Below are 65,285 nucleotides of genomic sequence, written 5' to 3' on the forward strand. Positions count from 1 at the left end.
GTACCTGGCTCTGATGGCCAAGTGGGATTGTGCCTCAGAGTCTCACAGGACATCTCCTAAATAAGGCCATTCCTTCAAGACTGGGATAGATTGCTGATTTACCGAATACATAGAAACAAACACAGAGAATTAGGCAAAATGAGGATAGAGAGGAATACGTTCCAATCAAAAGAACAGACAAAACCTCAGGAAAAAAAATACGAAATGAAATGGAGATAAGCGATCTACCTGATAAAGAGTTCAAAATAATGGTTATTTAAAAATGCTCCCCAAACTCAGGAGAGATATGGATGAACACAGTAAGAACTTCAATAAAGAGATAAAAAATATGAGAAAGTACCAAATAGAAGTTATAACTGAACTGAAAAATACACAAGAGGGATTCAAAAGCAGACTGGATGAGGTAGAAGAACAAAGCAAAAAAATAAAAAGAGAATTTTGAAAAGTGAGGGTAACTTAAAGGACCTTAGGAAAAACATCAAGTGGAATACCATTCACATTATAGGATTTGCAGAAAGAGAAGAGAGAGAAAAAGTGCCAGAAAAGATATTTGAAGATATAGTGGCTGAAATTTCCTTAATCTGGGAAAAGAAACAGACATCCAGGTCCAGGAAGCCCAGGGAGTGCCAAATAAGATGAACCCAAAGAGACATAAGCCAAAGCACATCATAATTAAAAAGGTAAAAGTTAAGGATAAAGAGAGAATCCTAAAAGCAGCAAGGGAAAAACAACTAGTTACATAGAAAGGAAACCCCATATGGCTATCAGCAGATTTTTTAGCAGAAACTTTATAGGCAAGAAAGGAGTGGCTGGGGGCTTCCTTGGTGGCGCAGTGGTTGGGAGTCCACTTGCCAATGCAGGGGACATGGGTTCATGCCCCGGTCTGGGAAGATCCCACATGCCACAGAGCAGCTAGGCCCGTGAGCCATGGCTGCTGTGCCTGCGGGTCTGGAGCCTGTGCTCCGCAGCGGGAGAGACCACAACAGTGAGAGGCCCGCATACCACAAAAAAAAAAAAAGAAAGGAGTGGCAAAGACATATTCAATTGCTGAAAGAAAAAAAAATCAAACCAAGAATTTACTACCCGGTAAAGTTATTACTGAGAATTAAAGGCGATATCAAGAGTTTTCGAGATGAGCAAAAGTTAAATGAGTTCACCACCACTAAAACAGCCCTATGAGAAATGTTAAAGGGACTACTTTAAGCTTAAAAGAAATGACACTAATTAGTAATAAGAAAACATAAGAAAGTAAAAACCTCACTGATAAAGGTAAATACATAATAAAGGCAGTAGATCAATCACTTTAAGGCAGGTATAAAAGTTAAAAGAAAAAAAAGTAGTAAAATTAACTAAAATTATAGTAATTAGTTAAGGGAGGCAAAAATAAAAGGATATAAAAAGTTTCATCAAAATTACAAAATGTGGGAGGCAGGGAGTAAAACAATAAAACTTCAGAATGTGTTCAAATTTAAGTTGCTACCAACTTGAAACAGGCAACTATTTCTGTAGGATTTTATATGTGAACTTCACAGTAACCACAAGGAAAAAATTTATAGTAAATACAAAGAAGAAAATGAAAAAGGAATCTAAACATACCACTGAAGAATACCACCAAAACACAAGAAAAGAGAGAAAGAGAAGAAACAAACAGAGAGGAACTACAAAAACACCCAGAAAACAACAAAATGGCAATAAGTACTTACTTATTATTAATAATTACTTTAAACGTAAGTGGACTAAATTCATCAATCAAAAGACATAGAGTGGCTAAATGGATAAAAAATACATGACCCATCGTGTGCTGCTGCCTACAAAAGATTCACTTCAGAACAAAAGACTCACACCAACTGAAAGTGAAGGGATGGAAAAGATATTCCATGCAAATGGAAATGAAAACTGTAGTAGCTATGCTCATATCAGAAAAAATAGACTTTAACACAAAGACTGTAATAAAAGGCAAGAAAGGCATTACATAATGATAAAGTCATCAATCCAACAAAAAAAACAACAGTTTTTAATTTATATGCATCCAACAGCGTATGGCCAAGATATACAAAGCATATATTAAAGGACTTAGAGGCCTTGTTAGAGGCTAATATATTTGATGAATAGTAGATGCAAAAGTCCTCAACAAAGGGACTTCCCCGGTGGCACAGTAGTTAAGAATCCACCTGCCAATGCAGGCGACATGGGTTCAATCCCTGCTCCGTGAGATCCAACATGCCATGGAGCAACTAAGCCCATGTGCCACAGCTGCTGAGCCTGCGCTCTAGAGCCCACAAGCCACAATTACTGAGCCCATGTGCCACAACTACTGAAGCCCATGAGCCTAGAGCCCCTGCTCCACAACAAGAGAAGCCATCACAGTGAGAAGCCTGCGCACCACAATGAAGACCCAATGCAGCCAAAAATAAATAAATTTATTTTTAAAAATCCTCAACAAAATACTAGTAAACCAAATCCAACGATACATGAAAAAAATCACACACCATTATCAAGTGGGATTTATTCCAGGGATGCAAGGATGGTTCACTGTCTGCAAATTAATCCATGTGAAACATCGTATTAATAAAATGAATGATGAAAATGATATGATCATTTCAATGGATGCAAAAAAAAAAGCATTTGACAAAATTTAACATCCATTTATGATGAAACTCCCCTTAAAGTGGGTAGAGAGGGAATGTAACTCAACATAATAAGGGCCATATATGACAAATTCACAGATAACACCATTCTCAATGATGAAAATCGAAAGCTTTTCCTCTAAGATCAGGAACAAGACAAGGATGCTCACTCTTGCCATTTTTACTCAACGTAGTATTGGAAGGCCTAGCCACTGCAGTTAGGCAAGAAAATGCATCCAAATCACGAAAGATAAATTAAAACTATCACTATTTGCAGATGACATGATACTATATAGAAAGAACCCTAAAGACTCCACTAAAAAAACCTGTTAGAACAAATAAATGAATTTAATAAAGTTGCAGGAAATAAAATCAGAAACCTGTGACATCAAAAAGAATACAATAGGGCTTCCCTGGTGGCGCAGTGGTTGAGAGTCCGCCTGCCGAAGCAGGGGACACGGGTTCGTGCCCCGGTCCGCGAGGATCCCACATGCCGCGGAGCGGCTGGGCCTGTGAGCCATGGCCGCTGAGCCTGCACGTCCGGAGCCTGTGCTCCGCAACGGGAGAGGCCACAGCAGTGAGAGGCCCGCATACCAAAAAAAAAAAAAAAAAGAATACAATAGCTAGGAATAAATTTAACCAAGAAGATAAAGACCGGTACCATGAAAACTAGGACACTGGTAAAGGAAATTGAAGAAGGCACAAATAACCAGAAAGATAGTACATGTTCCTGGATTGGAAGAATTAATAATGTTAAAATGTCCGTATTACCCAAAGCAATCTACAGATTCAATGCAATCCCTATTAAAATTCCAAAGGCATATTTCACAGAACTAGAACAAATAATCTAAAATTTGTATGAAACCGCAATGATGGTGAATAGCAAAAACAATCTTGAGAAAGAACAAAACATTTATTGAGACATTTGGTCCATGCCAAAAGGTCCTTGAAATTTGGTCCCTCCAAAACATCCATTGAGATGTTTGGTTCTGGCCAAAACATCCATTAAGACATTTGGTCCATGCCAAAAAGATATTTGAAATATGGTCCTGTTCAAACGTCCATTGAGACATATGGTCCATGATTTCTTAACTAATACAAGCATTTAACTTTGTTAATGTTTTATTTATATTATTTTATTGTAATTTGTTATGAATTTTGGGTTTCAGATTTATTCTTGTTCTTCCTCATCATGAAGTTCTGCATGGTTACACTTAAGGTGGATGAGCAATTGCTCCCAAGTATATATTGACCTGATTATTGGCTTTATATTCATTATATCTATTAACAATGCCAGTTATACAAATTTCATTTAGTCAGCATTGTCATGAAGTTGTTGACTGTGTTTGACTGTGACCACCATGGCCCTGGGTAATAATTTGTTCATGCTTTGCTGTTCATCTTTTAAAACACTTCAATAAATCTCCAAATTGAAGAATAATGCACAGCTACAAGCTTTTAAATTTGCTATGGCAACCTTCCACTGCACTCTATTCATCCTGTGATTGCCATTCAGTACTGATTTACAAACGTTCCAAGTTTCTGGTAGAAATCTTAGAGCTTCAGGTCTTGTGCTTCTGCCACACCTTCCATGTACTCTCTCAACATAATCTATTAGGTCATCTAAATTTTCTTCTACATTCTCTACAATGTACTCAAAAGTTTCATTTACATCTTCCAAAGGCACAAATGGAAGTCTAAACAAGGTGTGTAGAGCACTTACAGGTGTCATTTCCATTGTCTTTTCACATCTCAGACCCAAAGAAGGTATTTTTGGACACAGTGATTATGATAAGTGAAACAAGCATTCTTTTATTTGTGCATTTTGTAGGGTTAGTCAAATCACATGCATATATCCAATCTTTAAATTCATCATCCACAAGGAAGGATTAATGTCAAGATTTCTTTTCTGCGCAAATACAAGTGTTTTAAGTGTGTGTGTGTGTGCGCGTGTGTCTTCTCACCTTTTCATTGTTAGTGCATAAATCAATGCCATAGTATAACCCAATACAACACTGTGCGCAGTAAATAACTATCTGAACTGTGCCATCTTAAAAGTGTCATCACTGAGTAATGTGGTACTGGCGCTTAAATAACATATATTGTCGTTAAGTTTTGTAAGTAAGAATTCTTGCATCACCTTGAGCACCAGAGTAGTGAATAAGAAGTGGTTCCCGGGCTTCCATGGTGGCGCAGTGGTTGAGAGTCCGCCTGCCTATACAGGGGACACAGGTTCGTGCCCCGGTCCGGGAAGATCCCACATGCCACGGAGCGGCTGGGTCCATGAGCCATGGCCGCTGGGCCTGCGCGTCCAGAGCCTGTGCTCCGCAACGGGAGAGGCCACAACAGTGAGCGGCCTGCATACAGCAAAAAAAAAAAAAAAAAAGAAAGAAATGGTTCTCTGCATCTGGTCATTTTGTACTCCTCTGGAATTTCAATTCCATGCAATGAAGTTGAGTTTGGAGGTCAATCTCTGTTTTGAATCCTATTTACATGACTCTTGAATGAGTTTCTTTCTGGTAGCATTAATAGTATCTCTTCATCATAAATATCAGAGTTCTTGGAAGTACTTTTGATGGTGTTGCATTTGGTTCTTCTTCTTTGTGTCATTTTGACCTTTTCAGGATTTTTATTACTTCCCCTTCAACACCAACGTTAAGTTGATGATTTCCTGTCCCATCTTGAAGGGTTATCCAAATCCTGACTAGTTGTGCATCGAGCATTGCAGATTCTCTCTTCATAGCGCCAGCACATTTTTTCCTATCGTTGTTAAAGGAGGGAAGTGGTAACAAAAACCATTATGATGTAACATTGGCCTTTTGTGTATGTGAGTATAGTATTTCTGCCATATTCTGTGGGAGTTTGCAAATAAAGATGTCATATTGCCCAGCCAAAGAAGAAGGGTTATTTATTTTACTTTTTTCTGTAGCTGTCGGACCAAGGTGTAGCTGTAGGTTGTTGTTTTACCAGTACGGGAAACCTTACTAATGTTTTATTGATTCAACACCTGGTTTGGTTAGACTGGATCAGTCAGTAGGTAGGCACCAGCCAAAGGTGTGGTCATCCACACAAATTGGCAGGTAAGTATAGGAGTCACATGCGCTAAAACTCTCCAAATAGCGGCAGACACTTCTTGCAGTCTACCATGTTTGTACCTCCATAGGACATTGATTCAAGGGAAATATCACCCATTTGGCCTTGGCAATGAGATATTTGTAGGGGGTTAATTAGGTGCTCAGTATCATGGCAGCTATTACACCTGACTGCTATGTGATAGGAAAGCCACACCCATTCTCACCCCTCCTGAATCAGCCAAACACTCTGTAAAGTGTTTATGTCAATACCTTCACCTACCATTTTACATAGTGGCTTGACCAAGCTCTTCCCTTCAAACTCCACCCTTACTGTATGACCCAACCACAGCCAACCAAATGCCCAGTAACATATTAATGCACCATACATCAAAAGATTCCATCCTTGACTCATCCTCTGTTCATTCCTTTTTTTTCCTCACATGTGAATTTTTATTTCACAGCTTAAATTACACTTGATGTGACATATGTATTTCTTTTCCCTTTATAAGTAGTTAGGATTCTCTGGCACATGCAGCAAACACTTACATACCTCACATTTTAATTTTTTTTTTTCTGTGTATTTCTTTAACCTTGGAAGAAACCAAGGTTACTTGGTACTTGGTCCTTGGTACTTGGTACTTCCAAGAGTACCAAGGACTCTTCCTTGGTACGCATAGTTAATGTAAATCTCATTCTTCTGCGAGATTTGAATATCGACCCATCTACCTAACCCCGTGTGCCATTAACAGGTAGGCTACCAAGGCAAAAAGGGTTATTATTGGCAATAAAGCCACAATAAAATTATTGGATTAATAAAACATTATAGTACTTTATATGTATTAATCCTGCAAACCAAAAGCATAAATAAACATTTTGGGATATTTGAACCCAGGGACGTTTTCTAAGCATGGACCTTAGGACCAAATAGCAAGGACCATTTGGCATGAACTAAATATGCTCATGAATGGCTTGGATAGGACCAGATTTCAAGAACATTTGGATCAAATGTCTCAGTGGATGTTTTGCATCGAACCAAATGTCTGCTAACCTACACTAGAAGTCTCACCCACTTCACTAAGGGAATAAAAAGAATTAAAGCCAAAATATTGAAAAGGAATAAGGAAAAGTATATTTCTGGACCACCTTATCATAAAAGTAGAAAATTTTTTAAATTTACAAAAAAGCTAGTATCATAACTGAGTTTGCAAAGTTTCCAAGATAAAAGATCAATATATGATCAATTATGTATCTGCATGCACTAGCAACAAACAACTGCAAATTAAAATATTGATATAATTTATAATAGCAAAAGAACAATATGAAATATGCAAATTACTATACTAAGACTTACTATAAGGCTACAGATATCAGAACAGTGCAGGATTGTCACAAGAATGTATGTATGGATCAATGGAACAGAATAGAGTCCAGAAGTAGACCCACATAAAATGGTTAGCTTTGGAGAAAGTTATGAGGATGATTCAAAGGAGGAAAGGATAGTCTTTTCAGCAAATGATGCTTAAACAATTAAATATTTTTATGGAAAAATAATAAACTTTACCCCCTACTTCACATCAAATATAAAAATTCATTAAACATGCATCATAGACCTAAATGTGAAACCAAAACTATAAATTTTCTTTAAGTAAAAATAGGAGAAAAATCATTAGACCTGTGTTAGGCTAAGATTTCTCAGATAAGACAAAAACACAAGCCATAGATAAATATTAATAAACAAGGCAGCATCAAAATTAAAAACTTTTGCTGTTTAAGACACTATCAGAAAGTTAGAAGGCAAGCCACAGATTGGTAGACTATATATTTAAAGGTTTGTATCCAGAATGTAAAATTTAACTCTTCACTCAATTTGAAAAAAGATATATAAATGACCAAAAAGCACATAAAAAATGCTCATTATCATTAGTTATCAGGGAAATGCAAATTAAAAGTATAATGAAATACAAAATGTGTATTCAAAAATACCACATCATAGTACGATTCGGATTATTCTAGGTAAGCAAGAATGGTTTACCATTAGAAAATGCTCAAAAATAGCAGGAAAATCTCAGTAGATAAAGAAAAAGAAATTGTTAATTTGTATATGTGATTTTAGAAAAACAAGATACGAATGATAAAACTAGGAAAAGAAAGGAATTCCTTAACTTAATATAGGACAGCCGCAAAAATTTTTACCAAACATGTTTAACCAAAGAAGAAAAAATAATAACTATGAGATTTTATCTCCTTTCAGACAGGGTCCCAGACGTATTTCAAGACTACCTCTAGGATAGGGCGTTAGATAAGGTTTCTCACCATTGATAAGACAGGGAGCTAGTTGAGGATGATCACTGTCTTTACTTTTGCTCAGCACAGTAGTGTTTAGGTCTTTGCCAACCCATTGGGAAAGAAAACTGATAAGAATAATGAAGGAAAAAATTATGTTTTGAAGAATATTTGAGCATCTTCTTCATAGAAACCCAATCAGAATGAGCAGATAAGCTATTATAATTTGTAAAGCCTAATTAGTCTGTAGTCTGATAAAAATTCATTTTTTTTTCCTGTTGTTTTGCTTGCATTCAGGGAAGAAATTCAAGAGGAAGATGGAATGTTGTTAAACAAGGGGTAGAAGGGATTCATCTTGTTCTAGGTTTGGAATCCCTCTGAAGGACTATGAGGGAAGTCTAAGGGAAGCAAGGATGAATTTTGGATTGGCTGCTGTTTTTAAGAAGCAATTCAAAGATACAGGGATGCACTAGGGATTTTGTGCTTTCTTAAATTAAGGTGGCTAAGCAGTTTGGAATCCCCTGTACTCAATGAAACAAGCCAAACAGATGAGGGGCATCACTGGGAAGAAAGCAGTAATTACTCAAAATGGGTTCTTTATGTCATTTTACAATTGTGGCATGACATTCGTAGATACAACGTTGTTAACTATGCAACTGACTTTATCTGTGTCTATCCTCCCGTCCTGATTAATGGTTGGGCTGCTTTTTGCTTTTTCAGTTAAGGCTGATTTTCACTTTTCAGTCCTGGATAGTTTTTGACGCTTTCAAAACTAAAGAAAACCTCAGCAACATTGGCCATATAGAAGGCCACCTTAAAATTTCAATTGTTTTTCTCACTTCCTTTAAAAAGTTAGAAAGAAAATTTGAGAAGTAAAATATAAATCAAATATTTTAAAAAGCAGAGAATACTAAAAATGTTAAACTTCATTTAATGACATAGAAGAACATGAAAATAAATTATATTGAAAATATCTTATTCTTGATTGGGATCATTCAGTATTGCAAAGAAATCAATTCCCACTGCACCCTCACAAAATTAACCCTCATATTTAAATCAATTCACACTCAGATTTTTGGGGAGACCTTGAAAACACAACTTTAAAATTCATATGAAAAATACCTATGAGTATCTAAGGTAATTTTTTAAAAAGTAAACATAAAAGCAAACTGAGAAGAAGCACCTTACTATAGTATAAAACCTACAACAATATCATGGCAATAAATTAATATGTTATAGGAAGCTGAATAAGCCAACAGTCATAAAGCAGCGTAAAGGGCCAAGATACAGACTCATCTATTCATGCGAACTTGGTAAATAAACAAATCACTGAGGTTGTTTCATGATAGTTGCAAGGGAAAGTGGCTCACCACGTGGAGGAAAGTAAAACTGGATCTCTACCTCATAAATAAAAGTTCTAAGTCAGTCAAATTCTTAGACACTAATGATAAGACTCTAAAGTTAACAGAAGAAATGCAGAATTTCCTTGTCTCTTCAAAATAAGAAATTACTTTTCAATGGGGTAAAAGTAAAAATTTGAGTCCATCGAAATTAAGGATTGTTCTTTATAAGTCATAAATAAAGTAAAGAGATAGGGGAAGTTATTTACTCCATTGAAAATCTTTTTAAAATATTTAGAAATGTAATTATTTGCATTTTAAATTGTCAAATATCTTATATACTTGCACATTCCAAAATATTTGAAAATTTTTCCTCATGAATGAGGGTTGAGCTTGTTACTTATAGGTCACACAAATCATTTTGTATCTGGCAATCTGTTGAAAAATTGTTAGTCTTATGAAATAAAAGATAGAAATGTTTTCAAAATCATGAGACCAAAAAAGAAATCATAGAGAATTGAAACTATAATTTGAGATACCAAGGTACGAAAACCTTTCTGTCATTTTGAGGTTAAATTGATAAACTGAAAAGAGTAATAAATACTCTAACTGGTATTGACCAAGAATTGCTAGCATATACTGCTTTTTTGGCCAGTATCACTTCTATAAATTACAAACTCCTATAGTTGTATTTTCCATTTTCTTTCCCTCTTAGAATCTAGTGACCCTTTCGTTACTGAAAAATACTAAAAAGCAATTAAGTATAGAAATCAAAAGCTGAGTCTTTGGTGGAGAAGAATGAAAGTTTGACCTTAGTCATCTTTGTAGAAAAAGAATGTGTCTTTTCATTAATTCCTGTTTCATACAAGACAAGGATTACAATTACTTCATAGAAGGAAAAACACAAATCAAATGTTTAAACATTTTGCAACGTTCAGCCTCATTGGCAAGGGTGCTTTTATCTCTTCTCACGCTATTCTTAGCTTAAAGCATCCTGTCTCTTTCAACAGAAACACTTGACAGCTGATATTTTCTTCTTTTACTTCTACTTCAACTGCTAATTGCATATTTACCATCCTTCAATCAAGAGGAAAAGAGAAACAAATTAGAAAAATTTTCTGTCAGCAGAACTATGTACTATAATGAAACATTACTCATTAAATATAGAGAACTTCATGGCATCGATAATAAGTGTTGTAAAGGGCACAAAGGTATTATTAATTCTGAAGGAATGCAGGACTGTAAAAACAATAAGTCATTTTGACAGTTGCTATGAGGACTATTACCAAATGTTATGTTTATTTGACTAGCTCAATTTATAAAACAAGACCTACAAAAAAATCTACAGTTTAATCAATTGGATGTGCTATTATAAACAACTGCTAATGGACCGAAGCTTTGCTTCCTTCTTAATGATTGAATTGTGACTGCATTTTTAACTATTAGAATAATTATTAGTGTGGGCAGTTTATGTGCATTTTTAAAAGAACCTTAAATCAATGAAATAAAACTGTAGAACAGATTTAATGAGAACATAAATGTTTCATTTTTAAGTTAAATTAAGCTAAAGATGGAAGTCTCTTTAAATACAGCAGGTGATTACCTTTTCAGGAAGAATTCACAAAGGTATTTGTTTATCATGCAAATTAAGATACATTACTGGATTTAAACCCCAACCATAATCATTGATTAAAATTCTCTGTATGTCGCATAAAAATTCAATTCAGAATTGTAGGAAATAGTACTTTATTTGATGCGATTTTATTTAGTTAGAAGAAAAATAGTTGAAGAATTTGATCACCTAAATGATCTAAGAGATTAGATGATGGACTGGCCTGTAGTTTAGGGAGAGGTACTCTTTTTTAAATTTTCTGTTTGTTTGTGGCTAACTCATATGTGAAGTAGTTTTCAGTGATATCATTAATTTTTCTAAAACGTAAATTATTCATTCTTGCATTCATTCTATAAGCATATGTTGAAGGCATTCTTTTGTACCGACTTTTTTTTTTATAGATTTATTTTATTTATTTATTTTATTTTTGCTGCATTGGGTCTTCCGTGGCTGTGCGCCAGCTTTCTCTAGTTGCCGAGGGTTTCTCATTGCGATGGCTTCTCTCGTTGCGGAGCATAGGCTCCAGTAGTTGTGGCACACGGGCTTAGTTGCTCCGTGGCATGTGGGATCTTCCCAGACCAGGGCTCGAACCCGTGTCCCCTGCATTGGCAGGCAGATTCTTAACCACTGCGCCACCAGGGAAGCCCCTGTATTGACTTTTGTAGGCAGTAAAGGACAAGGACTGTATTAAAAAATATATACTTGATTTATGGTCCTATGAATTGATGTATGAAACATTTCATAACATTTACATGTATGTGTTCTTCATTTGTAGATGTCTGTGAGCATGTGTAGGTCTGTGTGTATAAGTAGTTTGTGTATGTGTGTGAGTGTGCCTGAAGGGGTGTGTGTATGTGGGAATTCACGTGAAAATGTGTTTGAGAGTATATGTGTTGTAAATATTGTTTGTACGTACGTATAGGTAAGTGTGCATGGATAGATAAATCACACCGAAGTTTAGAGTAAAGGCAACTTCAGCAAAGTAGGGAGGTAATTAAGAAAAGGATAAACACATCTTTTGATGATTTTACAGACGTGGTCATACCGGGTATTTGTTCTTTCCTACTTTAAGATGGTATCAATAGCTAATATAAAAAAAATGAGGCACCAGGAAACTTTTGGAGCTGATAGATATTACCTTGATGGTGATGATAGTTCCACATGTATATGCGTATGTCCGAACTCATCAAGTTGTACACACTAAATTTGTGCATTTCTTTGTATATTAGTTACACCTGTTACAGCTGTTAAAAAATAACCAATCAGAAAAGGTAGGAGGGGAGTGGGTAGGGTAGTAAAAGTAGTGGGAGCATAGAGTTTTGGTCTCTGTGAATTTTTATGCACACACCCACACCACAAACATACACACACATACACATACACCAAAAAAAGAAACAAGAGCACTCCAAAAAGACAAAAGCATACACTGGAACATGCAGTAAGTCCATCTGAGAACATTAGAGAACAGCTGATTTTGGAAGGAGTTCTGCCCACTGGATAAGTGTAAGAAATCTGCAATGAGATCTGATGGGGATAAAACAGGCAAGCCTAGGTGAACTCTGGAAACAAACCAGTAATGTTTCCTTATGGCTTAAAGACATAAACAAAGGAGAAATAGCTGAGTGGAGTCAAAATTGAACAGAATGGAGGAAAACAGAGATAAAATAAAAAGTCCAAATGAAAGTGGGGAAAAGAAACAGAGCCAGGAAATCTCAGAAGGCAAGCAGCTATATTTTTTTAACATTACACTAAAAGATAAATCAGGGAACCTTGCAACATTAAGAACGCTAACTGGAGAACAGATAAATCTTCCATGCAGGAGAATTCCAAACACTTTGAGTACATACTCCACCCTCAAGAGGGTAGAGCATAACTCCCAACTCCTTAAATGTAGGCTGAGTGTAGTGACTTCTTCTAAAATGTGTAATACGGAAAGGATGGAAAGGAATATCTTTACAGTGGAGAAACTGGATAAAAACGATCTCAGCTAGGTGATCAAGGTCAGCATTATCAATGGTAAGTCATGATGATACACTGTAACTTTGGTATGATGTGATGAAATGGCACTTTACCCTTATGACCTTCCTCTCAAAATCCATCACCCAGTCTAAAAACGAGAAAACACAGGACAAATCCCAATTGGTAGACATTCTACAAAATACCAGACTAGTACTCCTCAAGACTGTCAAGGTCATCAAAAACAAGGAAAGTCTGAGAAACTGCCACAGCCAAGAGGAGTTTAACATGACATAACAACTAAATGTAATGCAGAACAGTAAAATAACATTAAGTAAAAAACTGAAGAGATCTAAATAAAGTGTGGACTTTAGTTAATAATGTAGTGAGGTTATGTCACTAATTGTGATAAATATTAACATACCAACATAAATGTCAATAGTAGTAGAAACTAGTGGAGAGCATATGGGAATTCTCCATATTATATTCATAAATTTTCAGCAAAACTAACTGGATTCTAAAACAAAATATTTATCTTTTTTAAAGGTTACCTGAACAAAATCTCCTTTGAAAAGTTTACAAAAACTAAATTCAAATATTGGCAAGACTGAGCCATAAAACATAGCCTAACAAATTTGAAAGAATAGAAATCATATGATGTCTGCTCTCACACCACAATGGAATTAAACTAGAAATCAATACCAGACACATAGCTGGAATTCTCCAAATACTAGAAGATTATACAACATACTTCCAAACAACAAAATGAGTCCAAGAAGAAATCTCAAGAAAACTCTTTTAAATGCTGAACTAAACAAAAATGAAAACACAGCCTATCAAAATTTGTGGAATTCAGTGAAAACAGTGCTCAGAGAGAAATCTGACATTGAATGCATATATTAGATAAGAAGAGAGATCTAATATCAATCTAAGTTTCCATTTAGGAAGCTAGGAAAAGAAGAGAAAATAAAGTCCAAAGTGTGAAGAAAAGAAATAATAACAATTAGAGCAAAATTTAATGATATTGAAAATAGAAAATCAACAGAGAATATCAATGAAACCAAAAGCTGGTTCCTTGAAAAGATCAACAAATCAATATGCCCCTAGCCAGGCTAACTAAGAAAAAAAGAGAAAGGACACAAATTACTGATATCAGAAATGAAAAAGAGGACATTATAGAGCTCATAGAAATTAAGAAAATCATAAAAGAATACGATGAACAACTCTAAGCCCACAGATTTGACAACCTTGATGAAATGGACTAATTCCTTGAAAGATACAATCTGCCCAGACTCACACAAAAAGAAATAGGCCTACATCCATTACAGAAATAGAATCAATAATTAAAAATCTTCCGAAACATAAAGTACTAGGCCCAGATGGGTTTATAGTGAATTCTACCAACCTAGGAGGCAATAATCAAGCAGAAAGCATTCATTTGGGATCAGAGAATCAATTCGGGGCATTTGGGCAGCAACCCAAACAGTGTCCCACTAGAAGTAAAAGTCAGGGGCTTTTAAAGGCAAAGAAGGGAGGTTTGCATCATAAAGAATTTTAAATGGAGTTAGAGGCAGAGGCTAGTCTTGGCTAAACATGATTGATTGCTAAGGCTATTACTAGAGGGAGGTAAAAGTCCATTACTTTAAGTTGCAGGCATTCTTGCAGAGTCCTTGAAATATTTGTGGTTTGGCCCAGTTCACAATTTCCTGGTTCCACCAGGTGAGGACTTGTGTAAGGTCCATTCCTTAATGGCTTCCCAGCACCATTTTAAAACCCCTTGACATAAGTGACTCCATTTTATATCACATTTCACAATAAGAAAGAAATTATACCAATTCTCTATTCTCTTTCGGAAGATAGAAGTAGAGGGAATGCTTCCTAACTCATTCTATGAGTCCAGAATTACCCTAATTCCAAAAGCAGACACAGACACTTAAGAAAACTAGACCAATATCTCTTATGAACATAAATGCAAAAATCTTCAAAATATTCACAAATTGAATTCAACAATATATAAAAAATAGACACCATGACCAAGCAGGATTAATCTCAGGTATGCAAGGCTGGTTCAACATTTGAAAATCAACTAATGTAATCCATCACATCAACAGGCAAAAAAAGAAAAATCATATGATCATATCAATATGCAGAAAAAGCATTTGACAAAATCCAATACCCATTCATGATAAAAACTTAGAAAACTAAGAATAGAAAACATCCTCAACATGATAAAAATATCTACAAAAAAACCTATAGCTAACATCATAATCAATGGTGAGAAACTCAAAGCTTTTCCAATAAGATCAGAAACAAAGCAAAGATGCAAAGACCCTTTTATCACTGCTTTTCAACATCATCCTGAAAGTCCTAACTAATGCTATAAGAGGAGGAAGTATAAGGCATATAGACTGGAAAAAAAGAAATAAAATTGTGTTTGTTCACAGACGATGTGATCGTCTGTACAGAAAATCCAAAAGACTCAACAACAAAATCCTAGGAATAATAGACAATTTTAGAAAGGGTACAGCATATAAGATTAAAATACAAAGGTCAATTGATTTCCTATATGCCAGCAATGAACAAGTGAATTTGAAATTAAAAACACAATAACATTTACATTAATAACCCCAAAATGAGATACTTAGGTATAAATCTAACAATATATGTACAAGATCTACATGAGAAAAACTACAAAACTCTGATGAAAGAAATCAAAAAAGAACTAAATAAATGAAGATATATTCCACGTTCATGGATAGAAATACTTAATATTGTCAAGATATCAGCTCCTTCCAACTTGATCTATAGATTCAGTCCATCCCAATCAAAATCCAAGTTATCAAATGCAAGTTATTTTGTGAATAGTGACAAATTAATTCTAAAGTTTATATGGAAAGACAAAAGACCCACAATTACCAATACAATATTGAAGAAGAACAAAGTTGCGGACTGACACTATGTAACTTCCAAGATTTACTATAAACCTACGATAATCAAGACAATGTAGTGTTGGTGAAAGAATAAACAAAGAGATTAATGAAAGAGGATAGAGAATCTAGAAATGGACCAACATAAATATAGTCAATAAATCTTTGATGAAGGAGCAAATGCAATACAATAGAGTGAAGATAGTCTTTTCAACAAATGGTGCTGGAACAATTGAACATCCACTTACAAAAAAAAAAAGTTTAAATATGAACCTTACGTCCTTTACAAAAATTAGCTTAAAGTGGATCACAGCTGTAAATATAAAATGCAAAATGATAAAATGATTAGAAAATAACATAGGAGAATATCTAGATAAATTTGGGTTTGGAGATGACGTTTTAGAAAAAATACCAAAGGCACTGTCCATGAAAGAAATCATTGATAAGCTGGACTTCTTTAAAATTAAAAGTTTCTGCTCTGCAAAAGACACTGTTAAGAGAATGAAAACACAAGCCACAGACTAGGAAGAAATATTTACAAAATACATCTGATAAAGGACAAGTATCCAAAATATACAAAGAATTCTTAAAACTCAACAATAAGAAAACAAACTCCCTAATCTAAAAAAAAAAAAGCCAAAACCTTAACAGATCCATCGTCAAAGAAGGTGTACGAATGGCAAATAAGCACAAGAAAAGATGCTCAACGTTGTATGTCATAAAGAAATGTAAATTAAAACAACAATGAGATACCACTACCCATCTGTTAGAATGACCAAAATCCAGACAACACCAAATGCTGGTGAGGATGTGGAGCAATAAGAGCTCTCATTCACTGCTGGTGTGAATGCAAAATGGTGCAGCACTTTGGAAGACAGTTTGACAGTTTCTTACAAAGCTAAATATATTCTTACCATAAGTTCTAGCAATTGTGCTCCTTGATATTTTCCTAAAGAATTTGAAAACATATCCACACAAAAACCTGCACATGCATGTTTATGTAACTTTATTCACAATTGCCAAAACTTTGAAATAAAGATGTTCTTCAGTAGGTGAATGGACAAATAAACTATGGTACATCCAGGCAGCGGAATATTATTTAGCACTAGAAAGAAATGACCTATCAAGCCATGAAAAGACATGGAAGAAACTTAAATGTGTATTACTAAGTGAAAAAAGATCTGGAAAAGGCTACATACTGTATGATTCCAAATATATGACATTCTGAAAAAGACAAAGCTATGGAGACAGTAAAAGGATCAGTGGTTACCAGAGGTTGGGGGAAGGAGAGAATAGGCAGGTCACAGAGGATTTTTTAGGGCAAACTACTCTGTATGATACTGGAATGGTGGATATATGTCATTATACATTTGTCCAAACCCATAGAGTACAACAACAAGGATAAACCCTAATGTGAACTATGGACTTTGGGTGACAATAATGTGTCAATGTAAGTCCATCACTTGTAACAAATGTACCACTCTGGTGAGGGATAATGATAATGGGGGAGGCTATACATTTGTGGGGTAGGGAGTATGAGAAATCTGTGTCTTTTTTTCAAGTTTGCTGTGAACCTAAAACTGCTCTAAAAAATAGTTTATTAAAAAATCAATGAGCAACAGAAATGTTTAAGGTCAAATTTCCACACAAAGTTAAAATTAGAGAAAAGAAAATAAGGAACAGAATAATATACGTACAAGCATTCCATAAAGTTAAGCTAAAAATTAAGGATAAAAGTAGTAATCTACTATTTCAAAGGAGTTAAAAGACAATATGAAATTATATAAGACATGAAACAAAACATGAACCAGAATTTTAAAAACTCAGAAATTAGGTGAGAAAATAATTTAAAATGGAAGAAAAAAAGACTAAATTAGAAGGAATACAAGGGAAATAAACACAGAAGATGGTGTCATAAGTGAAATGGAGACAAAAAGAAAAAAATATATTTAGAGCAATATAAAAGACGGTGGGGAGGAAAAAAACCACTTTTTTTTCTACCTCTTTGATTATCTGGCTGGGGCCATGCAAATAAGACTGAAAAAAGACAGATTAACAGTGAAAATCAACCAGAAGTTTATTAACATGTGCATTGTGCATATCTGGGAGAGCTCGGTGATGAGTAACTCAAAGGGGTGGTTAGAACTTGGGGTTTGTATAACATCTGAACAAAGAATGATCAATTTTGTAGAGAAATGAGAAAACAAAGGAATGGGGTTTTACATTTCCAAAGGCAACAAATCATCTGAAGGTAAACATAAAGGGGAAACCGATGGCATAAGATTTGTTTGTGAAGGTTCACCTCAGTGCCATCTTTACATCTTCTTCATGGCCATAAGAGTTCTCTGAGAGAGGACACTTATGGAAGTCCTGATTTCTCGGAACTTTCTGCTTTTAGTCAGATAAGGGAAGCCCAAAAGATTATGATTGAGGCATACAACAGGTTAAAAGCCTGGGAGGAAAAACTGGGGAGAAAGTTTCTTTGAGAAATAAGGGCATTTAAAAGTGCCTGTGTTTGCTGGTGAATTTAGAAAGCCACACATATGCCCAGGGCAGAAAGCATGCTCAGAAAAGCCCTGAGCAGACTCTAAGCTTTTACCTCCAGCTGATCTAGAGGCTCAGTGCAAGCAGGAAGTGAAGGCTAAGGCAGAGTTGCAAACAGGCTGGCCAAGTGCTGAAGGAGTACCCCCCAGCACAGAGCTTCAGTGCAGAGCCAATCTGCGAAGACTAGGAGAGGTTTCTTCTCTCCTTCTCCTTCTTCTTCTCTTTCTCCTTCTTCTTCTCTTTCTTCTTCTTCTCCTTCCTCCTCCTCCTCCTCCTCCCCTCCCCTCCCCCTCCCCTCCCCCTCCGCTCCCCTCCCCCTCCTCCTCCTCCTCCTCCTTCTTCTTCTTCTTCTTCTCTTCCTCCTCCTCCTTCTTCTTTCCCCTCTCTCTCTCCACATATGACAAAGATTATAGGCTTTTAAAACATTTTAGAAAAATTATCAAGCAAGCACACAGCTACAGTTACAGAAGAAATAAAACTCTAAAGAAGGTGAATAATCTGATTTCCAGATTTATCAAATTGCAATATTCAAAATGCCCATTTGTCAACCAAAAACTATGGAACATGAAAAAAAACAAAACAAAACAAAACAACACACCACCACCACCACCAAGAAAATTGGTCCTTTCACAGAAGAAATTAACAGAAAATGTCCCTGAGGAAGCACATACATTTGACTTACTAGACAAAGACCTTAAATCAACTGTTTTAAATATGCTCAAAGAGTTAAATGAAATCAAGGACAAATAGCTGAAGAGCTAGATGAATACAAACAGAGAATATCAACAAAGAAATATAAATTATTATTATATATCAAGCACTATACTAGATGTGATAGATTCAGTAATGATGAAATCAGTTCCATCTGCATCTTTAATAAATCCTGAAGTTACTCAGGTATTTTAAATCAAAATCATAGGTACACAAGAAGCCCACTGAAACTTTTACCAAAATTGTGTGTGTGTGTGTGTGTGTAACCATGCATATATTTTGGGGAGGGGAAAGAAAATCCATACTTCTTATCAGCTTCTTACAAAGCATCAATAGTTTAGGTGGGTTTTCCAAGCCTCCTTCTGATTTTAACATCTTTAGTTTAATATTATGAAATATCAGAGCTAATATTCCACTATTCTCTACCTTACCACTTTCTAAAATTAGTCTTAAATTCTGGCTAATGTTCAAATTTTACTTTAATCTTAAAGGGTAGAATATATTCATTTGAATTGTGAAAATGCCATTGATTGACATGGTAAATTAACAAGTCACAGCTTGTAAAGAACTGAGGGAGATGTTTTCTTGTGTTTCCATGTCCATAAAATGTTAAAATTAGACAAGTCTTCAAGGTAATGCCAAGCAAGGCATTATTACCTATATCTATATTTGAATTTTAAAACATATATGTTTAAATGCATATGGTCATATATGTGCCCATGTTTAAATATAAAGAATGCATTTTGCAATATAAAAATTTCAGCTTAAAAATATAAAGGAAGGAAAAATTTGCAATTCAAAGAAGACCACACTATGTCTAGAAAATCAAAATTTGTAGGGTTATCTCCCTGGAAAGCAAGGGTAAAAAAAGGAAAGATAATTGCATTGCAATTCAAGTTCCAAAGCACAAAACTCTATCTAGAAAATCACAGTCATAATGTGCATGAATAAAAATTTGCTATTGCTTGGAGCCTGTGATTAAAAAAATAAAGTAATATCTGGGAGAATATGGAAGCTGACAGTCCAAATACAGGAAAAAGTTAACTGATTCTTCTAACCTCTTAGGAGATAGCATCAAGGTTGAAAATGTGTTCCTTTGGTTACTTTTCCTAGAGAAAATAGAAAAAAGAAAGATTCTGGGGGAATATAACTTTAAGGAAGCCATGGAAATAAGCACTGGCCTATGTCTCTTGGGTCTAAAACCAATCAAGTCCGGCATAATAAGAAACAGGCTTTTGAAAAATGTAATATTCTACCTTTTTTTTTTGCCATGAGACATCTGTGTTTTCGCTACAAACAAATGCTTTTGTTATTTTAATCTAATAAGAAAAGTGGTAGAAGAGCAGAGTGAGGGTGCCTGGAAAGGAAAGGGCATGATCCTGATATATATGTTCTTATTAGACTATCATCACCCAATTTGCTAAGGTTTAAGCAACTAGAGAGAGCAGGGGACATAACCCCAAGGATAGCAATTTCATGGGCTTACAAGGTGTATGTATAGGAAAACAAAGAGTTTAAAGTTGTCTCCTAATGTTCCATTCCTGGGCTCACATTGACTCATACCAAACCATGGCATGGGCAAGATCAGATCCCAGCTTCACCTTACCCATGTCAAGGAGCCTACAGCTCAACAAAGAAATCATAAAGAAGGAGATGCTAGCACATTGGAATGCCACTGCCATGTTTTACGGACTAAGATAAACAGCACAGTGTCCAGGTGGTGGTTAAATCAATATATACCAGGCAAATTCACTGAATGATGCTGGACAAGGTGTCTAATGCTTCTGAATCTCTGTTCCTTCTTCTGCAAAACGATGATGTGTAGACTTCGATCCTGTGTTTCATAAAGTGTTTTCCCAGATGATCTTTGCAATCTTTATAATTAACCAGTTTTGGGGGGGATTGGAGTACAATACATATAAAAATGCAAATTTCTGTGTCCCTTTCCAGACTTAAGTCAGAATCTTTCAGGTAAGGATTGGGGTGAAGCTTAAGAAACTGCATTTTAACAAATCCCTCAGGTGACACTTATACACACCAAACTATAAGAACCACTAATATAATACCTCCTACCTCTTTCATATAGTTTTTGAAGAATTAAAATTCTCATTTTCAATTCTTAAGGAGTGGCCAATTACTATCCAAGTGAAGGCAGAGGCCATTTAAATAGCAATGCTGGTTTGAATGAATTTCCCCCATCTCCTAAACTCTATATTTCACAGTTCCACAGGCTCAGTTCTTATTGTATTATGTTCTCTTTATAATATATGTTATTATACAATGCCCATCAGAGACAGGATATATTTGATTGGGGGCTGTTGATCATTTTAGCAATGGGTGAGTGTCCAACAGGGACCAGTTTGGGCTTGAAGATGTGAAGAATTTTTTATAAAGAAGTCTTACTGATGCAGGGGAAATTTAATCTTGGTGGGAAATTTATCAGTCTATTAACTCTTCAGTCAGTTTGAATTCTGGAAGAATGCAAAGACAAATTTTTCATACTTTTTTTTATACCTTCTTTTCATGGGGAGACGTTCCATGAAACCAGAGGTTTGTTTCCTATTCCTTAATCACTGTTGTATCAGCAAACTTTGCCACTGTGTTTTATTGGTAAACCTAGTTTTTATTTTATAATTAACAAAAGTCACTATTAAATTTGTCCTATATGGCCAATACTGTTTTAGATAACTTTATATTGCCCAATATCTGTATTAGGTACCCAATAAATATCTGTCCCTTTCTTCCCATCCTTAAAAATCACAAGCTAGTTAGACTTTTCCAATTCTCAGTTGGATTACTGCAGTAGTTCCATAACTAAGTTCTGCCAATCTAATTTCTTTATGTTTTAGAACAGATACATCTGGCTAAAGTACTTCTTTATTCAACTACCTTCAATGATATTGTCGATCAAATTATGTCTAACCTCCTTATCTGGAGTACGACACTCTCCATAATCATGTTGGAACATACTTCCCTAGTTACTTTTGAGAAGTTGACCTCTAGAAAGCAAGGAGTGGGTTCTGTGGCTAACCAAGGAAATGTGCTTTAGGGAAGATTTGATGTAAGTTTTGGCATAATGAGTGGTTGATGCTTGGGGAAGTTAGTGTGGCCTAGAGGAAGGGGCCCCAACCTAGATATTCTCTTTCCTGTCATCTCATTACCCAGCTTTGTGCCTGTTGAAAAGTCCCTTAACCACATGGCACCTGCATTTCCTTGCCTTTAAAATGTAGGTGAATATGCTAGATCCCAATCTTCTCAAATAGATTGCTAACAAGATAAAAAATACTACTGTCACTTTTTTTTTTTTTTTTTGCGGTACGCAGGCCTCTCACTGTTGTGGTCTCTCCCGTTGCGGAGCACAGGCTCTGGACGTGCAGGCCCAGCAGCCATGGCCCACGGGCCCAGCCACTCCGCGGCACGCGGGATCCCCCCGGACCGGGGCACGAACCCACATCCCCTGCATCGGCAGGCGGACCCCTCAACCACTGCGCCACCAGGGAAGCCCTACTGTCACTTTTAAAGTGTGTTATAGCAAAAAGAGTTTGAATTTAGCACTTCCGAGAGTCTCCAAATAGGACATCTTAAAATTAACAAAGCCAAAACCATTTGCTGAAATGTTTCTCAATGACTTGATAGGCTCAAAACCTTGCTATACTTTCCTTGCCTTTCCTCTCCATTTTGAGTAATTCTCATAATTTCCACCTCTGAGAACATCTTTATTTCCTCTTCTTTTCTGGAGGAGAGTTTCGTTGAATATAGGATTCAATCTGATGGGCTTTTTCTTTCAGCACCTGAATAATGTGCCTCTTCCTTCTTTGCTCCATGCTTTTAGATGAGAAATCCACTGCCATTCAAACTGAAGTTTCCTATAAGCAATGTCACTTCTCTCTGGTAGCTCTTCTGATTTTTCCTTTGTATTTGGTTTCAGAAGTTTAATTATGATGCTATGAAAAGTAGATCTTTTGTTCTCATCTCACAAATCCTTGAGTCTCTATTCACATCTTTTTCAGTCTAGTTTCCCTCTGTTGTTTAGATTGTGAATTCTACTGATCTGTCCTCAAGTTTACTAATTCTATCTTCTGTCATCTCCATTCTACTGTCAAGCATTTCTAACGAGATTTTTATTTGAGTTATTGTATTTTTTGGCTCTATAATTTCTATTCTGTTGTTTTTTTGGTAATTTCTATTTCTTCTCTAAGGTTTCCTAGTTTTAGTTCCTGGTCATTTGCTGATGAATTTTTATGATAGCTTCTCTAAGTTGTCACATATTTTTAATATCTGATTCATCTCAATGTTAGCTTCTATTGATTGTTTTTTTCATTTAAGTTGTGATTTTCCTGGTTCCACATATGACAAGTGATTTTCCAGTATACTGTGGACATTAAAATAGTATGTTGACACATGATTCTAATTAATTCCTCTGTTTCAGCAGGGAAAGAATCTGTTTCTGCTATTTGTATTTGTCAAATTGGGCAAGTTATAGAACTTCTCCATGCCTCAGTTCCCTCTTTTGAAAAACAGTAATAATTCCTGCCTCATAGAAATATTGTTAGAATAAAAATGGTTGCAACAGTGCTAAGAACATGATAAAGGCTCAATAATATCAGATATTACCATTTTCATTAACTGTCACATTAACTCTAAACTCCTATGCTTGACCTTTAAAAATTCTAGTTACGGGGAACTTCCGTGGAGGTCCGATGGTTAAGACTCTGTGCTTCCACTGCAGGGGACGTGGGTTAGATTCCTGGTTGGGGAACTAAGATTCCACATGCTGCATGGTGCAGCCAAAATAAAGAAAAAAGAAAAAAATTCTAGTTAAAGTTATGTTATATTTATCCCAAAGTTGGTCAAAAAGCATGTTCATTATTTTTCTCTTAAAAAAAAACAAAACTCATTTATTCTCTCTTAACATACATTTTCCTGGAATCCTCTTTTCTTGTGCCAGTTTATTCTAACTACATTCATCTTTCAACTTAAGATAATGTCATTGACTGAATGTTTGCGTACCCTCCCACCCCCTCCAGATTCATATGCTGAAGCTCTAATTCCCATTGTAATGGTGTTTGGAGGTGGGCTGGGAGGTAATTAAGTTTAGATGAAATAGTGCCTTCATGATGAGATTAGTGCCTGTATAAGGACTTTAGAGGCAAGAGAGATCTCTCTCCCCCCAGAGCACACACAAGTAAGTGCACAGCAAGAAGGCAGGTGTCTACAAGCCAGGAATCAGGTCCTCATCAGACACCAAATCTGCTGGTACTTTGACTTGGACTTCCCAGCCCCTAGAGCTGTGAGAAATAAATATCTGCTGTTTAAGCCATTCAGTCTGTGGTGTTTTGTTATAGCAGCCTGAGCAGATTAAGACAGATATTAATTCCAATGTCTATAAAGTATTATTTAAATGCCCCTGTATTAACTAAACTTTTTTTCAGTCAGTCATATCACTATGAACATCACACAAATTACTTATGCTATAAATGATTATCTCATTTTGTTACAAATAATTTTTTAGGGTTATTAGTCTTGTCTTCCAAATAGGTTATAAATTCCTTAAAATGTAACTCTGTGTTATATTTATGTGTAGGAATCTGTGTGTGATTGTGTGCCTTTCACATTAACTAAGGAAGTAATGGGCTGAAGAATCCATAGAGGGAGCTCAATAGAGAAGATGTGTCTTTCTGGACCTGAAGTGTAGATGAGAAATCATCTCGTTTGATAATTCACAGCCCCAGACTTTTCTTCTCATGGGACTGGGGTTTAATTTTACGTTAACTGCTTGGGTTAATTATCTAAAACTGAGAAAGTATCCTAAAATTGTCAAATCTACCTGAGACAAATGAAGAAGCAAATATAAATCCTTTCTAGACCCAAGCTTTATATAATATACTTCAATAAAACTCTGATGAGTATAAGTTCATAACCATAATAGTAAAACTCCTCTGGAAAGAGCCACTATACAGGAGAGTGAGTTATTTTAAAAGAACAGCAGAAACTTATACCCAAAACTTTACATAAATGGAAATATGGTATACATATCAAATAATCATGTTTTATACGTCCAAGGAAATAAAAGCATATAAAACAGGGGAAAAAAATAAGATACTATTTTTAAAAAGGCAAATTTGAACATCTAGAAAAAACAATACATTTTGAAATTAAATTCTCAATGATTTGGTTTAACATTATATTCAAATTAGAATTACCTGAAAAAAGAATTTGTGAAATAGAGAATAAAACTAAAGATTTTTCCCAGAATATGGCACAAATGAAGTAAGCACTATGTAAAAGAGCTTTCATCCCAGAGGATAGAATGATAATATATCTCATAAAAATAACTGGAGTTCTAGAAAAATGGATAATAAGAAAAACATTTATATTTAAATTAAGAACAGAATCATCAAGAATTCCAAAGAAATTCCAAGCATGAAAAAGAAAACCACTCTGGATAAATCATAGTGAAATTATAGAACAAAATAAAAAGATGATGTGAAAAGCATCCCTAATTAAAAGACTGTTTACTTTTAAAAAGAATGTCACTTAGACTGAGTATAGACTCTTCAAGAGAAAAGTAAAAATTGGGAGACAGTGAAATAATAACTTCAAACTTCTGAGGGAAAAAAAGTCAAAATAAAACTTTATACCTAGCTAAAAATCTCATTTGAGAATTATAAAGATATTTTAGCCAGATAGAAATAGAGTGCTTACCACCAACAAGCCCCCACTAATGAGAATTCTAAAGGATGTACTTCAAGAAGGAAATAAAACTCAAACAGGACAGAAACACAACAAAATTATAAACTAATTTTTAAACAATTGGCCAAATGTAAAAATATATTGAATGTATAAAATAATAACCATAATGTCTTTTTTTTTTTGTGGTATGCGGGCCTCTCACTGCTGTGGCCTCTCCCGTTGCGGAGCACAGGCTCTGAACGCGCAGGCTCAGTGGCCATGGCTCACGGGCCCAGCCGCTCCGCGGCATGTGGGATCTTCCCGGACCGGGGCACGAACCCGTGTCCCCTGCATCGGCAGGCGGACTCTCAACCACTGCGGCACCAGGGAAGCCCCAATGTCTTATTTTGAGGGTATAACAATGTAAATAAAATACTAGACAATAATTACTTGCAAGGTGGGAGCAATAACATATCCAGAGTGAGGCAATGGGGATGAGAGCAGTTCATCTAGGCTGGCTCTACTTGCATAAGCGATTCTAATAGGTATGTAGTGATATCTTATTGTGGGGTTAATTTACATTTCCCTAATGGTTAATGATGTCAAACATCTTTTCATGTGTTTATTTACCATCTATATATCCACTTCGATGAAATTTCTGTTTATGTCTTTTGCCTTTCTTGAATTTCTTTTACTGTTGAGTATTGACAGTTCTTTGCATATTCTTTATGCAACTCCTTTGTTGTAAATATGTTTGGAAAATATTTTCTTCCAGTCTGTAGCTTATCTTTTCATGCTCTTTACAAAGTATACTACTCAGTAATAAATAGGAAAAACTATTCATACACATACACATCTTAGGTGGATCTCAAGGGAAATATGTTAAATGAAAAAAAAAAAATCTGTCTCATCACCAGATGAATCTTCACATGACCTTCTCCCCTGTGTCTTTGTGCTTCATCTTCTTTTTTCTCTTATAAGAACACTAGCCATTTAGGGCCCACCCTAAATCCAGAATTGTCTCATATCAAAGTCCTTAACTTAATCACATCTACATCTACAAAGATTTTATTTCCAAATAAGGTCACAGTCACAGGTACTGGATGTGAGGACTTGGACATATCTTTTTGGAGGACACTGCAATCTAGACACACAGTATTTTAGAAAGGATTTTACCATATTTACATTATTTATCTTCATCTATTCCTCTGTCTGTCCCTCTGTCTCTCCTGCAGTGTGCATGTGTAAGCCATTTAAAAATTAATTACAGACATCATGCCTCTTTACTCCTAAATATTTCAGCATGTATTTCTTAGAAACAAAAATAATCTTTTACATCACACAGTAATCTAATCAAATTCATGAAATAAAGAATATAAGATCCACATTTGAATTTCACTAATTGTCCAATGATGTTCTTGGTAACAATATTGTTTTTTTCTCTTGACGTAAGATTAAATCCATGGTCATGCATTGTATTAGCTTCATGTGTCTTTAGTTTCTTTTAATCTGGAATCGTTTCTCTGTGTTCCCTTGTATTTCATGATATTAATATTGTTTTATGTGTTTTGAATTTGTTTTGTTAAATGCATACAAGTTTAGAATTTTTCTATCTTGGTGCACTGCACTATGTATAATTATGTAGTTACTTTCTTTATCCCTAATAATGTCCTTTGTCTTAAAGACTATTTTGTATGACATTAGTATATCTACATCAGCTTGCTTTTGGCTACCGTTTGCCTCACATGTATTTTTAAATCCTTTTATATAGCATCATCTCCTAGTCTTTCAGTGTATTTCTTTTACTTATTTTTAAATTTTTTTAATTTATTTTTTAAATTGAGGTACAGTTGCTGTATAATATTATATGTTACAGGTGTACAATATAGTGATTCACAATTTTTAAAGGTTATACTCCACTTATAGTTATTATAAAAAATTGGCTATATTCTCTGTGCTGTACAATATATCCTTGTAGCTTATTTATCTTATACATGATTGTTTGTACCTCTTAATCTCCTACGCCTATCTTTTATCTATTTTTAAAATTTGTTTCCATCACCATCATTATTAACAGCAGCAGGAGCAGCATTATTTCCACATATAAACAATAAGTGTTTGATTTTAAAACATCTTTACCATTAGGTTTTCTCAGAATGATTTTTTTCTTAAATTTCAAACTGTCCTAATAATATTTTCCTCCTTATTAAAATACTTGCATGGACTAATATACACTACCAACTGTAAAAGAGATAGCTAGGGGGAAGCAGCCGCATAGCACAGGGAGATCAGCTCGGGGCTTTGTGTCCACCTAGAGGGGTGGGATAGGGAGGGTGGGAGGGAGACACAAAAGGGAGGAGATACGGGGATATATGTATATGTATAGCCGATTCACTTTGTTATAAAGCAGAAACTAACACACCATTGTAAAGCAATTATACTCCAATGAATGTGTTTTTTAAAAATAAAATAAATAAATAAATAAAACAATATTAAAAAAAAGCTTCAGAAGAAAAGAAAAACTCCTAACGATATTAAGTTTATGGAGTTAAATAAAGGATTCCTCTCAAAAGCAGTGAGTTGTAGCAGAGAAAACATAGGCTTTGGGGCCAGACAGACTTGCATTCCAAGTGTGACTCTGCCTCTGACTAACTATGTGAACTTGAACAGGGTCCTACATTTCTTTGTGGATCGGGTTTTGCATCAGGTAAACAATAGCCAGGTAGGAATTTTGTCAAGAATAAAATAAGATAATGTCAGTCTCTAGACAGTTTAAGAATTCACAAATAATTAGTTCTGTCCCTTTTCCTATTTACTATTTCATGCTTCCCTTATGAGATTTTTTTTTTTGGTCTCTTAGCTCCTACTGATTACTAAAATGTTTAATATTTAATTTTTCTTTTTTTCTTCTTTTTTTTTTTTTGCGTTACGCGGGCCTCTCACTGCTGTGGCCTCTCCCGTTGCAGAGCACAGGCTCCAGACGCGCAGGCTCAGCGGCCATGGCTCACGGGCCCAGCCGCTCTATGGCATATGGGATCTTCCCGGACCGGGGCATGAACCTGCGACCCCTACATCGGCAGGCGGACTCTCAACCACTGCGCCACCAGGGAAGCCCTAAGTTTTTTGGTAACAGTTTATTTAAAAATACAGTAAAGAACAACTATAAGCCATTGCTTGTTACTGGAATCACTATAGCTATTATAGCACAAAATGCAAATCTTTATCATTAAAGTACAATTAATTTTAATATAAATAATTTATTTTAATTTTAACCACTGCAGGAATAAAATGAAAACTTCTAATATGAAATAGGCAGTAGCTATAGATTAAACATCAGTTCTGTTCACAACCAAGAGGAATTATTTGTTTTGTCAGCATAAGCTTTTCTTTATTTTAACTAAGATATTCTGCCTTCATTACATTCATTAGAGCCTGTCAATACGTAATAGTGTTTAAATTTCACTTCCTGGCATTCCAGAGTAGAGATTCAGACTAGATCAATATTCACCTATTATCATCTGCAGTCAATGTAAAAAGTCTTACTTGAGCTGATAAATAATTATCTTTTATAATAAGTAGTAAAGAGAATTTAAGTTTGTGATTTTGTTAATTGCTCTTTTCTCTGGACATTAGCCACAATAGATATGAGATACCTCTACATGCAAAGCAATATAATTTACATCATCTAACTTGTATATTTCTACATTGCAAATATATGTGTATGTATAAGCACAACATTTGTCTCAGATAGTACACAGAGTGAAAATCTTACATGTTCAAATAATCCTGATTGTGATTTACTTGTGTGAGTGGAAGACGTCAGCTTCTTTTCAGGTTGATTTGTAAGATAAATACATATCATGGAACACTAGAATCACTGCAGGATGAGTGTTCGTCTCACAGGAAGCACATGGACACATAGACTTACCGAGGAAACCACAGTCTCTGCTCCCATTCCATTGTCACTATGTATACAGGCTGGCAGAATTATTTAAACTGATATTTTTTCTTACTTTATTTTGTTTACATTTTTGTATTTATACAGGTACATAGGTAGGTACGTTTGCATTTATTTTTGTTGCTGAGCAAGTAGATTTGAATGTGAGTTAAATATATGTACGAGAGAGTTAAATATATGTAAAAAATATTGCATTCCCTAGTAGTTAAGAACTCAGCCTCCAGTTTACAGACTGTGTAATATTAAGCCAATTACTCTGCCTAAGATTTCCTTACCTCATCATTAGAATGGAGATGATAACGGTTTTGACTTTGTCCGTCTTAATAATAATATCTACCTTAGAAGACTTTTGTGAGGATTCTATGTCATTTATGGAGTAAATTTTTGTAGGTTCCTGGCACATATTTAATATACAACAAACAGTTGTTAAAATTATTATATGTTTGTAGACATTAAAAAACATGTTGTTTGAAACAATGTGGTATCACTTAACCAAAGGAATTCAGTCTGAGGCTGTGTCCCCTTGATCCTTTTTGCACATAAACAATGATGGCCAAGAAAGAGGTTGGTACTTGCTCTGGAACAGTACCTTAGGGGCCACCAAATTCCAGGACTGCATACTGCAGATGTATGTTTGACCCATTCTGTGACTATGCATTATATTTTCAGGCAATGAAGTCATATGTAGCTAATGTATAAACTAGACTGCTGACCCATTCATTTATATCAGAACATACACACTGCCAGACAGTAGACTATTGATGTTGACCAACACTACCGCTCCTTCAAATTATCAGTGCATTAAAACGGCAAAGCCCAAAGTTACTTTGTTACAATGGATATTAATTTACTGGCTCTAGAGAAGTGTAATTAACTTTTCCTGCTTCTGGATATGAGTTCCTTAAAAATATATGATTTTCAAGTAATTTATCCCATTCTGTGCGTTGTCTTTTTACTTTCTTGATGATGTTCTCTGAAACACAAAAGCTTTTAATTTTAATGAAGTCCAAATTATCTATTTTTTCTTTGGTTGCTTATGCTTTTGGCGTAATATATAAAAATCGTTGAAAATCAGTCTTTCTTTATATTGCATTTTATCTTTTCAAATTATTGATATGATTTGTGTATCCCAACTAAAGCAGGTGATTTCATGAAAATTAGACAACATCTACTTTAGATGCCCATGTGTGTTCTTCTTAGGGAAATGATCATGCATGTATTTTCAAATAAAAGATTGCATAGAATGCAAACAGTGATTTTTAAGTGTAATACAGCACACATTGTGCTTCTTTGAAAACTCATATATCTTCTTTTCTAGATGGTGGTGCTGATCAACACTGCTTCAGGTGCCAACAAAAGTTAGTAACGAGACTAAGTAATAATAGAGAAAGACTGTAAAACATGCCCATTAAGGAGACTGACCTTATATTAAATTAGTGCTTGCTATGGAATATGAAAAAGTAGTGAGTAATTCAAAAAGAATTAGAACAAGTCAAAATGTGTCAGATGATAAAATTAATTCAATTTAAAATCTTTTCATGTAAATTATAAGTAACGGTAACACAGACCTTATAAATGACATTAAAGCTGTAGACATGTTTTAGTGGGAGATCAAATATAAGAATCTTATAAAAATTTCACATTGAAATTTAGCAGATGAAATACTCTGGATATTAAGAATTTAGCCCAATGAGAAAGTTGCCTTTTGCATGCATGCTTTTTGTTGAATAATCAATACACTTTTCTGCTTGAAATAACCTACATAAAACTGCACCATAAACAGTGTATAAACTCTTCTGTCAGAGTGTCAGTGATTGAGAAATAAGACATCAGGAGGTTAAGCAGTTTTCCTACTTTTCACATGGTAAAATGGCTCCAAGTAATTTCAAATCAGTTTTCTTTTGAAGGAAAGAATCACAAGTAGATGAGAGTATTCCAGAAACCTAGGGTCAGGATTTCAGGTTCTCTGAAAATTTGAAGGGAGTGAAGAATAAGAACGTGAGAGGTGGGTCAAAGATATTAGGTGACCCTTTGAATATTTTAAGGTTATAAGAAATTTTCCTGAGATCAGAATTTTTGTTCAAAACACATTTAATTTATAGATAAAAAATAATGTAACTGGGATCTCTACTTTTCAGTCTTGCTATGTTTTATTCACCATTTGTGAAGTACTGGTGAGTAATTCTGCTCAGATGTTTTGCTAAAACTTTTGGCTGTCACTCAATTCCAAAACTGCAGGAATTGACATTTTTATGAAATGATCCCCTGAAACTGCTGAGTTTTAAACTGAGGTTTTAATATGAGGAGATACAAGCTTTAGTTTCATAATGAAACTCAAGTAGCTCGGTTTAGTTCAAGTTTCACATGAACATAAAACCTAAAGACTAATGAAAACAATCACTAAACTTGATACGTTAAATCCAAACTCATAACCCTACTCTAACTATCATGGCTATATTAATAGCATGCTTTTAATCTTATCATTGAAATCCAAATATCTGGAAAGATGTGTGAAATTTCACAGTAAGTCAGAGCCAACTTATCCATTATCAGAACCATGTTTTTCTCTGTGTCCAAAAGCCATAATTAAACCCCAGACTTCTGCCTATGAACTTCTGCCTTGAACTTATCCATTCAGCAAACATTAATGAGTGTTTACTATATGTCAGACACTGTGATATATTCTGGGCATACAAAGTTGAATAGGGAGTTACTCCTCAAAGAGCTAATGGTGAGGAAATGATCATTCGATGTGACAAGTGTGATGCTTTCAGAATGACAGGAGAATAAAAGGGGAACATGTAAATCACACAGACCAAAGTAGAGCTGAGGAGGAGTTTCCAGTGGGTGAACATATTTTAAGAGAAGAACTGGTAGGGAGGTAGGCAGAGGAAGATAAGGGGTTCAAGGCAGAAGTATCTCAGGCAGAAGTAATATGAAGAATGAAAACATGCAAGAGTGAATGAGAGAGAACTTCTTAATTACAGGTAGCTAGGTACATATTACAGAAGCCTAGGGCACAATGGTGAAAGGTGAAGTTGGAAAAATAGGGACAGGCCAGTTTGTGGAAGGCTTTATATACTAAACTGAAGAGTTTAAATATTACTTTGAAATCTTAGAGCAAAATAAAGAGATTTGAGTAGAAGAGTGACATGGTCAGGTTGGATTTTCAAAAGATACCTCTAACAGTGCGTAGAAGAGTGACATGGTCAGGTTGGATTTTCAAAAGATACCTCTAACAGTGCAGAAGATGGAGGGAGGAAGGTGAGGATGGAGGTAGGGAGTAGTAAGGATGCTATCAGATCCCAGTATGAGTCGTAAGTCATTAAGAATGGACCAATAGAGTGTCTAAAAGAAAGACAAGGAGCAGATGAATAGGAAAATATTAAGGAAATAGATTTCAGGACTTGGTGTCTGATTGGGTGAAGAGCAGAGAAATAATCTCGAGTGCTAAGATAACCATTTTGACTCCAAAGAATGGATGAAAGGGAACATAAAAGGAAGAACAAATTTGGAAAATGAGAATATTTGTTTGAATCATGAATGGTGTGATTTATCCATGAAATTTTAAGTGGAAATTATCCATTTGGCAGGTAGGTGTGTGGTTTTAGAGCCCTGGAAAAGGTTTTGCAGATATGCACTCAAGTGCCACAAGAATACGTGGTATGTGAAACATGCAAATGTACCTCTGGGTGACTTCCATACTTAGGGAGTGTAGAACTTGAAGAGAAGAAAATTGAACTTTAAATAACAAAGGTATTGAATGCGCAAGTGAACAAGGAGGAAACACAAGTGTTAATGGGTATGTACATCACACACACACACACACACACATACACACACACACAGCACTGAGAAGGAGCTGACAGACTAACTTTTCCTGTTACATGGAAAGCCAGGAGTCAGTGAAATAGAGAAGAAAGTTTTACAAAAAGAGTGCAGAAAGTGTTTCATTCATTCGTTCATTCTACAACGCACTCATTATGCACCTGGTATGAGCCACCGCATGCCAGCAGCAGGGGTGCAGGGCGTGCAGCACAGAAAATCCGTGCCCTCACCATGTCCTTGGACACTATTTGACATGAGCCTCCTGGAGCATTCCTAGTTCAGGGTGAATAAGAGATACTGTGTTTATCTGGCTCAGTGGAATCAAGAAGAACAGCCACAGCCCCACTTCAGAGAACAATTTTTTTAATTGTGTAAAACTCACTCAATATAAAACTCTAAATTCATGGGTGATGAGTTGAACTATATCCCTGAGCCCATTCAAGTTTCACTCATCATCTGAGAATTTAAATTCTTATCCAAGACTCATTAACCTAAAAATATATCATAAGAAATTATCATTGCACACGGCTTTCAGGCACTTTTGCCTGAAAAGTGATTACTGTGTTATACTTTTTTAAAACCATTACTTTTAGCTTTAATAAAAAGCAAAAAATAAAAGGAAATTTAAAAATCAAAAATAAAGGAGAAAGCTAGATTAGACACTATTTGTTACCCTCATTTTTGCTTAGATATTTAATTCTCTGGGAATTCATGTAACCATGATATTAAGATAAAAATTTATATTGACTTTGCTTCAAAATAATCTACTACTTTTTAAGATGGTAATAATTAATAATCTACTAATTTAACCATATATACTCTGCCCTGTGAGCCAATAACCAGACCTTAACAATACTCACCTCTTCATGCAATTATTGGGTTTTGGCCCTATTGTGTGTGTAATGTTTTATTAATGTAGCATTCATGTTGTTTTAAAGACTGTCTTCCTTTTATTTTAATATGTTACCTTCTTCCTCACCCCTTCCCCCTCTCAGTCTTCCAACCCAGAACTTAGGAGCAAAATTGCTGTTACTTCCTGAGATATATTTATCCTACACATGAAAGTGATTGGGCAGAGGAGGGTCTGCATGTCACATCCTGAAAGAGTAGCATTTCAGAGTGCCTTTCCAGTTGTCACCATCTGTACCCTCCAGAAGTATGGTTTCAATTTTGCTCTTGAAATATGAGTCAAGCTATGTTACCAACACATATTTTTCCTTGTCATAACATTTCACTTATCCTGTAGTCTGTGGACAGTTTATAAGTTGCATCTTTTCCCTAAGCCTTATTGAAACGGTATCTTCTTGCTCTTTCAATTCATTTTTCATTAGGGGAGGCAACATCAGTTTTTGTGCCCAATAAATGGAAGCATCTGGCCTGAGCATGTGTCATCAGTGCTGAGTGTTACCCCCTAGTTATGAAAGCAGTCAGATGCCACTTAGGAGAGGTGAATGTGCCAGCTACTCTGCCTCCCTGTATGTACTTCTGTAGTCATTAGTGATCTGTCCCGCACCCCTGCCCCAGGAATTAATCAAGCACGTAATATGCAGAGTAGAAACAACTTGAAGCAACGATGCCATGCACTGGAACTTAATCACTGTCCTTTCCCTATTTCACAGCAGTTTTGTAAGTTCACGGATCTGGGTTAAAAGTCCCATTGGACATTTTTCATGTCTTGAGTGGAGCATCGAGGAAGAATATACAGTGCCCTTAGCTTTAGTGTTCTTGATTTTGCAAAATTTTATCACAGCTTTAAGAAATTCTTTAAAGTTAAAATTTTTAGAGGTATTGATGGAGTCAAGCAAAATGACAAGACACCATATACTAGTTTTATTAGCAAAACAATGCTTTTCTAGTGTGACTCTCATCAGAGTATTTCCATTAAGATTGATTTCTTTAGCAGAAAAGGTACCAGGTCTCGTTGTTTTAAAAAATGTCTATTATTTCAAGTCAAAGTGAAATTTTTCATCATTTACAAAATATAAGTATAAAAATGAAGGACATAAAGAAACCAAATGAATTTTGATATCAAGTATAAACTAAACAATAAAATCTGGCATATTTTATAAGGAAATCTAGCCAGAGTAATATGAGGGGAAGAAAATAAAATGTAATAAACAATAAGAGAATCATCTTACTTTTATATAGCACATTGCATTTTACAGTATAAAGTTGATTATATCAGAAGTAAATCACCAGGCATCGACCGCAAGAGTAATAATGGCCACAGAGCAACCACTGTGCTGTTTAAAACAGGCAGTGAAAAAAATATGTCACAGTCAACTGTATTTTTTGATAAAAATGACACACATAAAATATGTGAAATTTGACTCAGTTTTCCCTTTTAGTAAATACTACAGGATCTTGGAAGCCTGGCGGTTGTTACTAAAGGTTTGTTATGGCCTCCCTCAGCTTAAAATGTTATTTCCTTGAAAAAGCAGTGGGTCTAGTATTGAACAAACCACAAGTTTATCAACACTGATGATGTGTATTTATGTATAGGAAAAGAAAGGATTGAGACTGGAAAAAGGAGGGGAACATCAATATCTATTACATATTCCTTCCAGCTTTGAGCCCAAAATAATATGAAAGGAGATTATCAGCAAAATATGAATAGCAATAATCGTCTAGAAAAATAAAAAAGAAACCAAGAATAAAATGAACTGAATGAAAATGAAAATAGCTCGATATAGAAGAAAGTAGACACATTGAATTCAAGAGTAAAAATAATCAAATTGATGCCCCAGGTGCAAGGAAGGTAGAAAAATATTTTAGAGCTCTGAGAAACATTTGAGAGATGAATTAAACAGGCTAAATTAATCTTTGAGCAATTTTCTTACTGGGAAAGACAGAATTCATTTTTTTTCACCTTAGTGAATTTATTAATCTCCCCATGGGCAAAAAAGTCATTTACATTTTTTAAGTACAGAAAGATCTGTGGGGTTTCAAGCCAGCTTTATAAGATATGAGTCATCATTACAAGTGTGTGAACAATCAGGTTTTTAAAGTCCTTTAAGTCTATACTTGTGGGTGATTTTAGAAATCTTTGATACAAATCTCAACATTCACAGCACTTCTTTCCTTGGCAAAGTAAACAGAATAGAAGAGGAAGGTCAAGTAACATTCTTAAGGTTCTTTACTTATTATTAAATAAGATGTGAATAAGTAATGCATTGTATTAAGTGCAGATTAATTCATTTTATATGGAAATAGAAAGTGTACTATATTTTTTTCAAAATTATTAGCCCATTGTTTCTATTTTACCAAAAGCTACCTATTTAATATCCTACACATGCATACACGTATTCACAAGCACACAGGTTGAGCATAAAGTACTCCTCTGTTTTGCCCCAGAAAAGAAAATCATAAATTTTCCATATATGTCAAATTAGACTATTAACTGAGCCTCCAAATAAGTGACTGAAAACACGCTTTTAAAATTAGAAATTTTGACTCCATAAAACTCCTGAAGTTAGTGGAAGATAATGTTTCAAAATTCCCAACAGATATTAATCTTCAGAATTTGGAAACAAAAAATCAGAATTCCTGAGAAGTATCAGGAATTCCTGAAACATTAGGTTAGTCATAAAATACTTCCAACATTTCTTCATTCTCTTTCCTGATTATTATAGATATCTTTAAACAATTGTTTAGGAAGTAAGAAATGCTGGGCTTCCCTGGTGGCTCAGTGGTTGAGAGTTCGCCTGCCTAGGCAGGGGTCACGGCTTCGTGCCCCGGTGCGGGAAGATCCCATATGCTGCGGAGCGGCTGGGCCCGTGAGCCATGGCTGCTGAGCCTGCGCGTCCAGAGCCTGTGCTCCGCAACGGGAGAGGCCACAACAGTGAGAGGCCCGCGTACAGAAAAAAAAAAAAAAAGAAATGTTAATTTTGATGGCATTTACAAAGAACTGTCACCTGTAGCAAATATTAAAATAACGGAAAACTCTAATAAGCATTATTAGGTAGTGTCTGCATAATGTAACATTCAGATCTCCTATCAAGGGCGTGTGTTAAAATTCCAATTGAAGGACTCTTTTTGGCTTCCAAAACTTGTTATTTCTTGGAATACCACCAACAGGGTTTGTGTAAAGTATGTGCATAACTTATCAGTATTTAATTTACCACAGTGACTCACTGTTAGCCAGAGAGGGCCACAAACGCAGTCACAACATAGTTACAAGTAGGCTGCTAGACAGACCACCTCTCTCCCACCTGCTCCTGTGCCAGATCCGGAAGTGTCAACTTTGACCTTCTACTCACAGTGTTAGTATCTCTCACTCCTGCTTTTCACTTGGCATCTGTGGATTCCTTCCAACCAGTAACATCTCTCCATAGATTGTTCAATTTTACTTTTCACATGAAAACTATAATTCTTTTTTCCATTTTCCCAGTTTAGGCATTAATTTTCCTCAGGATTCAGGATTCAGAAAACATAAATTTCCCAAAAAATGTTGGGTGGGAATTTCTACTGGGAACACTCGTTATTTGGAGGTATGAGTATGTGCACATATGGATGGCTATTGAGTATGTCTAATGCATGTTGTGTTCCTTCAAAGTAGCGTTTTCTCTACGAATCATAGTAACATTCATCCAACATAACACCTCCACACCTTCCCCTGCTACTCAAAGTTATTTCAAAAACCACAGCTTGGAGAGTCTTTTTCACCTAATATAAAATCATTTTTTATTATTGATTAGAGAAAAGGTTGAATGAATGAATGAAAGAAAAGTTTGGAAAGCTTTCAGAAATTTATGAAACTGTATTTTTGTTTTAACTTTTGAATTACCTAAGATTTCAGAAGCACATTGATAAAGCTAGGTGAATTATAAATGTTTCTTATCTATTTTAGGTAGTTGGACGTCGCATTTTGTTTATATTTTCAATGATTTTATCTTTTATTGCAAAATTCATCACCTTACTGTAATAGTATTAATAATATCACTGCCAATTTTATAAAATTTTATATGGATAGGTGTTATATTTACATGTGTGTCTGTATGTTTTTAAACCAGGACTCAACTTCCTGAAATACAACCAATACTAGTAATTTTAGAAAAAAAAACAAACTCACAAAAGTTTCTACATTTTTATGTGAAGTCTTCTGATTTTATACAGGAAAAGTTAAAAGATTAATACTGCTTGAGACAAATAAAACCCACCTATAGACTAAGTTTGGGTATACAATACCAGTTTAGACCTCTGTGAACGTGGTCACTACTTCACATATGACAACTGCTCCACAGTGCTGCAGGAAACAAAGAAGGTGAGGCTGGGAAAAGGTAGAGGCCAATGTATTCCAAGGAAAGAGCTTGCAATACACTTCCGCTACAGAAGAAATGGTGCAGAATTACCAAAGCGTCCTTGGCAATTGTGGAATGCTGTGTAAACGACCTTAGAACAGCTATGCCTATTTAATATGTTTGGTATATAGCATATATACCAAAATATATGAATATATAAATCACTGGCAGTAATTCTAGTGATAATGACAATTTCTTCTCAACTTCAACTTATGGTGGTTAAATCAATTACATTCTAGATGTCTTTACCTATTTTCATGGTGACTCAAAGTTTACAGTGCAGGAAGATGGAACCACAAACAAGCACAATTTTGATTTCTATGTGCATAAGAATCAGCTGAGGGCTTCCCTGGTGGCGCAGGGGTTAAGAATCCTCCTGCCAATGCAGGGGACACGGGTTCAAGTCCTGGCCCAGGAAGATCCCACATGCCACGGAGCAACTAAGCCACAACTACTGAGCCTGCGCTCTAGTGCCCACAAGCCACAACTACTGAGCCCATGTGCCACAACTACTGAAGCCTGCATGCCTAGAGCCCATGATCCGCAACAAGAGAAGCCAAGACAGTGAGAAGCCCGCACACTGCAACGAAGAGTAGTCCCCGCTCGCCGCAACCAGAGAAAGCCCACGGGCAGCAACGACGACCCAACACAGCCAAAAATAAAAACAAACAAATAAATAATTAAAAAAAAAGAATCGGCTGAAACTCTATGTTCATTTTTGAAACAAGGACTCATCTGCTGACGAAAGTGCAACCTTATCTCTTTCGTTTTGGTGGTCAATGTTTTGGGATAATAATACTTTTCCAGTGTGAACTCAGGAAATGCTCGATAAAACGTATCCATTCTTGTGGACAGACGGATGAGAAATTCAACACAAATGTAAACCACATGCTCTCAAAAACATACGTTGCAGAAGGTGAATGTTTTTAAAAAATACTTGGCACACATTCTGGAGTCAGCTGTAACAGAGATGGAGTTCCTTTTGAAAGTTCCAGATGTGATGACTCTGATCGTACAATACTACAATAGCTACTTAATAAGATTGTGTCCAAGCTCTATAATGAGTTTTTGTGAAGTGATAGTCATTTCCTCTCAGACATTATTCACAAAGTTAGTAAAGTGGGTCGAACTTTGCACAACAAGATTTGTTTCTAAATTGCCAAAGCGAGTATTCTCTGACGTGAATGTACACTCTGCATTCAAGCAAAACTAGAGAAGGAAGGTGATTTCACTCAGAGCACTGTTCATTGAGGGTCTGGCAGAATATTCTGCTGTGGCACAGTTTTTACTGTGGGCATCTATTGACATCTTATGGGGCTAAAGAACCACATGAAAGGGGATGATAAGTCATGTGATGTTATGGACTGAATTGTTCTCCCCACCCCCGAAATTCATACATTGAAGTCTTAATCCCCACTGCCTCACAACGTGACCGTGTTTGGAGATACGGCTTCTAAAGTAGTAATTAAGCTAAAATAAGGCTGTTAGTTTCTGACCTGGGTCATAAGGAGAGGAAATTTGGACACACAGGAAGATACCAGGGATGTACACACACACAGAGGAAACACCATGTGAGGACACAGCGAAAAGGCAGACAACTACAAGCCAAAGAGAGAGGCCTCAGGAGAAACCAACCCCACTGGCACCTTGATCTTGGACTTCTAGCCTCTGGAACTGTGGGAAATAAATGTCTTTTGTTTAAGCCACTAAATCTGTGGTATTTTGTTATGGCAGCCTTAGCAAGCTAATATACATGTATTTAGCAGTTAGGTTAGAAAGAAACAACCTTGTTTATGCATCTATCTACTTTCACAACGCTGACTCTGCAGAAAGTGTACATAAAGATTCAGGATTACTGAACTAGGAGCATGAATTTTATGAAACAAATAGTCATTGAATATATCAACTGAAATTTCTGCTTTTCTAAAGATCATTGCTGGTCAGATTTTAGAAGTTGGAAACAGATGGTTAAGGTTGGTGATGTTTTCAAACGAGTTACTGTTAGAATGGGATGGTTTGTACTCCTCAAGGTGTGGGGAATTGGTCTGCAAAATCCCTGAATTATAAGAAAATGAAGCTTCAGAACACTGTAATAAGTGAAGGGTTTTTGACTTTTCACTTTTCTTATGTAGAAGGCAGATGTCAGCCAACACTTAGAAAAGCATAAGAAGAAAGAAAATGAAGCATATTTTAAAACAGATATACTGTGACTAATACTTCAGTAATACATGCATGAAAATAATCATTGCAACAACACAAAATAGATTTACAAAAAGATCAGAGGAAATTGTCTTACGCTATGGCTGGTTTCCAAGAAGGAAATAGTCTCTATTTGATAAAATATTTAGGAAATATAGATGATAAATATATATACATATATACATATCTGTATATGCATATTTACTAATGATTTTAATATTCAGGTTAAGTGACTACTTCTGGACTTTATTTGGACCAATATTTTTAAAATATATTGTGCAAAGGGATCTCACTAATTGAAAGCATTATAATAGTCAATTTCCTATACTACTCTATCTTTCCAATATTTTTAAATATTGAAAGATTTCTTTTCAACATTTTTATAACTTATCAACTCCATTGCAGCATAACTCATTTAAAACTCATTTAAAAGATGAATCCATTTTAAGTGAACAGTGTAATGAGTTTGACAAATGCAACCATCATCACAATAAGACATGGAGTAATTCCTTTGTGCTCTTTCCCAGTGAATCCAGCCCCACCTCTGGCCTTAGTCAACCACTGATGCGCTTTCCATCCCTATACCTTAGATTTGTCATTTCTAAATTTTCATATGAAGAGAATCATTCGATATGTACTTTTGTGTCTGGCTTTTCCTCTTTGCATACTATTTTTGAGATCCACCCATATTGTTAAATGTATCAGTAGTTTGTTCCCTTTTATTGCTTAGTAATATCCTGTAGTGTAGATATTGCCGCTGTTTGTTTATCTATTCACCAGCTTATGGATATGTTTACAATTTTTGACTCTTATGAATAAAGCTACTACAAACTTTCAGGTGCAAGTTTTTATATAGACCTATATTTTCATTTCTCTTCGGTAAATACCTAAAAGTGGAATTGCTAGATCGTATGGAAAATGTATGGCTAACATTAAAGAAGCTGCCAGTTTCCCAAAGTGAGGGTATCATTTTACATTTGCACTGGAAATGCATAGAAGTTCCACAAGCCAACACTTTCTATTGCTAATGTTTTTTTAACTTTAGCCATTCTAGTTTGTGAGCAGTGGGACTCATTTTGCTTTGGACTTGCATTTCTCTGATGGCTGATGATGTTGAGCAACTTTTCATGCGCTTATTGGCCATTTGTAGTTTATCTTGTTTGAAGCAACCGTTCAAATATTTTGCTCTGTACTGTTGGGTTTATCCTCTTTTCACTACTGAGTTGTATAAGGTAAGGCTACAAGCCTTTGGTCAAATACGTATCGCATGTATTTTCTCCCATTCTGTGGCTTCCCTTTTAGTTTTCTTAATTAAATCTTTCAACAAGCAAGTTTTTTGATAAAGTCAAATTTATCATTTTTTTTCTTTAATGGTTAATGCTTTTGTATCTTAAAAAGTCTTTGCCTATCTCAAGGCTGAGAAGATTTTTCCCATATTTCATTTTAGAAATTTTATCATTTTAACTGTTACATTTAGGCCTATGATTCATTTTGTTAATTTTCACATATGTCATAAGAGTCAATGTTCTTTTTTTTCTTGTCCCAGTATCACTTGTTAAAAAGTATATTCTTTATCCATTGAACAAATTGGCATTCTTGGTCACAAATCAATGTAAGTTATATGTGTGATATATTTCTGGAGTCCCTAGTCTCAACTATTTATTTATATGTCTATCCCTGTGCCAATGTTACACTGTCAAAATTACTGCCTCATTATAATAATGAAAGACATATTTAACTACTCTACTCCCGCAATGATCTGAAACAGACTATTTGGGAGTTACCTAGCCGTGTAGGAACAGATTTGGAAATATTACCTTCAAATTAATGAGACAACTCTAATTTCCTTCAAATTACCTGTAAATAGAAAGATAAACATCCAAATTTATAAGACAGCTTCAGAAACAAGGGTTGTGGTGAGAGTCAAGCGGAAACTGTGTAGAAAAGAGGAAATGGCAGCAATGAAGCCTAGAGATAATGGAACACAGGGAAAATCATTCCAAATAGGAGAGTACCATCCTTAATGGGAAATACTTGAAACATGTCTGAGTGGTGCTATGATAGCAGTGGCTATTGGGAATTCAAAATGAAAAGCAATTAAATCTAAATTACAATCAGCCCAGAGCAGAAGAGATTTAAATGAAAAGTTAAATAAGAGACACAAAGAAAAGCCAAAAGAATGAAAAAGTTATTTTAAAAAGTGGAAAGAATCACAGATGACATGATAGCAAGAGAAGATAAGCAAAGAAGATAGAATACATTCATATAATTATTCATGGAAAAAAGAAGAAATCAATAGAATTATCTAATATTTTAAACTATTATTCTAGAAAACTTCCTGGAAATAAAAGGAGACCTACATCTATACATTGAAAATCCCCAAGGCATATCTTAGAAAACTGACGTATCCTTATAAATCTATTATAGACTTAAAACAAAATTAAAGATTGAGAAAAAATATTAAAGGGATCCAGGAAAAAAAATATAGTCATTCAGAAAGGAAAGAAAATCCTGTTGACAAGACTTCTTGGCAACCATGTCCAAAGCAAGAAAACAGTAAACCAACATTTCAGAGAAATTCTACACCACAAAGTGAGAATCAATGAATTTTATATCCAGCTAAGTCATAGTGATTTACCGAGGAAAGTCAATCTATTGACCACTGACTTCTTGACAGCTGCATATGAAGCAGTAGAAGAATGGAGCAACATTTTCAGAAACTCAATAAAGCAAACATGGAACCAAGGATTTTATATTCAGCCGAACTATTCTTCAAATGTCAAGGCTATAGAAAAGTAGTTACAAACTTGCAGGATCTTAAGAAATACTCTATTCATGAACCTAACCTGAGAAACCCAACAGAGGATGAGCTTCATCCAAGAGGTTACTGAGAAACTTCAGCAAAGAGAGATTAATTTAATATGTGTGCATAACTTTCTGTCAACTTATTACACAGGTGAATTCACACAACCACTACCACACAATGAAGATACAGAGCTATCACATCACCACAAAGATGTTCCATGTGCTAACCCTTATCAGAGACACCTCCACCATCTCTAATTCCTGACAACCATTAATCTCTTTTCCATCTTATAATTTTGTGATTTAACAAATGTTTTGTAAATACAGCATGGGACTGGCTGAGACTAAGTTTTTTTCCCAACCACATAATATCCCTGAGATACACCCAAGTTACTGAGTGTATCAATAGTTTGTTCATTTTTATTGTTGAAGATTCATAGGGCTATATATTTGGGCCTCTATATTTTCAGGTTTTGAATCCAGGGATTCAACCAACTGCAGATCAGAAGTACGCAAAACAAAATAAAAATTCCAGAAATTTCCAAGGAGCAAAACTTAAATTTGCCACATGCTGACAGCTATTTAAATTGTCCAGCATTTACCCTATTAAGTGTAAGATCTAGAGATGAGTTAAAAACATACAGGAGGATGTGCATGAGTTATATGCAAATACTACACGTTTTATATATGGGGCTTGAGCATTAGTGGATTTTGGTATCCTTGGTGGTCTTGGGACATGGGACAACTCTACCGCACTTTGTTCACCTATTGAGAGACATTTTGGCTGTTTCCAGGTTTGGCTATTACAAATAAAGCTGCTATGAACTGTGTGTAGGTTTTTGTGTGGATTTAAATTTTTACTTCTCTGTGATAAATGCTCAGGAATTAATCTGCTGACATACAGTGAGTGTATAGTTTTTTTTAAAAAATGCCAAAATATTTTCCAGAGTGGTTGTGTATCGTTTTACATACCCACCAGCAATTTACAAGAGATTGAGTGTCCTCACATCCTTACCAGCATTTGGTGTTATCACTGTTTTTAGTTTTAGCCATTCTAATACATATACAATGATTTCTCATTGTGGTCTTCATTTGCATTTCCCTGATGGCTAGTGATGGACATCTTTTCATTTGCTTGTCTTTATATCCTTTTCAGTGAAATGGATGTCGCCTATGTTCTAAATGGATTGTGTGCTGTTGGGTTTTGAGCCCTTTTTCAGATATGTGGTGTTCATATATTTTCTTCCAATCTATAACTTTTCCTCATCTTCATGGAGTCTTTTATAGAGCAAAAGTTTTTAATTGTGATGAAGTCTAATTTAACAAGTTTATTTTTTTTTTATCCATCATGCTTTTAGTATCACATCTAAGGATTTTTCACCAAACCCTAGTTCTCTCTCAAAGATTTTCTCCTATGTTATCTGCTAATATTTTTATAATTGTATATTTTATATTTAAATCTATGATCCTTTTTTACTGAATTTTTATATAAGATGTGAGATTATGCCAAGATTCAATGTCTGGTTATAAATTTCTAATTGCTTGACACCATTTTTTGAAAAGACTATTCATTCTCCATTGAATTCTTTTACATTTTGTCAAAAATTCATTGGCCATACTTTTTTTTTTTAATACGTGTAACTGATTCACTTTACTGTATACCTGTAACTAATACAACATTGTAAATCAACTATACTCCAATAAAAATTTTAAAAAAAGAAAAATGACTTCATTCTAGCTTTGTGACCCTTGACATAACACTTAACACTCTGGGCTTCTGCTTCCTCACCAGCTCAATGGAGGCATGTGGAGGACCCTCCAGCTCTTACACTCTTTGATGCTGTCACTGGCTACCAAGCCGGTTTTTATCACAGTTTCTGAGAAGGTACCTAACCTTTTTGAGGTTTCTTTATCCATAAGAAAGAAAATAAAATTGGGAGAGGCCATCCTGAGCAGTGAAAAAAAATGAACTGTGGATTTAGGCAGACAGACAGTCTCAGTTCTTAGCGCTTGTGACCTAAAGCCGGTTACTTGACCTCTCTGATTCTTACTTTCTTGACTTGCAAAATGGAGATAACAGTGTCTGTTGTAAGGATTGTGGAAGGATCTCGCTCATGCCACCTTACAGTAGGTACAAAATAAATATCATTTTGTTCCTATATCACTTTCAGCAAATGTGAAAGAGAGGGATGTGAATATGCTGAAATGTCTGTAAAAAAAAAAAAAAAAAGTAAACTCTTCTCATCAACACTGCCCACCTCTGTGGTTATCGTAGATGTTCCAAAAGACTGAGGTTAAGAGGCTACAGAGAGCAAAGAGCACCAACCACAAGAAGCATGGTTCAAAGCAGGAAAAGACGTGGTCCTGACCATGGTCCTGTCAGGCACCATCTCAGATGGGCTCTGCGACAGCATCAGGAGGCCTGACGAGACAGTTTGGGCCACCGGCCAGCAGGCACGAGAAGTTCCCAGGCCGGGAGACTTCACCGTGATGGTGCAGCGAGCTCCTGAATCTCAAGGCAGCTCAACATCATACCTGAGACCTGGTCCCGAGGCAGCGCAGGAGTCAAAGGTACTATTTCGAGGAGCAGCGTCAGCTCTAAGTTAACCACAGGAAGAAAGCCTCTTATCACATGTAAACATTTACAAGTATCCACAGCTAGCTCTAGGGCACTGTCATCTGAGGGGAACAGGGCGTGCCCAGAAGGAGCTCAGGCAGGGGCCCCTCGCACACTGGGGAGAAGATGCTGCACTGGCACCAGTCTCAGCCAGCACGCTGCCCGTGTCCCCAGCCTCCCCCTGTGCCAGGTCCAGAACACATGACCCCAGCTCAGGCTATCATGCTCCAGAAGCTGGTGTAGACAGCAGTGGGTCTCCTGGACAGACTCATCATCCGTAACACAGCAGCTGACCTGTCTGCTCCTCGGGAGGAGAAGGTATGTTAAACCTGGAAGAGTCATGATTCTGAGATGCTCCACGCTGTCAGCTTTGCCTTCTGCAGACACGGGGCTCCTCCCCTTTGAGGCGGACCCCTCTGGCTGTGGGCTGTGCCCTCAGAAACGTGGCAGGGCAGGCAAACGACAGGCCTATGACTTGGGTTGTGTCCTGCACGTAAACACCTGGGAGAGCAGAGCCAGGACTGTGGCAGTGGGGAGTGTGTGCCTCAGGAGGTGGTGAGGAGACAGCCTGGCTCTACAAAAGGATTCTGGGTGTGCCAACTCTAGTGGAGCCAGTAGGCAACTCTGGACCTCACCACATCCCCACATCTAGAGGGTCAGCCCTTTTCTAGCTATGGTACCTCACCAGGGAAGTCAATGCTACAGGACCTCAGGGAGCCTCGTGGTGCTAAGGTTGAAGACTCTAGTCGGAGAACGTCCTCGTGGTGAGGTTCTGTTCTCACGACAGTCTGCAATCCCTGGGAGTGGCTGCACGTGGCAGGTAAAGGGGGCGAGTGGCTTGGGCACCTGCACCCCACTGAGGAAGCCAGGACCCTTCACATCTGCAGTGGCCGCGTGTAGGAGAGACGGGCAAGGCCGCACATGTGAGAAGCAAGCACAGGCTGGCAGTGGACACAGGACTCCTTCCCGCTGCAGGACGACAGGGGCCAGGGCCCGAGGCTGCACTCCTCTAGGGCGCAGATCAGGTTTTGCTGCAGGACTGGCTCGGCTTTGCTGGTTCCAAGGACTCAGTTCAGCCGTCTCCTACCCTCAGACAAACTGCGACAGGTTGGGGACCTTAATGTTGAGATCGCCAACGTTGATAATCCGAGGCATCTCCAGCAGGCCGATGTTTTTCACGGTGGACACGGCCCGGGTGGGTGCTGCTGAAAGACACCCCTCGGACTTCTCCAGCCTGTTCTGAGCTTCAGTCTGAGCCACGATTTCATTCATGTTTATTTCCAACGCCATCCTACCCATCACCACCTCCTGAAGAATGTAGTGCGCCTTATCCATATGGAAGATCAAATCCAATTCACAAACATTTTCGAAACACTTGTCCAGAGTCTCCACAAAATCCTGGATGAGGTCTAAGATCCCAAGTTCACTCTCTGATGAATCCCCACAAGATACAAAGTAGAGGGTAGCAAAACGCCAATAAATCAGTTTGTAGTCAGACCCACCAATCAAACTTCCACCCCCCAAGAAGTTACAGACGTTGTCAACCCGTTTGAGAGCTGGATGGAAGATCTCTCGAATAACCTGCTGTTGAATTTCTTCTGGGAAACGCTGGTAGAAGCAGACAAGCCACGTGGCTTCCCGTGGTTATTGAAAACCAGGATTGCCTGAATCATCTTTGCCCGCCACACTCCTTTCACCACCAGCTGCTTTCAGAGAGCCTCTCCTTCCACTACAACCTGGCCATACTTATATGGAACTATTTCTGGGTTTTTATTCTATTTTATTAATATGTGTGTATACATAAATATGTGTGTGTATAAATTTAATTTCATTAGTTGTTATTGGGCTGTTCATTGGATGAGTTGGAGTAGTTTATATACTTTTCACAGAATTAATCTATTTCATCTCAACTGTCAAATTTATGTGTCTAGGGTTGCTCAGAGTATTCTCTTATTCTTTCGATGTATGCAAACTCTGTAGTGTGATCTTTTGTTTCAAACTGATAATAGAAATTTCTCTCCTCTCTTTTTATTTGTCAATCTTGCTGGAGTTTTGTCTATTTTATTGATCTTTTCAAATAAAAACTTATGTTTCACTGACTTTTCTATTGTGTGTCTGTTTCCAATTTTATTGATTTTTGCTCTCTTTTTTTCTCCTCGACTATGAGTTTATTTTGCTCTTCACCTTCTAAGTTCTTGAAGTGAGAGCTTAGATTATTGATCTGGGACTTCTCCTTTTTTGTCTGTAAGCATTTAGGGCTACAGATTTTCATCTAAGCACTGCTTTAACAGCGTCCCACAATTTTTGATGTTTTGCTTTCATGTTCACTAAGTTCAATGTATTTGTTATTTGTCTCAAGACTTCTTCCTTGACCAACAGATTATTTATGTGTGCTGTTTTAGCTGCCAGGTGTTTGGGGATTCTCCTGATCTCTTCCTGTTCTTGATTTCTAGTGTTATTCCATTGTGGTTAGAGAGAACACTCCATGTGATTTCAATTCCTTCAAATTTGTCAAGATTTGTTTTATGGCCCAGGAAAATATTTATTTTGGCATATGTTCCATGGATGCATGAAAATAACGTATACTCTGCTGTTGGCAGGTAGAGTGCTTTATGAATATTGATTAGACCCTTTTGGTTGATGGTCTTGTTGAGCTCTGTCCTTGAGGATTTTCTGTCTAGCTGTTTTGTCAGTTGCTGAGATGGGGTTTTGAAGTCTTCGGCTGTAACTGTGGATTTGTCTCTCTCCTTTCAGTTCTATCAGATTTTGCTTCACAAGCTTTGCAGCTTGGCTTTTTGGTGCACACAAATTTAGGATTCCTGTGTCTTCCTAGTCGACTGACTCTCTGTCTCCAGTGGTTTTCTTTGCCTTGAAGTCCACTGAATCTGATATTAATATAGCCACTCCTGCTTTCTTTTGATTAGTGTTTGTGTAGTGTATCTCAGTTCATCATTTCACTTTCAACCTACACATATCATTATAGTTGAAGCAAGTTTCTTGTGGATAGCCAATAGTTAGGTCATGTTTTCTTTTTGTTTTTTAAATCTATTATGCCAACCTCTATCTTTTAATTCAATATATTCAGACTATTTACATTTTCTGTAATTAGTGATAGGTCGAGACTTAATTATGCCATTTTATTTTTTTTCTGTTTGCTGTCTGTTTTTCATTTGTTTCTTTTTTTTTCCTATCTTCTTGTCAGTTCCTTAAACTTTCTTTAGAATTCCATTTTGATTTATCCATGTTTTTAAGTGTATCTATTTCCATAACTATATTAGTAGTTACTTTGCATATTATACTATATTAGCATAACTTACAGTCTACTAATGTCGACATTTTATGTGTTTGAGTAAAGTATAGAAACCTTACTTCCCTTTATGTCCATTTACCCTTCCCCATGTATAACATAATTAGTTTTAATTTTTCTTCTACATAAACAGAGGACCACATTACACAGTTATAATAATTTTTGTTCAAACATTAAATATAATTATAAAAATGCAAAAGAAGAAGGAAAGTCTTATATTTACTCACGTTTTTGTTCTTCTCTTCTGCTTTCTTCCTTCCTGGTGTTGCAAAATTCCTTCTTTTATCATTTCCTTTCTGTTTAGAGGACTTCTTTTAGTCATTCTTTCACAGTAGGTCTACAAGCAATGAATTCTCTTAGTCTTCCTTTCAATCTGAGAATGTCTTAATTTCTTCTTCATTCCTGAAAATATTTTCTCTGGATACAGAATTCTGGGTTGACTTATTTCAGCACTTGAAAAATGCTATGCTACTTCTTTCTGGCCTCCATGGTTTCTGATATCATTCAAATTGTTTCCTGTGTTTCTCTCTGACTGCCTTCAAGATTTTCTTCTTTGTCTTTACTTTTCAGAAGTTTAACTATGATGTGTCTTTAGATCTATCCTTTTTGGGGTTCACTCAGCTTTTTGAATCTGTAAGTTTATGTCTTCTGACAAATTTGGAGAAATTTAATCCATTATTTCTTTGAATTCTCTTTCTCCTCTCCTTCTGGGACACTGATGACATGAACGTTAGATTTTTTGTTATAGCCCACAGGTCCCTGAAGCTCTGTTCACTTTTATTTTCAGTCTGTTTTCTCTCTCTCCTATTGTTCTATCATCACATACACTTTTTCTTCTGTTAGACTATCCATTGACTTTATTTTTTGGTTTTTCAGTTCTAGAATTTCCACTTGATTCTTCTTTATATCTTCTGTTTCTTGCTGATAATGTCTATTTTCCCTTTGTTTTGATGGTGTTCACAATTACCTGTGGAAGCTTTTTAATGAAGGCTGCTTTAAAATCCTTGTTAGATAATTCTAACATCTGTGTTATTTCAGTGTTGACATTTCAGTGTTCAGTGTTGTTATTTCTAATGTCTTTCTTCATTCAAATTTAGATTTTCCAGGTTATTAGTATAACAAGTGATTTTCTTTTGAAATCTGGACATTTCATATGCTGTGAGACTCTGGGTCTTATATAAGCCTTGTATTTTAGCAAGCTCCCCCTGACATAACTCCAGTTGGGGAACAACTCCACCTTGTTACTGCCAAGTGAAATTAGATGCAGATTCTCCATTAGGATTCTGTTGACAACTTGAAGGGTGAGGGTCCTTGTTAATGATGGGTCCCCACTGACACTGGGAGGAGGGTTGACCTCATATTCTCTGAGAGGTGATTAAAGACCTGACCCTCCTCTAGGCTTTCTCTGACACCAGGTCACCAGGTGTAGATGAATTCCAGGCTCCCATGTCATTTTCACCAACACCACAGGCTCCTCATTACCACTCAGTATGGACAAAGATCCTGTGTCCCCCCTCAGCCTCTGACACAACAATGGCAGGTGGTTTGGGGTACCTTGTTACACACCTAGACTCTCCACTCCAGTTTTGATGATGGGTAAGACTTGGCCACAGCTTCTCCTGTGGTGCTTGGCTGGGATAGAACAGTTATTATTTAAGTTTCTGTCTTGCTAGGTAGCCCTTTTCCTGGCCTTTTGGCTAGAGAGAGCATGCTTTTCTTGTTTTTTGTTTGTTTGTTTGTTTGTTTTTTCATCTGTTCCCATTGGCATTGTTAGGATGCTAGCTTCTCCAGTCCCAGTGTGGGATAGATGAGTCAGAAAGAAAAGGTCAGGGAACTCAGCGTTCTTTGGGTCCTAAGCTCCCTATCCAGTCTGCCTTCTTCTCTCCGCTTTTCAGAGGCTTCTTATGTTTTTCAGTATATAATATCCAGGGATTTTAGATGTATTGTACTCAGTGGGAGGAATATGGAAAGTATGTTTACTCCATCTGTTGTCCTCAATGTCCTTACCTCTTGCAGCAACTGTTCTCACTAAAAGACTAATAGCCTTAATCAAGCTTATTTTCTCTGGACACATTTCTTCATCTGCTGCAATCACACACAATTAAATTAATTCAACATTGGTACATGGTTTTCCTTGCTTGGATAACAAAATGAGCATTTACTTTGACTTCAGCCTTATTTCACTATTTTAATTTTTTTAAAGAAACTTTGTTTCGATGAGATATTCCATTTTAAAATGTCCAGTTTTTCTGAAAATTGCTTTTCTGTGCGTGGGGCTATTATAAAGAGTTCCTAATCTAATAATATTGATGTATATAGTATTAGTTTAGCACAGCTACAGTGTCACTGAATAATAAACACAATGCTTTGCCATCTAATTTGATAACAAATAATTCACCCCCCACTCTTTCTTAAAAGTACAACATTCAAACACAACTCTTCTTTCCTTATTTTGGCATGTTGAGTATGCACTGTTAATAAAAAAATAATTAAATGCTATGTCACAGTAATGAGCATGACATTCAAAACGCTGTTAAGTTATAATTGGATTGCAGTAATTTGTAGTACACCAAGTAGCAACCAAAAGCAAGCCTTGTCACAACTAGTCAATGCTGTTGTTACAGTGTGAAAGCGTCATAGACAGTACAACCAAATGAGCATGGCTGTGTTCCAATAAAACTTTATGTACTGATACCAGAATCTAAGACCAGAGAGAAATAAACTAAACACATAAGAATACACACTGGATGTGAAATTTATGCAAATGTAATCTATAAGGAAAAAATACTGTAGTGGTTTCCTCTAAGAGATGTAGAGGAAAGAGGGCTGACTAGAAAGGGGCAAGAAAGAACTTTCTTGAGTTACAGAAATACTCTATATCTTGATTGGGGTGTTGGTTACATGAGGGTACACATTTATCAAAACATTAACCTGTACACTTAAATCTGTGCATTTTACAGTATGTAATTATACTTCAATAAAGCATTGAAATATACTGATAAACTATATTATTAACACAAATGGAACAACTTGAATAGGCTGTATGTTAAATAATAGTATTGTATCTATGTTAAGTTTCTCAAGTTTGGTAGTTGTATTGTGATTATACAGAAGATTACACTTGCTGATAGATACATCTGAAATATTCAGGAGTATAGTATCACGAAGCTTATAAACTACCTCTTAAATAGTTTAGCCAAAATGTGTGTGTGTGTGTGTGTGTGTGTATAAAGAAAGAGAGAGGTTGAACAAGCAAATGTTTCAAGAAGTTAATAACTACAAGCCTCTTAGATAGCCCCATCCAACAGAAGGCAGACAGCAGAAGCAAGAAGAACTACAGTCCTGCAGCCTGTGGAACAAAAACCACATTCACAGAAAGATAGACAAGATGAAAAGGCAGAAGGCTATGCACCAGATGAAGGAACAAGATAAAACCCCAGAAAAACAACCAAATGAAGTGAGGATAGGCAAACTTCCAGAAAAAGAATTCAGAATAATGACAGTGAAGATGATCCAGGACCTCAGAAAAAGAATGGAGGAAAAGATCGAGAACATGCAAGAAATGTTTAACAAAGACGTAGAAGAATTAAAGAACAAACAAACAAAGATGAACAATACAATAACTAAAATGAAAACTACACTAGAAAGAATCAATAGCAGAATAACTGAGGCAGAAGAACAGATAAGTGACCTGGAAGACAGAATGGTGGAATTCACTGCTGTAGAACAGAATAAAGAAAAAGAATGAAAAGAAATGAAGACAGCCTAAGAGACCTCTGGGACAACATTAAACACAACAACATTCGCATTATAGGGGTCCCAGAAGGAGAAGAGAGAGAGAAAGGGCCAGAGAAAATATATAAAGGGATCATAGTCAAAAACTTCCCTAACACGGGAAAGGAAATAGCCACCCAAGTCCAGGAAGCGCAGCGAGTCGCATACAGGAAAAACCCAAGGAGAAACATGCCGAGACACATACTAATCAAATTGGCAAAAATTAAAGACAAAGAAAAATTTGAAAGCAGAAAGGGAAAAATGACAAATAACATACAAGGGAACTCCCATAAGGTTAACAGCTGATTTCTCAGCAGAAACTCTACAAGCCAGAAGGGAGTGGCATGATATACTTAAAGTGATGAAAGGGGAGAACCTACAACCAAGATTACTCTACCCAGCAAGGATCTCATTCAGATTCAATGGAGAAATCAAAAGCTTTACAGACAAGCAAAAGCTAAGAGAATTCAGCACCACCAAACCAGCTCTATAACAAATGCTAAAGGAACTTCTCTAAGTGGGAAACACAAGAGAAGAAAGGGACCTACAAAAACAAACCCAAAACAATTAAGAAAATGGTCATAGGAACATATGTATCGATAATTACGTTAAATGTGAATGGATTAAATGCTCCAACCAAAAGACACAGGCTTGCTGAATGGATACAAAAACAAGACCCATATATATGCTGTCTACAAGAGACCCACTTCAGACCTAGGGACACATACAGACTGAAAGTGAAGGGATGGAAAAAGATATTCCATGCAAATGGAAATCAAAGGAAAGCTGAAGTAGCTATACTCATATCAGATAAAATAGGCTTTAAAATAAAGAATGTTACAAGAGACAAGGAAGGACACTACATAATGAACAAGGGATCAATCCAAGAAGAAGATATAACAATTATACATATATATTCACCCAACATAGGAGTACCTCAATACATAAGACAACTGTTAACAGCTATAAAAGAGGAAATCGACAGTAACACAATAATAGCGGGAGACTTGAACACCTCACTTACACCAATGGACAGATCTTCCAAAATGAAAATAAATATGGAAACAAAGCTTTAAATGACACAATAGACCAGATTGATTTAATTGATATTTATAGGAAATTCCATCCAAAAACAGCAGATTACACTTTCTTCTCAAGTGCGCATGGAACATTCCCCAGGATAGATAACATCTTGGGTCACAAATCAAGCCACAGTAAATTTAAGAAAATTGAAATCATATCAAGCATCTTTTCCAACGACAATGCTATGAGATTAGAAATGAAGTACAGGGAGAAAAACGTAAAAAACACACACACACGGAGGGTAAACAGTACGTTACTAAATAACCAAAAGATCACTGAAGAAATCAAAGAGGAAATCAAAAAATACCTAGAGACAAATGACAATGAAAACACGATGATCCAAAACCTATGGGATGCAGCAAAACCAGTTCTAAGAGGGAAGTTTATAGCTATACAAGCCTACCTCAAGAAACAAGAAAAATCTCAAATAAACAATCTAACCTTACACCTAAAGGAACTAGGAAAAGAAGAACAAACAAAACCCAAAGTTAGCAGAAGGAAAGAAATCATAAAGATCAGAGCAGAAATAAATGAAATAGAAACAAAGAAAATGATAGCAAAGATCAATAAAACTAAAAGCTAATTCTTTGAGAAGACAAACAAAATTGATAAACCATTAGCCAGACTCATCAAGAAAAAGAGGGAGAGGACTCAAATCAATAAAATTAGAAATGACAAAGAAGTTACAACAGAAACCACAGAAATACAAAGTATCCTAAAAGACTACTACAAGCAACTCTATGCCAATAAAATGGACAACCTGGAAGGAATGGACAAATTTTTAGAAAGGTATAACCTTCCACAACTGAACCAGGAAGAAACAGAAAATATGAACAGACCAATCACAAGTAATGAAATTGAGACTGTGATTAAAAATCTTCCAACAAACAAAAGTCCAGGACCAGATGGCTTCACAGGTGAATTCTATCAAACATTTAGAGAAGAGCTAACGCCCATCCTTCTCAAATTCTTCCAAAAAATTGTGGAGGAAGGAGCACCCCCAAACTCATTCTATGAGGCCACCATCACCCTGATACAAAAACCAGACAAAGATACTACAAAAAAAGAAAATTACAGACCAATATCACTGATGAATATAGATGCAAAAATCCTCAATAAAATACTCGCAAACAGAATCCAACAACACATTAAAAGGATCATACACCATGATCAAGTGGGATTTATCCCAGGGATGCAAGGATTCTTCAATATATGCAAATCAATCAATGTGATACATCATGTTAACAGAGTGAAGAATAAAAACCATATGATCATCTCAATAGATGCAGAGAAAGCTTTTGACAAAAATTCAACACCCGTTTATGATAAAAACTCTCCAGAAAGTGGGCATAGAAGGAACCTACCTCAACATAATAAAGGCCGTATACGACAATCCCTCAGCAAACATCATTCTCAAAAGTGAAAAACTGAAAGCATTTCCTCTAAGATCAGGAACAAGACAAGGATGTCCACTCTCGCCACTATTATTCAACATAGTTTTGGAAGTCCTAGCCATGGCAATAAGAGAAGAAAAAGAAATAAAAGGAATACAAATTGGAAAGAAGAGGTAAAACTGTCACTGTTTGCAGATGACATGATACTATACATAGAAAGTCCAAAAGATGCCACTAGAAAACTACTAGAGCTAATCAATGAATTTATTAAAGTTGCAGGATACAAAATTAATGCACAGAAATCTCTTGCATTCCTATACAGTAATGATGAAAAATCTGAAAGAGAAATTAAGGAAACACTCCCATTTACCATTGCAAAAAAAAGAATAAAATACCTAGGAATAAACCTACCTAATGAGACAAAAGACCTGTATGCAGAAAACTATAAGACAGTGATGAAAGAAATTAAAGATGATACCAACAGATGGAGAGATATACCATGTTCTTGGATTGGAAGACTCCATATTGTGAAAATGACTATAGTACCCAAAGCAATCTAAAGATTCAATGCAGTCCCTATCAAATTACCAACGGCATTTTTTACGGAACTACAGCAAAAAAAATCTTAAAATTTGTATGGAGACACAAAAGACCCTGAATAGCCAAAGCAGTCTTGAGGGAAAAAAACAGAGCTGGAGGAATCAGACTCCCTAACTTCAGACTATACTACAAAGCTACAGTAATCAAGACAATATGGTGCTGGCACAAAAACAGAAACACAGATCAATGGAACAGGATAGAAAGCCCAGATGCACCTAGGGTCAACTAATCTATGACAAAGGAGGCAAGGATATACAATGGAGAAAAGACAGCCTCTTCAATAAGTTGTGCTAGGAAAACTGGACAGCTACATGTAAAAGAATGAAATTAGAACATTCCCTAACACCATACACAAAAATAAACTCAAGATGGATTACAGACCTAAATGTAAGACCGGACACTATAAAACTCTTAGAGGAAAACATAGGAAGAACACTCTTTGACATAAATCACAGCAAGATCTTTTTTGATCCACCTCCTAGAGTAATGGAAATAAAAACAAAAATAAACAAATGAGACCTAATGAAACTTCAAAGCTTTTGCACAGCAAAGGAAACCATAAACAAGACGAAAAGACAACCCTCAGAATGGGAGAAAATATTTGCAAACAAATCAACGGACAAAGGATTAATCTGCAAAAATATATAAACAGCTCATGCAGCTCAATATTAAAAAAACAAACAACCCAATCCAAAAATGGCAGAAGACCTAAATAGACATTTCTCAAAGAAGACATACAGATGGCCACGAGGCACATGAAAAGCTGCTCAACATCACTAATTATTAGAGAAATGCTAATCAACACTACAATGAGGTATCACCTCACACCAGTTAGAATGGGCATCATCAGAAAATCTACAAACAACAAATGCTGGAGAGGGCGTGGAGAAAAGGGAACCCTCTTGCACTGTTGGTGGGAATGTAAATTGATACAGCCACTATGGAGAACAGTATGGAGGTTCCTTAAAAAACTAAAAACAGAATTACCATACAATCCAGCAATCCCACTACTGGGCATATACCTAGAGAAAACCATAATTCAAAAAGACACATGCACCCCAATGTTCATTGCAGCACTATTAACAATAGCCAGGTCATGGAAGCAACCTAATTGCCCATCGACAGACGAATGGATAAAGAAGTTGTGGTACATATAGACAATGGAATATTACTCAGTCATAAAAAGGAACGAAATTGGGTCATTTGTTGAGACGTGGATATAACTAGAGACTGTCATACAGAGTGAAGTAAGTCAGAAAGAGAAAAACAAATATCATATATTAAGGCATATATGTGGAATATAGAAAAATGGTACAGATGAACCGGTTTGCAGGGCAGAAATTGAGACACAGATGTAGAGAACAAATGTACAGACACCAAGGGGAGATAGCGGCGGGGTGGGGGGGTAATGAACTGGGCGATTGGGAATGACATGTATACACTGATGTGTATAAAACTGATGACTAATAAGAACCCGCTGTACAAAAAAAATAAAATAAAATTGAAGCATTAAAAAAAAGAAAAAATTGGGCTCATAGTCTACACACCCTTGTAACAGTTGCAAGACAGAGATCCACTGAGGCCATCCTGAAAGGATTTGCAAAGAATGACAAGGAAATTGTCTTGGAAATCTACGAACAGGGGCCAGGTTAGGGCAGGTTCCTGTGCAAAGGGCTGGAGTCTGGATCTGGAGGCCAGGCATCTGCCAAGAACCGCACAGCAGGAGCTGGAGTCCCTGCTGCAGAGCTGCACTGACAGCATGGTTGGCTGCCCTCCATCTGTCTGTTTGCCCCGCCTTCAATTGCTCTGTCTACTTATTCTTAATTTTTGTTCCCTCATAGTTTCAGTTTACTACTTCTTACAGCAGTTTCTCAATCTTTAATCTACCTTATTGCCTTTTAACTGAGCTCTCACTCTATTGTCTTGTGATTTCTGGGTTTTTAGTACAAATTTCAAACTTTGCCCTGCTGTGTTTCATCCAGCAGATACAGATAATAGGTTGCTGGCAAGTCTACTAATTGGTTACCCTGGGATCTGTTACTCTCCTGAGCCAATCAACAACAGTGGAAGGAGGAAACATGTGGTAAAGCAAGGCCCCCCTCCCTGGCTGCAAGAGGAGTGGGAGAGGCTGTTTTGCTCACAGTGGGGTGTGGTCAGGGAAGGTGTGTTCACATTTCCAATATATAGAAGCATGGTAACATTTTTCCATGTTGTTTAATATCCCCACATGACTATAAATAACTGCACAGTCATCTATCATATGGAAATTCTGTAATTTATATTATGAATTCCTATTACTGGACCTTTAGATTGTCTTAAGTTATTTTGATAATTCTTTTAAAATAAAATGAAATGAAGCCAGGTTTAAAAATCCCTCAAGCTGACAGAAACCCTTTACGCCACTTATGCGAAACTAAGTGGTTCATTTCAGGAACGTAAGTGAAATGTAATTTAGGTTATTTCTCGTCAATGTCTTTGATAATCATAAAACTTAAGTCATCTTCCCCATATGGTATAAGATAATCACTTTTCACCAACCTCCTGCAGTCTGGAAACCTCCAATGTAATAACCAATCATTGAAAAGGCTAAACGACATCCTCCTTTTCACTTTAGAAGCTATCCTGTAATGCCATGCCTCTGAACTTTATAGCAGTTTTGGGTTTGAAATCTCCCTGTCCTTGTTTCTCATTCAATAAATTATTCATATCAAGTAAAAAAAAAAGAAAAGTTAATAACTGGTGAATCTTGGTAAAGGTTCCACTCTACTCTTGGCAACTAAAGTCTTAACTAGGAAAGTAACAACAGGTTCCCCAGTGAAGAAATGGAAATGTCCGTGTGGGGGAAAGGCTGCAAAGTCAGCGTTTGGAAGATTTGGTCTAAAGTGGGTCTAAACAGTAAAACATACGGGATGATTGATTCTTACTGGAAGACCAATGGTAAGTACAAGGCACCGAACGAATACTACACGTAAAAATTCTTCAGTATCAGAATCTTACTATAAAAAACACCTATCCATGTAACTTTAATTTTATTGGTTCTTAGCCTTCCCTCACTCCTTGCTTAGCTGTGTTTCATAATAATATTGCTCTATGGTATTTTCTGTAAAACAAATGGAACTTATTTTATATCTATGCATTTAAGTTCTCAATTAGAAAATATCTATGTATTAATTTTTGATATTCTCTGGAGTTTGAAATTAGTAAGAGGTTTATATTTTTATCTGTATTGTTATGAACTTTTAACTATTGGTAACATCAGTGGAATCCAGTCATCCCATAGCCCTATAATCTTAAAGGTATAATTATTTTTAACTGGTTTGTAGTTTTAGTCCTGGTTATTCGGTATTGAAAGAAAACATATTACTTATTTCAAACTGGGTACATAATAGTGTATTGAGGTTGAGTGAATAAGGTAATTTGGCAAACATAGGTAAGCGTCTCTTCACCCCCGCTGTCCTGCAAATGCCAAGCCATCACTACGGAATTTCTCCAGTAAGCTCAAGAATCTACTCTGTCAATATGTTCAAGATTTTTAATTTTTAGCCTTTACACATACAATTTTTCTATGCTTGTGATTTGGATATAGGTTACATTGTCAATGTTACCATATTTAATTAGTACTTCATAGTCAAATGAATGGAAACCACTTATTCTGAGAGCAACTGAAAGCATATCTCTTGGTGATAGTGGTAAGAAAAACTGGTTAAGGAAGCAGCCCTGGTCTGAAAAGTATGGATGATACATAGTGAAGAGAGCCCCCAAATGGGGCATTTGGAAGATTAGAATAGATTTGACAAAAAAGCAGAATCAGGATCTAGCCCTGGCTCAGGGAGAAGGCTTGTACAATTTTGATAATTAAAGGAGGCTTTCCAGGTATTTGCAAAATTAATGCCATGAGGAATAATGAATCGTTCCTTATGGTGTTTCATAAATAAACTAGGTTTCCATTAACCTGGAAAGCTAATTACTATTATCCTAGCACACTGATGCAGATGGATTCTTTCCAGAATAATATTTTAAACCTCACATATATACGGCTTTATAATTTACCGGTTACACCTATCATGTTTCATTAGTCTATTTTATGACTTTAGGCAGAGTAATCATAGATTGCTGACTCAGCTCCACACTGAAGAGAAGACTGCAGGCTCCAATAATCATTCTATTCAATGCAAATGAAATTAAAATAGAACTCAGATTCCACGTGTCTAACACTTATTTCCATAATGTCAGTCAACATGAATCAAGTGTGTTATCCATACCTCAGCCAGGTGATCGAGGTCAACATCAACAGTGATCAGTCATGTTGTTAGTGGGCACCCTTGATAAGATATGATGAGAAGGACACTTCACCTCTGTGATCTTCCTCCTCCAAACCGAGAACCCCAATCTGAAAATGAGAAAAACGTCAGATAATCCCAGTTGATGGATATTATCCAAAGTACCCGACCAGGAATCCCCCAGATTGCTGAGGTCATCAAAAACAAGGAAAGCCTGAGAAATTATCACCAGCAGAAGGACCCAAGAAGACATAACAACTAAATATAATATGCTGTCCTAGATGGGACCCTGGAATAGAAAAGGGGCATTAGGTAAAAATTAAGAAAATCTAAATAAACAATGGACTTTAGTTAATAAAAATGCATCAATATTGGTTCATTAATTGAGACAAGTGTACCATAATAAGGTAAGATGTTAATAACAGTGGGAACAGGGAGTGGGATATGTGGGACCTCTCTGTCCTAACTTCACAAGCTTTCTGTAAATCTAAAAGTATTCTCAAAAGTTTAATAAAAAATAAAGGTCCTCCCCACATCTTACTGGTAGTTATTGTCACCTTTCCTCCCCAAAATAATTCCATATATGTTGTTGTGTGTCTTGTCAAACATTATATTTAGCATATACAGAATAAAATATTAGCCTAGAAACAGCATTATATCTTTTAAAATATACACCGATGATAGAGAAATTATAGGATTTAGTTATCTTCCATTTTGCATTCTTCATCTGGTTTCTCATTACAGAGATGACAAAACTAAGCTCTAAAATCTGCATTTGCAAATCACCTTAACATTCATAACCTTATTATGTAATCCAGTGGAATGAACACAACAGATATTTATACCATTCTCAAAGCAGCAAAAAGAAAGCTGAGGCTGAGAAAGAGATCAGCGTCTTGCTCAAGGTGATGTGACTGACGTGAGACAAGGCTGGGACTGGACCCGGCTGTTCTGGCTTCTAGGCTGACATCTCATTCCTATACCACTTAGTTTGCCTCTTACCCTACACTTGTAGTATTTAAAACAATCCTACTCTAATAAACAAATAAAATATTCAACTACAGGGCAAAGAAAGTTGCAGTATCTTGTTCAAGGGATTTCATCAATAGAAAAATAATTTCAAATACAGAGTACTCAAGTGCAAGAATGTATGACTAAGCCCAGCCACTGGAAACTGACAAAGCTATCTTTTTAGTCATGCATGCCTACAGCAACTTTTCCCTATCAACAGGCCAGAAATTGAGACAAAATGTTTTTTCAGAAATCAAAGTTGAAAGAAGGAATACTTAAAAGGGCCAAAGTCATCAAAGCTGGGGAGAATTTGAAACTCAACTGTGAGGTTCCGATTGGCAGCCGCCGTTTCTACTTTCCCTAGGACTGAGAGAAATAATAGAGTTGTGTCCTTTGGGCCTTTGTGTGTTTACTCTTCTTTTTTTTTTTTTTTTATCATTTTTTTTGTCAAAAGTTTTAGAAACAGAGAATGGTCTTCATTTCAGAATATCTTAAATTGTGCCTAATGACTTCAGCTGTGAATAGATACAATAAAGACAAGCGATAATAAATAAACTATTATATTTCTGGGTGGCAAAAGTGGTTCCAGCTGCTGGTCTAATTCTATCTTTGTAGAAAACTGCTTTCAGTGAACTCATCCTAAATTGCTTGACTAGCTAGAATGATTGAGATTTCATTTGAAAGCTTACAAAATGTGCTTCATAACAATTAGGTCAAAAGTGTAACAAAATAAATGGGAAGATAGCTAATCTCTTTAAAGAATTTATATTGAACTGAAGGGCAGTAGGATATTTATCAAAATTCAATTTAATATTAACTAAAATTGGAAATTCACAGGTACTTAGTTTGATTGGAAAAACTCAAAGCAATTTATTTTCATTACATATTTGTAGAATATGTGTATTATACAATGGTTAATTAATTTATTATTTTTTCTATTTACACATGAAACCCCTCTTGTGGATTAAAATATATCAACAGCATTCATCTCATTAATAATCTCCTTAGATTTATGAAATCAACTTGATCCCTTCACATCAATATGACTTTGTTGAATGTCTGTGTCTTACATCATGGCCTGTAAAAAAGGAGATGAGAATTTTGCCAAATCTAGAGAATCCAAGAACTAAAGCATGAATTTAGAATATTTTAGAGCTTCAAGGGACACAGAAGATGATATAATCCATTCACTTTATTTTACAGAGGGGGAAGTTGAGTACCAGAGTGGTGAACCAGATTGCCCCATTTGATAGAAGTAATTATTAAAAAGCTGGTCCTAGTACACATGTTCCCTTAAATAACTAATCATGTTCCATTGCTGCTCCATCATGCTCCCTCTCAATAAAGGTCTCTCCGCTGAAGCCCGGTTCTACCTGCTAAAATAACAATCAGGGTTTCTCAAAGTTTGGTTTGTAGAAAAACAGCATCAGAATCAGCTCATGTTTGATGCTAATCTCCGGTCTAATCCAGTCCTCCTCATTGAGAACCTGGCGGGTATTTGTGGGGCGGGGCTATGGTTTTCTTGGTGGTGCAGTGGTTAAGAATCCGCCTGCCAACGCAGGGGACACGGGTTCGAGCACTGATCCCACATGCCGTGGAGCAACTAAGCCCGTGTGCCACAACTACTGAGCCTGCGCTCTAGAGCCCACGAGCCACAACTACTGAGCTCACGTGCCACAACTACTGAAGCCTACACGCCTAGAGCCCATGCTCCACAACAAGAGAAGCCACCGCAATGAAAAGCCCGCACACCACGACGAAGAGTAGCCACCGCTTGCCGCAACTACAGAAAACCCGTGCACAGCAAAGAAGACCCAACGCAGCCAAAAAAAAAAAGAAAAAAAGACACCAGGGGGTCATTTGTAGAGACATGGGTGGACCTACGGAGTTCCACACAGAGTGAAATCAGGAAAAGAAAAACAAATATTGTATATTAACGTGTATACGTGGAATCTAGGAAAATGGTATAGGTGATCTTATTTGCAAAGCAGAAATAGAGACACTGACACAGAGAACAAATGTATGGATACCGAGGGGAAACGGTGGTGGTGGGGGAGGAACTGGGAGATGGGGACTGACACATATACTCTATTGATACTATGTATAAAATAGACAGCTAATGAGAACACACTGTGTAGCACAGGGAACTCTACTCAATGCACTGTGGTGACCTAAATGGGAAGGAAATCCAAAAAAGAGGGGATATATGTATATGTATAGCTGATTCATTCTGCTGTACAGGAGAAATGAACACAACATTGTAAAACAACTATACTCCAATAAAAATTAATTAAAAAGAAAGACACCAGGGAAATTCTTCTGAATTGTTTGTGAATAATTGCACTAAATCGGTGTGTATAAAACTTGTCTGATCATAACTCACTTGGAGGGCTTATCAAAAATGCAAAATGCTACTGCATAGAACCACACATGTGCACACATGTGCATACGCACAGAGACACACATAAGTGAATGCAGGTTTTAAAACGGTGAAAGCTGAATATGATCTGTAGTATAATTAATGTGCCAATGTCAGTTTCCTGGTTTTAATATGCTTCTATAGCTACATAAGATGTCACTAGTAGGGGAAGCCAGGTGAAGAGTACACAAAACTATGTACATACGTCCAGGCCCTCACTAAGAGATTCTGATTTAGCAAATCAAGAGTAAACATGGGAAGTGTGTGTGTGTGTGTGTGTGTGAGCGCACGCGTGCGTGTGTGTGTGTGTGTATAAACAAGAACCTCAGTGATTCTTCATACTGCATCAGATCTTGGTTTCACCCCCAGCATATAGCAGCACTCCTATATCTCCTACGATGAACTTTTAAAGTTCCCCAATTTTACAATGTGGAAGCTTGGTTTAAAATACTGCCTGAAATTTCAGAAACACTTAAAGATTTGCAGCAAAGATTTGTAGTCTGTAACCAGGACAGACTTCAGATTCATTACATGCCGATGGATGTATGGAGAAAATGTTGGGGAAGTAGCGTGTATTCTGGCTCAGGGACGATGAAGACAACACAGTATATTTTAAAACAAAGTAATTTAAATGAAAACCACACAAACAGTATGTATCTCCTCACCACTGGCAAACTTTGGGATAAAAGAACATTTATTCAGAGCCCAGATAAGACCTTTTAAAGAAAAAAGGGGAAAAAAGTACATTTTTAATTAGATAATGAGACAGTGAGATAATATTGAGAATTTTTATCGTAAATGATGAACTGTCTAGGGCAAATACGAATCCATGAGAACAGCCCAACACAAAATTAATAGGAAGATTAAAGAAATTAGAGTTTCTATGTGAGCTTCTCTACTCCTGTTACACTCTTCCTTCACCCCAAATCTAACCTATTCTTATTTGCAAGTTCTGTTCACAAAG

General features: G+C 36.2%; 1 pseudogene; it reads right to left on the reverse strand.

The window, feature by feature from the left end:
• Positions 1-47,542: 47,542 nt before the first annotated feature.
• Positions 47,543-48,126, reverse strand: LOC115855065 (AP-3 complex subunit sigma-2 pseudogene; annotated as a pseudogene).
• Between the last annotated feature and the right edge of the window lie 17,159 nt (positions 48,127-65,285).

The sequence above is a fragment of the Globicephala melas genome, chromosome 17, assembly GCF_963455315.2.
Source record: "Globicephala melas chromosome 17, mGloMel1.2, whole genome shotgun sequence".
Taxonomy (NCBI): Eukaryota; Metazoa; Chordata; class Mammalia; order Artiodactyla; family Delphinidae; genus Globicephala; species Globicephala melas.